A 60,948-nucleotide genomic window follows, 5' to 3' on the forward strand; every position below is an offset into this window, starting at 1 on the left:
TAGGAATATGGCTTTGCACATCCAAAAGCTCTGCAGCCACTGCTTCTCATCCCAAATTGGCATTTTACTGTCACCGAAATATCGGGTCCACCTAGCTGAGAGCCAATAACAGCCAGACGGGGATAAGGAAGAGTTGCTTTATTCTGCAGAAGAAAGGAGAGCTTTGCATCTTGGTACAAAAACTCTGTCTTACACAAATTTTACAGATCCTTTATACACATTCAGACAAAGGCCCTTGCCGTGTTAACACTTGATTTGGTGGTTGCCAGACCCGTGCTTTTGCTATTTGGTCAGTGAAAACCGGCTTGGGACCAGCTCCATCTACCTTAAGGCCTTGAAAGAAAAGACAGTCGAAAAGTTCAGGCTACTGTGTACTTAAGGTGTCTGCTTCCCCCTCATGGCCGCTGGCTGACATAACGGCTACTAGCTGTTAAGGGGGGTCACTAGTAACTTTCACATTACCACTCAATCCCACCAATCAGTGCTCATTTCTCGGGCCCAGAACCAGTGCTCCACCATCTGCAGCTGCTCTGTGAATGCAACCAACAACCTTGTATTGGTTCTCGCTATGTTCCACAGCAATCTGTCCTCCAAGAATCATCACATTTCCTGAGACTCTTCTTGCAGCTCTACCACTCTCTACCAATCAGAGTGCAGCACCACCCCTAGAAGTCCCAGAACCACGCGGAAGAGGCCATTGCATTACAAAAACACATGTTTTAGAAATCATGGAAACACTGAGAGAGAACATGGACTCCTTCACCATCCCTGTGAGAACTTCAGACTTTGTTTTAGCTCTGAGGGCCTTCAACCACCCGTGGAGGAAGCACTGCATCAGCAACAGTTCTGAAGAGGAGGAGGGAGCAGCCATGGGCAGCCCTTTGGCCCAGCCATTGATGGATACACTGGAACCCGATCCCGAAGCCCAAGCACTCGTGAGGCAGCCTGATGAGTGTAACAGCCTTTCATTGTCCACCCCTATGGAGGAACATGACCACAGCCCATGAGAGTCACCGGTGGACAAGGTGAACAGAAAAGATGTCGCTCAGGTAAATGAATGATTAAGAAGTGACGGTCAAGGATGGGGTGTAATGGGGTTAGGAGCTGACCTAGGGTCGCATAAATTTAAAAACAAGCAGTGGGGGCTTACACTGTTTCTTTTCTGAAAATCTCTTGACAGCTCGATGATGCCTTTCTAGAGGCCTTTGAGAACTTATACATTGATAGCCCTGTGGGAGTAAATCTATTATGCATCAGCTGTTTTTGCTTGTGTCTGAGACACAGATCTCAGGAGGAAAATCTGGAAAAGGACAAAATGTAAGAATGAACCAGCTCAGACTCCCTAATGGTAGGGGTCATGGCATCCATTTTCACAGGTGGCTGCAAAAGGGTGTGTTAAATCAGTTGATAAATAAAACTTGTTTAAATTTGTGAATGTGTCCCCTCCATACTTGTGTTAGTAAAGGAGGGTACAAGTAACAGTCAGGTCTGTTAAAGAAAATATATTACACCCCCAGGGAAGTTGGGTGCTTCGGCAGTGTGAACCTCTTTTTCAAGCAGCCAAAAAGTATAGTAAAACTTTGAATAGAAGACAAGTAACAGCTTGGCTTTCAGACCAGGATGCTTACGCTTTACACAAACCAGTTTGAATATGTTTTAAAAGAAACAAGACCATTGTTTCAGATGTGGATGCGCAATGGCAGGCAATGGCAGGCAGATTTGGTGGATATGCACCGGTTCTCCAAACATAACAGTGGTTTTAAGTACATCTTAACAGTGACAGACATTCTATCCAAATATTCCTGTGCCTTAGTCCTAAAAGACAAGACTGGCGGTGAGGTAGCCAAGGCCTTAAAGGTATTTTCAGTGAAGGTCGAGTGCCTCAAAAATGACAATCTGATTGGGGGAAAGAATTTTTAAACAAAACTTTAAATAGATTGTTAAAGCGGCATGGCATTCACCATTTTATTACTAATAATGAAGTCAAAGCAGGGGTTGTGGAGCGATTTAACAGAACTTTAAAATCTAGGACGTGGAGATATTTTACAGCCCATAACACTTTTTGCTACATCGACGTGTTATCTGACTTTATAAAGAGCTACAACCAGAGCTTTCACAGAACTATATGTACCAGACCTGCTTATGTTAACCCTTTGAATTCTCTGAAGATTTGGAAAATGGTTTACAGAGACAGTTTTAAAATAAAACTGCTTGTTGCCCCTTTTAGAAAAGGTGACCATGTGAGACTATCTAAAACCAAAGAAGCTTTTGAAAAAGATTCTGAACAAATGTTTACTGATGAGATATTCATAGTGGATGAAGCCTTAACCAGGGGCCAGAGACCTGTATACTGATTAAAAGATTACGAGGGTGAGACAGTTACTGGATCTTTTTACCCTGAAGAATTACAAAAGGTAAACCCCAAACGAGACAGGATTTACAGGACTGAGAAAGTTCTAACGAAGAAAGGAAAAGGGAGAAAAAGCAGCTACTGGTGAAATGGTTGGGGTGGCCCAATAAGTTTAACAGCTGGGTGGAAGCTTCTGTGGGGATTTTTGCACTTGGGTGGTGGCAGCATCTACCCATCCAAGGTCAGAGAAAAGTAACCTTGTGAGTTTAATACAAGCCTGGAGTGGCTTGGTCCTTTGGGATCAGGAGAACTGTTTTTCTTTTACTGGGGTATTGGTTTTCATAACCAGTCATCCCCATAAGGAGTGGTGCTGGTGGTAATACTGGGAAACTGGAGTGTCTAAGGGAATTGCTTGTGTGACTTATGGTTAGCTAGTGGGGTAAAACCAAAGTCTTCTCTGTTTGGCTGGTTTGGTTTGCCTTAATAATAAAGAACACCCAGCTTTGGGCTGTAACTGCCCTGCTCTAAGCAATTTGTCCTGAATTGATACTCTCAGTTTTGTCCCGCCAGAGTCAGCATCGTTACAGTCAGGCCAGAGATGATGCAGCCTTTGATAGAGTGGTGCTCCAGTCAGCGGACATTTAAGCTTCAACCCCACCTCCAGAATTTAGGCTTGGGAATCACCAAATTGGAATTGACATGAGCAATCACTCGAAAAAGAAAAAAAATGGTTACTAACCTTTTTGTAACTGTTGTTCTTCGAGATGTGTTGCTCATGCCCATTCCAATACCAACCCTTCTACCCCTCTTTCAGAGTTGCTGGCAAGAAGAAACTGAGCGGGTGGCGGGTTGGCAGGGCCCTATATTGAGCACCATGAATGCACGACCCCGGGGGAGCCCAGGCCGACCCGACAGATACTGCTAGGGGAAAAATCTTCTGGCTGCCAGACTGATGGACATGAGCAACACATCTGGAAGAACAACAGTTACAAAAAGGTTAGTAACCATTTTTTGTTCCTGCTGAGTGTCGGATTTCTGCATGTGCTTCTTGCATGCCCTGCAGCAGTGCCTAGCCTACTCTCTTCTATCTCTCCATGGACTTCCTGCTGCCTGGAATACTAGTTGGTTGGTCTGGTACAGGGGGGTTTGTGGTTTGTTTGGGTATGGGGGGGGTACTGATAGCAGTTGCGGGTGTACAGCAGGGTTGGTTGGTCTGGTGGGGGGGGGTGTGGGTTTGTTTGGGACCGGGGGGTACTGATAGCAGTTGGGGGGGTACAGGGTTTTTTTGATCTGGTACAGGGGGGGTAGTGGTTTGTTTGGGTACAGGGGATAGTGATAGCAGTTGCGGGGGCACAGGGGGGTTGATTGGTCTGGTACAGGGGGGTTTGTGGTTTGTTTGGGTACAGGAGTGGTACTGATAGCAGTTGTGGGGGTACAGGTGTTACCAGATTTGCCTGTTACTTTGGGGTATTCTCATTTATTAGGGTTACTCTTCGGGGGATAAAGCAACAGAGGGTCCTGTGGCACCTTTAAGACTAACAGATGTATTGGAGCATAAGCTTTCGTGGGTGAATGCCCACTTTGTCAGACGCATGTATGCTCCAATACATCTGTTAGTCTTAAAGGTGCCACAGGACCCTCTGTTGCTTTTTATAGATCCAGACTAACAAGGCTATCCCTCTGATACTCTTCGGGGGATGTGTGTTCTGTACTTCTATTAATGTACTGCTTATGTCACTTGTGTTCTCATACAGAGCTCTACTTCCTGCTGCAAGTTCCCTCCCAATAGAGCTATCCTGCAGGCCTCGCGCACGTTGGCTACTGGCCTCGTCATGAGGCGCGGAGCCTGGCTTCAAGTTTCCGGCCTTCCTCATGAAGTCCAACAGACTATACAGGACTTACCCTTTGAAGGGCCCACGCTTTTCTCAGAAAAGACGGACAAACGGCTCCATAGCCTAAAGGACTCGCGGACCACCCTCTGTTCTTTAGGCTTACACACCCCGGTTACTCAGCGTAGGCAGTTTAGGCCTCCGCAGGCCCCGCATCCATATCAACCTCAAAATCGAGGTGATGCTGGGTGCAGAAGACCGCGGATGGGCAGGAGGAGGCAACAACAGCAGCCCTTCAGCCAGTCTTCTACCCAACCAAGGTCTCCGCAGGGGCCTAGGCCACCGTTTTGAGGGTTCGGTCGAGGACGGCCTACCGGACACATCTCTGGATCCTCCCAACCTCACCTTTTCATCACGTCTGTCCCCCTTCTATCGTGCGTGGGCCCGGATCACATCAGATGCTTGGGTGCTTCGCATGGTAGAGGAGGGATATTCTATCCAGTTTTCCTCCCTCCCGCCCCACCAGCCCCCCTCCCCGTCCCTCTTCAGGGACCCCTCTCATGAGCAACTTCTCCGTCAAGAAGTTCAGTCCCTCCTTACAGCAGGGGCAGTGGAGGAGGTGCCTCGAGATCTTTGGGGCAAGGGCTTCTATTCTCGATATTTCCTAATACCGAAAGTGAAAGGGGGCCTCAGACCTATTCTGGACTTGCGACGCCTCAACAAGTTTGTCAAGAAGCTCAAGTTCCGCATGGTCTCCCTCTCCTCCATCATTCCCTCCCTGGATCCAGGAGACTGATATGCCACCCTCGACTTACAGGATGCATACTTCCATATCGCAATAATCCCTCGCCACAGGCGTTACCTCAGGTTTCTCGCTGGCAACATTCATCTACAGTTCACGGTTCTATTCTTCGGCCTATCAGCAGCCCCAAGGGTCTTCACAAAGTGCATGGCAGTCGTGGCAGCCTTCCTCCGCAGGCAAGGGATCCAGGTATTCCCTTACCTGGACGATTGGCTCATCAAGGGCAGGACCAAGGCACTTGTGGAGGCTCAGGTGGTCTTCATCAGGCACACCTTCAGCTCCCTCGGCCTCTTAATCAACAAGGCCAAGTCCACTCTTTCTCCAACACAAAGAATCGAGTTCATAGGAGCACTTCTGGACTCGACACAAGCCAGAGTATATCTCCCAGAGGCCAGGTTCCGAACTTTGTCCAACATCATTCTCGGCCTCCAAAGTTACCCTACCACCACAGTAAGAAGCTGCCTCAAATTGCTAGGGCACATGGCAGCACGTACCTATGTCATCAGACACTCCAGGCTCAGACTGCACCCTCTCCAATCTTGGTTGGCAGGAGTTTATCGGCCAGTCAGGGACTCCCTAGACTCAGTGGTGACGTTACCTCATCCGGTGTTGGACTCCCTCCAATGGTGGCTCGACCCACGGGTGGTCTGCGCGGGGGTCCCTTTCCTCGAACCAGAGCCCTCCCTGACCCTGGTAACGGGCGCGTCAGATCAGGGATGGGGAGCACATCTGGGCCATCTCCGGACTCAAGGTCTTTGGTCGAGGGAGGATCTCTCATTGCACATCAATGTCAGGGAATTACGTGCGGTTCACCTCGCATGCATGGCATTCAAGTCCCAGCTCGCGGGCAAGTGTGTTTCTGTCCTCACAGACAATACCCCAACGATGTTTTATATCAACAAACAGGGTGGTGCTCGCTCCTCTCCCCTTTGCCAGGAGGCCCAGGCATTATGGGACTTTTGCGTACACAACGTAATTCACCTGATAGCATCCTACCTCCCCGGCACGCACAACGCGCTTGCGGACACTCTCAGTCGCTCGTTCCAGAGTCATGAGTGGTCTATCCGCTGGGATGTAGTTCTTTAAATTTTCCGACTTTGGGGTCATCCCTATGTGGACCTGTTTGCTTCCAAAGAGAACAGGAAGTGTCGTCAATTCTGCTCCCTCATGGGACACAGTCAGGGCTCCCTATCAGACGCGTTCCTCCTCTCTTGGGCAGACGGGCTTCTCTACGCCTTCGCCCCGATTCCCTTGATTCACAAAGTGATCCTCAAGGTCTGCAGAGATCACGCTCGACTCATCCTCATAGCTCCTGCGTGGCCACGCCAGCATTGGTACACGTCTCTCCTACTCATGTCTACGAGGGTTCCACTCACGTTACCCCTACTACCAGACTTGATCACGCAGGATCGCGGTCGCCTCCTTCACCCGAAACTGGAGTCGCTCCACCTTACAGCTTGGATGCTCCGTGGCTCAACCCTCGGGAATTACAATGTTCTCATCAGGTCAGACAGGTCCTGTTGGGCAGCAGGAAGCCCTCGACAAGGTATGCGTATTTGGCCAAATGGAAGCACTTCTCCCTCTGGGTTACACAACGCGGTCAAGCCCCCTTGCTCGCCCAGATCCCTCTTATCTTGGACTACTTGCTACATCTAAGACAACTCGATTCGAGTACACATCGCTGCAATCTCCGCATTCCACCCGGGAGAGGGGGGGTACCTCAGTCTTTGCAAACCCACTTGTTGGACATTTCCTTAAAGGTCTTGACAGATTGTTCCCACATATCCGTCAACCTGTCCCTGCTTGGGACCTCAATTTGGTCCTGTCTCTCCTCACGGGGCCTCCATTCGAGCCGCTGGCTACATGCTCGCTGTTATACCTCTCATATAAGGTCGCGTTCTTGGTGGCTATCACATCAGCATGGCGAGTATCGGAACTCAGAGCTCTGACATCCGAGCCTCCATACACCGTCTTCCACAAGCACAAGGTCCAACTCAGACCGCACCCTGCGTTCTTACCTAAGGTGGTTTCCCCGTTTCACATGGGTCAAGACATTTTTCTCCCTGTGTTTTATCCCAAACCACACTCCTCCGCGAAGGAGCACAGGCTGCATTCTCTGGATGTTCACAGGGCTCTCGCGTTCTATATAGAAAGGACGAGACCCTTCAGGAAGTCGACCCAACTTTTCGTCGCTGTGGCTGACAATAAGAAGGGGCTCCCGGTCACGTCACAGAGGATCTCGTCCTGGATCAGAACCTGCATCCAGGAGTGCTACAGTTGGGCCAATGTGCCAGCCCCTCCTATCACGGCCCACTCCACAAGAGTGCAGGCCTCTTCAGCTGCGTTCCTGGCCCACATCCCAACACAGGAGATTTGTAGAGCGGTCACCTGGTCCTCAATACATACCTTTACGGCTCACTACACCATTATGCACCAGGCTAGGCAGGATGCTGCATTTGGCCGCGCAGTCCTCCAGACTGCAGTGACCTCCGACCCCACCACCTAGACTTGGGCTTGTGAGTCACCTGCTTGGAATGGACATAAACAATCACTCGAAGAAGAAAAAACGGTTACTCACCTTCTCGTAACTATTGTTCTTCGAGATGTGTTGTTCATGTCCATTCCAATACCCACCCTCCTTCCCCTCTGTCGGAGTATCGGCAAGAAGGAACTGAGGCAGTGGGGGGTCGGCTGGCCCCTATATACAGCGCCATGAAGGCGCCACTCCAGGGGGCGCCGGAGCCGACCCTACGGACGCTGCTATGGTAAAATCTTCCAGCTGACGTGCATGCGGCGCGCACACACCTGCTTGGAATGGACATGAACAACACATCTCGAAGAACAACAGTTACGAGAAGGTGAGTAACTGTTTTATCTCATAGCTAGTATAGACAGACACACACCATTTTTTCCCCTCACCACTCCTGTTAAATCCCCAAATATAGGGAAATACATTGTTCACCATCTTTTCTGCACAGACAAGCTGTGGACCATTATTTACACATTTCTGCTGGGTTCTCTGGATTATGGAAACTGTGCCTGCTGCTAAACAATCCAGTCTGGGGCACATGAAACCTAGGTACCCAGAATCCCATTGTTATCTGGAAAGGAGCAGATCCAAAGTATGTTACGTTTTAGAAGACGTGTCAAAGGGGAGGAACCATAACAAAATCCTGCACAGAGGCAGCTGGGATGCAGTGAGATTTAAGATGGGGAGGGGTCTCTGCAGCGGGAGGAGAATAGATTGAGTGAGCCCTGAGCACAGAGAGAGTTTTCATAATACTCTGCTGGGCTCCCCTATGATACCAGCGTCTCTACTTCCTTCCTTAGGGAGAGGTGGGGGCAGGAGGAGAAAGATTCTGAGTCTGAGGCCTGGCCCAGCCGATCATTGCTCTCTGTCACTGACCCCTCCCTGCCAGGGGAGTGACTCTCCCCTGCAATTTGCTGAGATCTCAGAGCTGCTTCTCATTCAGAGCAGAGTAAATCCTGGAGGAAGGAGATTCCCTGGTTCACTTTCCAGCTGGGGTAGATTCTGTCACTAGGGTGACCAGACATCCCGATTTTAACACATTTGTCCCGCGTCCCGACCGCACATCAGTCGGGATGCCCTTTGTCCCAATATCGGGGACTGCTCACCGCCAAAGTCCCAGGGCTGGCATGGTGGTGCTTTCTGGGGCAGCTCCCGGTGGCGCACCCACCCGCCGACAGGAGCCTGCAGTGCTGGTGGCCCCTAGGTTCAGAGGCAGAGGGGGTCTCTGCATGCTGCACCGGCTCCCTCCTGCCCAATCAGAGCTGCAGGGGCGGGGCTTGCAGGTGCTGGCAGCGGGCAGAGTGTCCTCCCAACCTGACCCGACCCTAGGAGCCAGAGGGACCTGCCGGATGCTTCCCGGGAGTCGCCCCAGGTAAGCACCGCTGGGGATGCCCCACCTCACCTCCCCGGCAGGTCCCTCTGGCTCCTAGGGTCGGGGCCCTGTGCGCGGCGCAGAGAGACAGAGAGCGCCACCCCGGGCTCCCGCCATCCCGGGAAGCGCAGCGAGCCAGCGCGGCTGTGAACTGGGGGAGAAGCCCACCCCGAAGCGGCGGCGCAGTGCCACTGGTGGAGCCGCTGCCACCTGGCTCCAGGCAGCTGGAAGGGGCCCCAGCACTGCCCCTCCCCACAGACCACATAACTCCGCTCCCCAGTCACTGTACGGACAGCTCTTTGCGGTGCGCGGGCTCAGTTCGGTACTGGGCGCTGTGCACGCCAGCGGGGTAAATAACTCCCCGGCCGCCGCCACGCCGCCCCCACGTGGCCACCCCGTCCGGGCTGCTGCCCGCCAGCAGCCATGATCCAACGAGGGCATTTGGCTGGGGATTACAGCCTGCGGTGGCTGGAGGTGGAGAGGGCACCGAGTGGTCCACGGCAGAGAGCAGGGGCGTGTGGTGTCTTGATGTGGGGCAGTTTCCCATGTGTCCCCCCAACTATCTCCCGCAGTGGGGGTGGTTATAAAGCCAAGCGGGAGAGTCAGGGCCACTTTGGGTGAGTCTGCCCCTCAGTTTAAGTGCAGGGTTAGTGGGACTTGAGTCAGCTGAGCTGTGTTAGGGAGTCCTGGGCTTAGGGTGACCAAAGGTCCCAGTATTAAAGGCTTTGTCTTATATAGGCAATTATTCCCCTCCCCCACCCCCGGCCCCAGAAAAAAAAAGTCCCGATTTTTTACACTTGCTATCTGGTCACCCTATCTGTCACTGACACGATGAAAACCTTCCCCAGGGCTGAGCTCTGCCATTAATGCTCTGATTTTATTCTCTCCTCATGCAGCAAATGTGATCAAACCCTCTCCCAGGGCTGAGTTCTGTCTCTAACGCTCTGATTCATTCTGTCCCCAGCAAATGTGACTCTGGATCCAGATACGGCTCATCGTGACCTCGTCCTCTCTAAGGATCAGAAAAGTGTGAGATGGGGAGACACACGGCCGGATCTGCCCAACAACTCTGAGAGATTTGACTCTGTGCTCTGTGTGCTGGGGTGTGAGGGATTCAACTCGGGGAGACATTGCTGGGAGGTGGAGGTGGGGGATGGGCAATACTGGGCTGTGGGGGTGGCCAGAGAGTCTGTGAGCAGGAAGGGACGGATTGAGCATAACCCTGAGACGGGGATCTGGGCTGTGCAACTGTGGGGGGATGAGTTCCGGGCCCTCACTTCCCCTATAATCCTCCTGCCCCTGAGCCAAGTCCCCAGCAGGATCCGGGTTTGTCTGGACTGTGATCAGGGGCAGGTGACATTTTTCGATGCTGGTAATGAGACCCTGATCTTCACTTTCCCACCCGCCTCTGTCCCTGGGGAGAGAATCCGACCCTGGGTCTGGCTGGGGTGGAGAGCCCAGCTCAGACTGTGTCCCATGTGGGGGAGGGAATATCCAACTGTGGCTAAATAATGAAAGCCTGATTGGAGCAGGGGTTTGGGCCCCCAGGGTGTCCCATCTCTCAGGTGGGTTCGCAAACCACTGGACACTGTCATAAAATAAGATTGTTAAAATAAATAATTAAAAGATGTGGAACTACATTTCCAGGGGGGTTCAGAAAAGAGAGGCCAGTTCAGACAATCAGAACAGCGGATAAGACAAATTTTTGAGCTACTATGAGACTCCATGCAGACACGTTACAGCACCGGAAACTGACCAGGAATTCTTTGAAACAGGGAAAACACTTGTAAAAAGTATCAATTTGTTTTATGATGGGGTGTGTGTGTGTGTGTGTGTGTGTGTGTGTGTGTGTAAACTGTTTCCCTGAATCAAATCCCCTTTGGCAGCTCAGTCCACCACTTCAGCTAGAGAAGAGCTGTGGTACCTGAACATTGGGCCGCACAGGCCTTTTAACACCACAGACCTGGGGAAGGGGGTGCTGAGATGGACCATCCAGTGAGAAACACAAGTCCTTCTACCACCCACACCCTATTTTGAAACTGTTGCTGATACAACTGTTGCCCATCTGTGCTAACTTTTATCCCCTCCTGCCTCTCCCTATTCAGGGGCTTTCCCTTCTGCGCCTATCTGGCAGTGCAGCTCACCCCATCTGAACCCTAGCTCCTGTCCCCAGTTTTGTCCATTTGCCTCTCTTCTTCCCCTCCTTGAATCTGTTGTACCCTCCTCTGGATGTATTTTGGCCCCTGTAAAAATTCTGCCCATCCAGCCCCTCCGATTTCTCCCCTTGAGCCCAGGCCTGGATTAACCCATAGACTATAGCTTTAGGCCCTAATTTTTAGGCCCTACTGTAGGCCCTCCAGCTGAGTGACGGTAGTGAGGCCATCGGAATTTTTTTTCTCATTAAATATTGCATTGTACAAATTAATTCATCAAGACTGTGAATTCAGTTTATGGTGGTTTTGTCTTTGTGGGCTAAAGTAAGTGTTTATGGGCTCAAGAAATATTGAACTTTGTACACAGTAGGTTGACACTCGACAATAGAAACCATGTCAAAGAAAGGAGGATGGCACATGGAGTTGCCCAAAAACAGTTAACTGCAGCAAAAAAGGGCACTCCTGCAATCCATTTGGCATTCAGACAAAAGCAACAGACACTGGGGGAACAAATTCAGGTTTTACAAGAGCAGGTAACTACCCCAACTCTCCTCTCAAAGCCAGGATAAAAACTAGGGGCACAGTTTCCAACTGTGCAGTACCCAACTGCTTTGACCCACGGAACCACACTCTGCGCTCATATCTAAAAATATAACCTTCTTTCTCAAATATGTTTACATACCGGTTAAGTTTTTTCCTTTATATGCTTTCTCAGTTTGCTAAACTTGCTGCTGCTGCCTGTACTTTCAAACACCTTGATAGTTAATCTCTCTTGGCTCAGGTCTTGCTACCTTTCCTAGGTTGCTCTTCACGCCCCCACACCTCTTTTTCCCCGCCTCTCCTCACTTCCACTCTTTCTCTGTGTTAAAAGTTAAAAGTTAGAGTTTTTACAGAAACCTCCAAAAGATAAAGCAATTGAAAACAGAACAAAACAAGAAACAAAAAGAAAACAAGGTTAAAAACTTTACTTTAAATAAATACAGTAAATTAATTATTTTAACCTTCAGGAATGCAACAGTTGGAATTATTCCTAACTTTCTTGAAGATATGGTTGCCAAGCAACAGAAATGCACACTCTGCTTCTAATTCTAATCACTCACTAATATTTGAAACATGGGCTTTTCTTATTTCCATATAGCAGAGTTTTAAAATAATGTTAAATATAAAGTAATGCAAAATCCCTTGTTACCAAATTAATATAATAAATTGGGCAAATATTAATATATTTTTATCAATTTTTGCTAAAAGTTTTAAATAAGGTAATAACTTGTTTATTCAAATGTTTAACCCTTTTAATTTTTTGTTTTTGTTTGCCTTATTTTGTATAGTTATGAATAGAATTCTGGTGCCATTTGTTCTTAATTGTACGTTTGTCCTGTATGTCATGTGCATTGTCCTGTGTTGTATGTTGTGTGTGTCACATGACTATTTTTTATTATTTTTATTTTGTTGCAACAAAAGTCAATTTTATACCCTTTTAAAAATATATGTTGGGGTATAATCATAGTAGCAGTAACACCAATTTTTTTGATGCAAAGTTCAAAAAGGTTTCAGTTACAAATATAGGTACATATATTTCTACCTCAACAAATAATTCAATTGCAAACAAAAAGAATTCTCTTTTATCAATCACATTTTTTTTTTAAATTTGTCATTCAAAGAAAAAATGTAAGGGGAAACCGCAACATTAAGGTAAAGATAATATTAACAAAATGTCAATTTCTTGTTTAGGCTTTTTATAAACTTGTTTGCACTTTTGAATATAGTTATAAGAATGTGATAGCAAAAATGTTTAAAAATAACAATTTATGCATAAAGCTAACCAAACAATTTCAACAGGTTTCCACCTTTGTCTTCCAAACACAACTAAGCATCATAAAAGTATAATACCCCCAACTAAGCATCATAAAAGTATAATACCCCCAAAGTATTTGCATGGACCTGTATTTAAAATTTATTTTGGTTTAATTTTATAGTTGGTTTAATTTTATACGCTTTTCTTTTGCTACATTATGTTAATGGGAAGCAGTCATTGTTAGAGCTTATGCTTCTAAACAGTTAACAAGAGTGAAACTGGTATCACAAGCAAATTAACTCTAAAAAGCTTGGTAAAAATTATGTTATTGACTCTTTTGCTAACATAGAATGTTTAGCAAAAAAAAAAGGCAATACACCTTCTCACAGAAGATTGTGAGCATTTATTTTAGCAGCTAAGCATTACATTTAGTATAAAATATTAGTAATGCACCTCAAATGAAAATGAATGTCTATACAACAATTGCAAAAGTATAGCTAGTGTTATAAAAGACTTGGTTTCTATTACATTGTAAACACTAAATTAATCTGTGTATTAAATTTGGGTTACTAAAAACAAGAGAAATGTAAAAACAAACAAACAAAAAACTTAAGCTGTTGAAAGTTGCATCCCACAGACCAAAGACACCAGAAGATATCGTACCACAAAGCCACCAGAAGAAACCCCCAAGCATCAAGAAAAGAAAAATGAAGTGCTGTATAAATAAGAGACTGGTCAAATACACCTCTATCTACCATATATTAAGTTAACAATCAGCTAAAAAACACTACTGGACCAGGATAAACTGTCATTTAATTTCAACTTGGTTATTGTGTAGAAACAACTGTATTATTGCTGTACTACTGTATTATTGTTGTACTGTTGTATTATTGCTGTACAACATTTACAATGTGCATAACCTTGCTAAACTGTTTAACCAACACACAGGTAAAAATCACCAAATGAATGGCAGCAAACAACATGAAGGCAAGGAAAAAACAAATTGATAAAGAAATTAAGTTACACAGTAACTATAGGGTTACCATTCGTCCGGATTCCCCCGGACATGTCTGGCTTTTTTGAGTTAAAAATAGCGTCCGGGGGGAATTTGTCAATGTCCGGACTTCCCCCCCATGCAGAGTGTGCGCGGCTTACAGGACAGCCGGCCAGATCATGCCACTTGCACAGGGCTCCGGCAGCCTGAGCCCTTCCTCCACTTCCCCCCTCCTCTCCCCTGCAACTTGAGACCAGTCCCCTCCTCTCTCTCCCTCCCTCCCCCTCCCTGTATTCGCAGATTGCCGGCCGGCCGTTCGCCTCGGCCTCTGGCAGCCTGGAGCTCCAACCCTGCTCCCCTCCCCCGCTGCCGAGCGCGCTGCTCTGCAGCACAGTAAGGGAGCCAGGGGGTCAGAGAAGCGGCAGGGAGGTTCTGGAGGGGGGTAGTCAAGAGACAGGGAGCAGGGGGGAGGGTTGGATGGGTCAGGAGTTTGGGGGGGCTGTGGGGGGGGGGGGGGGGTAGGGGTTGGGGCAGTCAGGGGACAGGTGGGGGTAGGGTTCTAGGGGGCCAGTTAGGATGTGGGGAAGGTCTCAGGTGGGGGCAGTCACGGGACAAGGAGCAGGAAGGCTTAGGTAGGGGGTGGAGTCCTGGGGGGCAGTTAGGGGCAGGGGTCCCAGGAGGGGGCAGTCAGGGGGACAAGGAGTGGGGGGGAGGGTTGGGGGTTCTGAGGGGGTGGGAAGTGGGAGGGAGTGGAAGGGGCGGGGCTAGGGCAGGATTAGGGCGGGGCTCCTCTCATCCTCTTTTTTGATTGTTGAAATATGGTAACCCTAAGTAACTACAAATTGGGTTAACAAATTCCCTGTTAGTACCAGTCATAATTTGGGTTACTGACACTGCATCCTAACTAAAGCACATGTTATTCAAAACAATCTTGATCAGTGTCTGGATACCAATACTAAATCCTGATATAGCAATATTAGATAAATTGGTTCCTGTCCATTGAGTAGGTTATCGGAAAGACAGCATCCATAAAAAACAACTCGATCTACATCAACTACTGGTGTATCATGGGGCAATGCAATCCATGGAACAGAGAAGCTAGCCATTCTTGTTTCCTGCCTAGCAAAGCTTACCAGAGGGTGACAACCAGCAGTAAGGGTGACCCATAACATGAATGCACAGTACTGGATAGGAACTAATTACAAGACATTGATATATAAAGGCCTCATTTGTAATGTCACTATTCCAAATTTCTGTTTTACTTCTCATATACATAATACTGTGGAACACACTATAACAATGCCTATCCCAGTATTTCAAAACACTAAGCCTACTACTACTAAGCCTACTACTACTACAGATGGTAACTGTAATTGCCCTAATAAAAGTGAGTTGCTATCTGCAGTACCACAAGGGCCAAACTACACCACCAGATTGGAAAAGAATTGTTATGCTTGGATATAAAGTGCTGTTATATGTACACATACATACTATACATATATGCCTGTATACACTACAAATACATACACAATATCCATATTACTGATATATATTAATTATTTGGGAGTGCCGCTAAGGCTCAATCATAACACTACATTCCTCAGTCATGGTCCCGGGCCTAACATTCCCAGGCCCACCATAAGGGACTTGAAAAAATTGGATAATAAAATCTGTCTACCTGTCATACGAGGGAATGTGCAGACTAAGGACAGGTGGGGCATCAATGTATGGATGGTAAAGTGAGGTGACCACATAACAGTTACCACTGGGTTATCTTCAGTCCATGAATTATGCTTTTCCGGGACAATGGGTAAACATCCTCCCCATAAAAAGACAAAAAGTGGGGGAATGTAGTAAGATGAGGCCTTGAGACATAAAACCCGTGGTATCAGAGGCCCGGTATCAGGCCTGATGCCTGAACTGAAGTAATGGTCAAGACGTTGCTAAGCAAAGTTAGTCTGTGAGCCAGAGGCAGGCCCTGCTCACAGAAGTTGGCAAGAGGAAGGCTGCTAAAAGCACGTATACACATATAAGCACTAATAAGATTAATGTGTGCCAGGACGACACCAGAACAGCTTGATACAAACACAGCCCACACAGATAACAAGGAACAGGCAGACCCAGCCTAAAGACAGTATAAAAGGACAATACGATGGATAGAATGGATAGACAATATGAAAGGACAATATGATGGATAGACAGTATGATGGATAGACTTATTTGTTCGAACCAACCTGTACCAGGAGAAAGGCAACACCCTAATGCATAGAGGGGCTGTACCTCAGTGCGTTCAATGATGTGTAACCTGTTTGTACCTGTGTATAAGAATGCATCCCTGAGTGGACATCTTTGTCTGGCCTAGGGGGCAGTGGAAAATCCCGCCACTGACTGAGCCGGTCCATTGTCAGGGAGCACATATGTACTAGCAGAACTGTAGACATCTGATCCAGGGAGCTAGAGACTGAGTTTCGTTTGACAATAAACCTGGCCGGGTGCCTTCGTACCTTATTAGAGTCTGTGGTCATTGGGCAGTTCGCTCAAGATCTGCTGTGCCAGCTATCTGCGCAGAGCTGGAACAGCACACAGGGCGAATACACACGCACGCAACCAACTGTTATCATCATTGAACAAGAGCAGAGCACCACGCCGGTAGTGTCTGATGACAAAAGGTACTCCTTCTCTCCTAACATTTTTTCCTCCTACTAAGTCTGGTGGTGAGGAAGTCCAGGTGAATACCAGCCCAAGTGAACCTGCTGCGCCTGACGAAAAGGAGCAGCCTCCTGTGACTTCTCTAGCTGCAATCTCACCCCACTCCTCTGAAGACTTTCCCAGTGATGATAATACAAAAATATCCTTCTCCAACAATCCAGGCGAGTGGGACATGACTTCTCAAGATATCATTGCATATTGGACTGAGAAGGGCTCACAAAAATGCCAGAATCAAGATGCTGACTTTTCATTGACAAAGCAAGAATACACCAATCAGAATTGTTATGTGACCAATTCAATGTCTGAGTACGTAAAGCCTAACAAACAGATTTGCAAGCAAGAATGGCTCGTCTATTGGCCTTCTAAGAAGGAAGTGTACTGTTTTTATTGCCGCCTGTTTTCTGATACCAAAAAGTGGGGAATGTTCTGTGAAGGCTTCAGTGATTGGAAGAATACTGCATACGTTGCCAATCATGCAATGAGTCAGCAGCATACATAATCAATTAGCAGCTATCATGCCCAAAAGAAAGTTAGTGGCAGAATTGATACCGAAATGGAAAACCAATTTTTGGAAGCTCGTGCTTATTGGAAGAACATTCTCAGACACACAGTTGAAACCATAGTTTTTCTTGCTGAGAGTGGTCTGCCATTCCGTGGCTCAGATAAAACTGTTGGATTGAACACAATGGCAGTTACCTTGGCGTTCTAGAGCTAATTGCTAAGTTCAACCCTTTCTTAGCTCAGCACATCACATACATCCTATATATCAAAGATTATTTGTGATGAATTCATTGCACTGCTGGCAAAGAAGAAGCTATCAGCCATTGTAGATGCAATCAAAGATATGGGACATTTTTCAGGGTCCATTGACTCAACACCAGATGTGTCACTTGTAGATCAGCTGACTGTCATCTTGTGTTATGTGCTACCCAACAGACCAGTTGAGCGTTTCATGACCTTCATAAACATCACCAGCCACACAGGAAACTTGCCTCATAGCTACTTGATTTCCTCACCAAAAATGGGATTGACATCAGCCTTTGTAGTGGCCAAAGCTATGACAACGAAAGTAATAAGAGTAGCAAATATTCAGGGATGTTGGCAAAGATGAAAGGGCACAATGCTCTGGTTGATTACATACCATGTGCTGAACACTCACTCAACCTTGTTGGCCAGTCTGCCGTGGATTGTTGTGTGGAAGCAGTTTCTTTTTTTGGATTTGTCCAATAATTGTGCAATTTTTTCTCTGCATCAACCAGTCACTGGATGATTCTTAGAGATTCACTACCAGTGACCAAATCATTCTCAGGGACATGGTGAAGTGCCAACACTGAAGCTGTGAATGCAGTTGTTCTGTGATACCCCAACATCACTGAAGCGCATCAATGATGATAAATCTCAAAAATCAGCAACAAGAAAAGATGCAAAGATCCTGAGTGATGCAATGTGCTCCCTTCTGCTCCCTCTGGTTGGCCACATCCATCACTAGGGAGTCCGGCGGGGGGTGCGTGTAAAGATGTTCATAGCCCTTGGTAGGGACAAAATACCGCCTCTCAGTCCTTTTGGCTGTAGGGCCCAATGAAGCTGGGGTTTGCCACAAGGTACGGGTTGTGTCCGCAATGGATTTTATGAGGGGTAGGGCTACCCTCGATGGACCTGGCGGGGTCAGGATATCAATGACGGGATCGGTGTCCACCTTGATCTGTTCCGTCTGTATCGAGAGGCACTGGGACTCTCAAGTAAGGAGCTGTTGGAGGAGCCTATTATCCTCTAAAGCTGGAGCAGCAGAAGTTCCCGCTACTGCCTCATCTGGAGAGGAGGAGGAAGACATCCCATGCAGCTGCCATTAATCTACAACGTCTCCCTCTGTAAGGGCCTGCGGCACACGGTATTCCGGCTGCGTGGCTGGTGCGGGCTCAAGATGCGGCACCACGGCCGGTACCGGGGTCGCCACCGAGCACCGAGGAGTGCTGGGCGGTGCCTGCGCTGAAGGAAGCAAAGCCCCCGTCGGTGCCGTTGTTTGACCTGGGGGTGCGGTAATGCCTTGTGGCACACTCGTATCAGACGGTGGTGCCAGTGGCGGCGGCATCAACAGCGGTGCAGCAGACGCTGAGGAGATGGAAGCGGTTCGTGAGCGGGGCCCGTACGCCTGACCCACCGACTGATGGTAGGCCCATGACGTCCAGAACAGCCACTGTGGTGGTTGCCAGTCCTGCTGCTGATGCCACTGTCGCGGATATGGTTGGGCACTCCTACGCGAGGACGATCTGCTCCTCGATCTGTTAGAACAGTAAGAGTCCACCTCCGAGTCAGAAGTCTCCGAATAAGAGGACATCGGAGGAGCGGTACCCACAGTCGCCAGCGGGGGTGCCCGCGCCGGTGCCGCTACCTTGGTGCCGTGTGGGGAGTGAGGTGAGCGCATCGCCAGTTTACCCTTAGAGTGATACTGGGGCCCGGCGGCAGCCGGAGGTTGTCTGCACCGGTGCGGCGACACCGGCACCGGAAGGTTCAAGAGGTCTGAGGCGGCCTCGAATGCCTCAGGTGTTGATGGGAGGTGGACCTCCTCCATCATGTCCGGGGACCTATGCCGTTCCGGACTCGACCCTGCCATCTCCGGGGCGGGAGTCAACGGAATGGCGGGATGGGTCTGCAGCGCGGGTTGTCCCGTAACAGTTGTGGACTGCGCCCGACCATTAGAGTCCTGGTGCGGAGACCGTTCGGTCCGCGGCCTGTTCTTTTTAGCAGGCACCGGCGACGGGGAGTGGCGTCTTGTCGAAGATGATTTCTTATGCGCCGACTCTCTCCGGTGCTGGGGTTTTGGGCCCTTGGCCTCCTGATATATCTCCGGTGCTGGGGTAGTGCTGGGTGCCGGCTCTGAAGGCCCGGGATCTGATTGCGGCCGCAGAGCCGCCTCCATTAGGAGGACTTTAAGTCTCTGGTCTCTATCCTCAAGAGTCCTAGGGCGAAAAGCCCTGCAGATAGGGCACCTGTCCCTTTGATGGGCCTCGCCGAGGCACCGTAAGCACGAAGAGTGCGGATCACTTTTCGGCATAAACTTCCCGCAGTCCCGACAGAGTTTGAACCCTGGGGAGCCGGGCATGCCCCAGCGGGGCGACGAAAAGTTCGGGAACCCCCCCCAACTGATACCTAACTATCTAACGCTAACACTAACCACTAACTAATAACTATGTACAAGAACTATACAACACTGCCACGATTGCTAGAGAGCAAGAGAAGTTCCAGCTAGCCGTCACCAGCGGTAAGAAGGAACTGAGGCAGTGGGGGGTCGGCTGGCCCCTATATACAGCGCCATGAAGGCGCCACTCCAGGGGGCGCCGGAGCCGACCCTACGGACGCTGCTATGGTAAAATCTTCCAGCTGGCGTGCACGCGGCGCGCACACACCTGCTTGGAATGGACATGAACAATCACTCGAAGAAGAATGTGGTGATTCAGTGGCTGCTGGAAGACAGACGAAGGTAGTGGTGAATTTAGGGAGGTTAAAATGTTGACTTGAGAGAAAAGCTGAGATTATGGTGGGTGGAGAGAGGAGAAAGGGAACATGATCAGAGCACTGATCACAGGAGCTCCCCTGCTGTCTGTAATGGATCCAGGACTGCTCCTGTCTGTGCTCAGTGCTCTGGTGCTTTTGGGTCAGATTGATCTTTTCTCCAATCAGAGCAGGGATCATTAAATGAACTCTTGGGTCCTTTGTAGGGGCCAGGGGAAGGAGCAGCATCACTGATTCCTCCAGAGTCCATGTAGGAAACACATCATCAGTCACTAGGGGAAAGACAAGCTCCCCTCTTGTACCCCCACTCCACCAGAGAACAAGCAGAGTCCAATACCAACAGCTGCCAAGGAGAGCAAGGCAAGGCCAAGAGTACCACGGGAAAGAGGCAGACCAAGGGAGTTATCCTGGAGGGGAGAAGGATAGAGACCAGTGACAGGGAACCATATTGGATGTGATGGAAAGGAGATCAAGGTGAAGGTTACATCAGTAGGGCAATGGGAGTGGGAGGGAGGAGGAGGAAGGGGACACACACAAGGCTGTGTACGGCCTTCCCCTCTGCTGCTTCAACCAGCTTGGGAACAGAATCTAAGGCTTTGCTTCATCAACTTTATCTTTTTTTTTTACGTCTCTTTCTCCCACCCATCTCTCTCCCTCTTCTTGCATCACAGCTGGGTACAGCTTCACCTTCCTACCACTTTTCCTATCCATTCGCCCCACCCCTGTTCTGTTTATTCCCCTTTTAATTCACTTTTTGTTCCTATTTCTTTTTTCTCTTGAGTTTTGCTTCCCTCCCCCAGTGTCTCCCCATCCTCATTCCCCAAAGGGCACCATACTACTCAGATTTGGGGGGGGGAGGGAGGGAGGAAGTCATCTGTGAAGCCAGACACCAATGAAACAGAGAGCAGAATCTAGGGCTGCTGGGTTACAGCTTGAGCCTGCAGCCCTGTGTCTGGGGGCTGCTCCCTTGGCTAGCTGCATTAAGGAAGGGAGCTGCCTTTTAAAGATACACCTGCTGCTTTAACTGCAGACAAGCAGTTCCATTCCCCTTGCTACTCCCCACTCACCTGCTCATCCTTTCCTATTCCCATGCTCACCCACCCATCATGTGCCCTTTCACCTCTAGGGGCAGAGACCTCAGTGCTATTTCTGTATTATGCCCCAATGCTCTATTTTTCCTCTCTCTAATCTCTGAGGTTGTCCTGCTCCCCTCACTGTGGTATCTTGGTACTAGACATCGCTCAGTCTGCCCCTTCTCCACAGGCCAGGGCACATTCCCCAAAGCCACTTTCCCAGGCAGTGAGAGTTGAAGATGATTCAGGAAGAGGTACCAGCAATAGGAACAGAGGCAGAGAAGGCCTTAGTATTTGTATGGTGTCAAGGGAGGTGCACTCTACACTTCACTCTGCAGATGGGATGGGAGCTGCTCTCAGGAAGCACTGGAGGAGGTGCAGTGCACAGGCAGAGGAGAAAAAGAATTAGCCGATGCAAGAACGTCTGGATTCATTGCATTTTAGTGGGACACAGCCACAAAATATGCTTCACCATGTGAGCAGGGTCTGAACAAACCCTCCCCTGACATCCAATCACAAATTGGGGGTCGGTGGGGGAAGACTTCAGGACCAGCTCAGGCCATGGAGCTGCTTTAGCAAAGGGATGATTTTGTCTCGGTTTGGGTTACCATTCACTTTAGTTATTGAATGCAGGGGTAATGAAATGTTGTTATCCTCATTGAGTGAGGAAAGGGCAGCAGAGCTGTACTTAGCATGCCCTGATTGACAGGGAGGTCACCCTAAACTGAACCTCCCTTGCTAAGCAGAGGTCAAAACCCAGGGACAGGAGAGACAGGAGTGGAGAGGAGGTCTGGACTGGACTGGACTGCATTGCATAGCATAAAGAGTCCTACACACCAGTTAATCTTTCCCCTACCAGTGTGCAAAACAAAAGTTGGCTCTCAGCTGAATCTAGTTCATTATTTCTATTCAGGGATTATCAAAGATGAAGCACTAATAAGCTGCCCTAGGAGCTAACCCTTAGACCTGGGGTGGAGACAGTATTGCAGTAAAAGACAACACAGAGGCTGCACTAGCAGTGAGATTTCCTGCTACACAGTGAAATCACTAGGAGCTGGGTTAAGTGATGGAACCTCAGAGCATGGCATCGCAAAAGTGGCAGTGAGCACCAAGCAGCAGCAGAGAAAGCACGGTGAACAAAGGCAGAGTACAGTAACTCCTCGCTTAACGCTGTAGTTATGTTCCTGAAAAATGCTACTTTAAGCAAAATGATATTAAGCGAATCCAATTTCCCCATAAGAATTAATGTAAATGGGGAAGGGGGGGAGGTTAGGTTCCAGGGAAAAGTATAAGTTTTAAACAATTTAATACTGTACACAACAATGATGATTGTGAAGCTTGGTTGAAGTGGTGAAGTCAAAGGGTGGAAGAGGGTGGGATATTTCCCAGGGAATGCCTTACTGCTAAACGATGAACTAGCACTCGACTGAGCCCTCAAGGGTTAACACGTTGTTAATGTAGCCTCACACTCTACAAGGCAGCATGAATGAAGGGAGGGGAAACAGCATGGCAGACAGAGACACACACCGTGTGTGTGTGTGTGAGAGAGAGAGAGAGATGCCCATTGCCCCTTTAAGTACGCTGACCCCACTCTAAGTACACTGCCTTTTTAAGTAGATCAGCAAGTTGAGACAGCAGCTGCTGCCAGCAAGCTCCCTCAGGCCTGAGCCCTGTTGTGTGTGTCCCCTGCTCTGTGGAGATGGCCCAATGGGGTAAAGGAGCGATGGGGAGGGGGACACCCTGACATTAGCACCCCTCTTCCCCCCACTCCTCTGCACAGCAAGGAGGAGGCTCCCAGGAGCAGTTCCAAGGCAGAGGGCAGGAGCAGCACAGGGTAGTGGGGGTAGGGACATCTGAACTGCTGGCAATTGATAGCCTGCTGGGCAACTGCCGCACAGGGAACTTAGGGGAGCAGGGAGCTGATAGGGGGGTTGCCGATCCACCCTGGTTCCAAGGCCCCACCAGCTAGCTCCAACTGGCTGCTCTTTCTGCAAGCACTGGACAAGGCAGGCAGCTGCCAAACAATGTTATAAGGGAGCATTGTGCAACTTTAAATGAGCATGTTCCATAATTGATCAGCAACGTAACAATGACAACTTTAAGTGAGGAGTTACTGTACAGCAGCAGCAATGAGCCAGTTGCAGAGGCATGCAGCGACAGTGGAGACATTGCTCAATGCCCTCCTCCTCCCCTTTCAGGGCTGGGAGGTGAACCCACATGAATGCACCTCTGAATTCTGGGTCTTTGCTGACCAAAGATAACCAATGGTGAGTGGGCTGCAGTGCATGGAAAGGGGAGTGGCATGTTACAGAGACATTTGTTTGTCAGACTTTCGCACCCCAAGGTGGAAAATAGAGGCAAAGGACACTACTGAACATACTGTAGGGTGGGTGTTTGCTTATGGTCACATGCTTTTGAATCGTGCTTGTGGTGTTTTCACAAATTAATGCTGGGTTCCCTTTCCCATTTAATAAGTTTTCTTTTGTTACACACAGACTCAGTGCTTGTGAGTGGGGAAGTATTGCCTCTTAGGTAAGATGACCATTTGTCCTTTTTTGACTGGGACAGTCCCCTTTTTAAGCCCTGTTCCGGGCATCCTGATTTTTTTGGCAAAACTGGCCATTTGTCAGTTGCCAAGAGCAAATGGGACAAATGCCCAGTTCTGCCAAAAAGTGGGGTATGCCCCCCTACAGGGGTACAGAGGAACATTTGGGAGTGCTTTGTTCCAGGTGGGGCCGACTGTTATGAAAAGGCAGCCAGTTGCGAATCAGCTGAGTGGCGAACAGCGGAGAGGCTAACAGAGGGAATTTGACTGGGAGTTCGCCTGGGGAGAGCCCACTGAGGCTTTCATCTTGCAGGCTTCTCTGAGTAGTTACTGAAACAGCTGAGGAAGCTCCTAGAAGGAAGGTAATATGGATGGTGAGCTATCAGCTGTTGTGACCTGCACAGGATGTGCCATGTTTGTTTTTCTTCCACAGGACTGAAGCAACTTTGTCTGTACAAAGTGCAAGCTGGTCTCCATATTGGAAGAGAAGGTTCAGGGTCTGGAAGAACAAGTATCAACCCTGCATTGCATAAGAGAAAATGAAGATTTTCTGGACATACATCAGGATATGTTTCTATGGGCATAACATTCTGAGGAATCAGAGCAGGCTGCGTAGAGGGGACAGAAGGACGGTGAAGAAAATTGGCAGCATGTGACCTCCAGAAGAAGAAAGAGGAGCATCCATGTACCAGCAATGCAGATACAGGTGAGCAACCGTTTTCATGCTGTCGCCACAGGCACTAATGCGGAGAGTGGACTAGATGATACATCCGAGGGAAGGGAGCAGAAGGAGACTCCACCGATTGGAAGGAATGGGGTGTCCTAGGGATGGGGGTTCCACGACTGCCACTCCCAAGAGAAGGAGGCAGGTGGTGGTGGTTGGGGACTCCCTCCTCAGGGGGACTGAGTCATCTATCTGCTGTCCTGACTGGGAAAACCAAGAAGTGTGCTGCATGCCAGGCGATAGGATTCACAATGTGACAGAGAGACTGCTGAGACTCATCAAGCCCTCAGATCGCTACCCCTTCCTGCTTCTTCACGTGGGCACCAATGATACTGCTAAGAATGACCTTGAGAGGATCACTGCAGAATACGTGGCTCTGGGTAGAAGGATAAAGGAGTTTGAGGTGCAAGTGGTGTTCTCGTCCATCCTCCCTGTGGAAGGAAAAGGCCCAGGTAGAGACCGTCGAATCGTGGAAGTCAACAAATGGCTATGTAGGTGGTGTCAGAGAGAAGGCTTTGGATTCTTTGACTATGGGATGGTGTTCCAAGAAGAAGGAGTGCTAGGCAGAGACAGGCTCCACCTAACGAAGAGAGGGAAGGGCATCTTCGCAAGCAGGCTGGCTAACCTAGTGAGGAGGGCTTTAAACTAGAAGCCTGGGAAACAAGCAGAGAGATCTGGAAGTCCTGGCACAATCAAGGAATTATGATGTGATTGGAATAACAGAGACTTGGTGGGATAACTCACATGGATGGATATAAACTGTTCAGGAAGGACAGGCAAGGCAGAAAAGGTGGGGGAGTTGCAGTGTATGTAAGAGAGGAGTATGACTGCTCAGAGCTCCAGTATGAAACTACAGAAAAACCTGAGAGTTCTGGATTAAGTTTAGAAGTGTGAACAACAAGGGTGATGTCATGGTGGGAGTCTGCTATAGACCAGCAGACCAGGGGGATGAGGTGGACGAGGCTTTCTTCAGGCAACTAACAGAAGTTACTAGATCACAGGCCCTGGTTCTCATGGGGGACTTCAATCACCCCAATATCTGCTGGGAGAGCAATATAGCAGTGCACAGACAATCCAGGAAGTTTTTGGAAAGTGTAGGCGACAATTTCCTGGTGCAAGTGCTGGAGGAACCAACTAGGAGCAGAGCTCTTCTTGACCTACTGCTCACAAACAGGGAAGAATTAGTAGGGGAAGCAAAAGTGGATGGGAACCTGGGAGGCAGTGACCATGAGATGGTCGAGTTCAGGATCCTGACACAAGGAAGAAAGGAGAGCAGCAAAATACAGACCCTGGACTTCAGAAAAGCAGACTTTGACTCCCTCAGGGATCTGATGGGCAGGAACCCCTGGGAGAATAACATGAGGGGGAAAGGAGTCCAGGAGAGCTGGCTGTATGTTAAAGAATCCTTATTGAGGTTGCAGGAACAAACCATCCCGATGTGTAGAAAGAATAGTAAATATGGCAGGTGACCAGCTTGGCTTAACAGTGAAATCCTTGCTGATCTTAAACACAAAAAAGAAGCTTACAAGAAGTGGAAGCTTGGACAAATGACCAGGGCGGAGTATAAAAATATTACTCAGGCATGCAAGTGTGAAATCGGGAAGGCCAAATCACACTTGGAGTTGCAGCTAGCAAGGGATGTTAAGAGTAACAAGAAGGGTTTCTACAGGTATGTTAGCAACAAGAAGGTCAAGGAAAGTGTGGGCTCCTTACTTAATGGGCGAGGCAACCTAGTGACAGAGGATGTGGAAAAAGCTAATGTATTCAATGCTTTTTTTGCCTCTGTCTTCATGAACAAAGTCAGCTCCCAGACTACTGCACTGGGCAGCACAGTACGGGGAGGAGGTGACCAGCCCTCTGTGGAGAAAGAAGTGGTTCAGGACCATTTAGAAAAGCTGGACAAGCACAAGTCCATGGGGCCAGATGCATTGCATCCAAGGGTGCTAAAGGAGTTGGCGGATGTGATTGCAGAGCCATTGGCCATTATCTTTGAAAACTCATGGTGATTGGTGGAGGTCCCGGATAACTGGAAAAAGGCTAATATAGTGCTCATCTTTAAAAAGGGGAAGAAGGAGGATCTGAGGAACTACAGGCCAGTCAGCCTCACCTCAGTCCCTGGAAAAATCATGGAGCAGGTCCTCAAGGAATCAATCTTGAAGCACTTAGAGGAGAGGAAAGTGATCAGGAACAGTCAGCATGGATTCACCAAGGGCAAGTCATGCCTGACTAACCTAATTGCTTTCTATGATGAGATAACTGGCTCTGTGGATGAGGGGAAAGCAGTGTTATTCCTTGACTTTAACAAAGCTTTTGATACGGTTGCCCACAGTATTCTTGTCAGCAAGTTAAAGAAGTATGGGCTGGATGAATGGACTATAAGGTGGATAGAAAACTGGCTAGATTGTCGGGTTCAATGGCTCCATGTCTAGTTGGCAGCCAGTATCAAGCGGAGTGCCCCAAGGGTCAGTCCTGGGGCTGATTTTGTTCAATATCTTCATTAATGATCTGGAGGATGGGATGGATTGCACCCTCAGCAAGTTTGCAGATGACACTAAACTGGGAGGAGTGGTAGATACACTGGAGGGTTGGGATCGGATACAGAGGGACCTAGACAAATTAGAGGATTGGGCCAAAATAAATCTGATGGGGTTCAACAAGGACAAGTGCAGAGTACTGCACTTAGGATGGAAGAATCCCATGCACTGCTACACACTAGGGACCGAGTGGCTAGGCAGCAGTTCTGCAGAGAAGGACCTAGGGGTTACAGAGGACGAGAAGCTGGATATGAGTCAACTGTGTGCCCTTGTTGCCAAGAAGGCTAACGGCATTTTGGGCTGTATAAGTAGGAGCATTGCCAGCAGATCGAGGGACGCGATCATTCCCCTCTATTCGACATTGGTGAGGCCTCATCTGGAGTACTGTGTCCAGTTTTGGGCCCCACACTACAGGCTTCAGGGCGGTTTCATTGCTGTGTAGACTTCCGGGCTTGGGCTGGAGCCTGGGCTCTAAGACACAGACTGAGGGCTTGAGAGTGGGAAGTACTACCTCTAGAAGGCCTCAAGGTGTGGTGTTTAGTTTTTCCAGTTTACTGGGTAGAGGCTCAACCCGGTTCTATGTTGTATTTTTAAGAGGAACCCCTAAATATTGAACCTAACTCTTGATGCTGCCAACACCATCTGGCAGAAGAGTTACAACCTTATTATATCCTTTAAAATGCAGGATGCTGGTGAGGATTACCCTGAACTATCAGGCTCCAAAACACTCCTACAGTGAAGGAAAAGGGGCCACATTTTCACATAGGAGGTGAGATCTGAACATTGACAAAATATGAACTTTAATTACCTTCTTCTATAGGTACCACAAATCTTCTCCACCCTAAAAATCAACCACATAAGCAAAGATGAGAAGTGATCTGAACACATGATCTATGTACAGGATTCAACATTATACAAATTGACACACACAGGAAATCGGGAGTTACAAATTCTACTAGAAATGTACAATAAAAGAAAAAATCAGAACTGCACAGAACTACACAACATGAGCATTACTGTCTGATTGCTTTATATTATAAAAATTGCCATTGCCTGGAGAATTATTCCTGCAAAGTTATAATCAGACTTTATCAGCAAACACACTACATTTATACTGCAAACACCAAACATGTAAAAAAAACCCTATATTTAAGGCCTGCTCCTACTATTGAAATCAATGACATATCTTCCATTGACTTCAATGGGAATGGGGGTTATTCTAAAAAATGTACAAGAATAGGGGGAAAGAAGGTTTCTTATGTTAACAATAGGGCATTTTCTATTTTTTTTAATTAATAATCATATAACTATATCCTTCACAAATCTTCATGTCTTTACCAAAAGATGATATTCATCCTGTTACTCCATTTTATTTCATTACATTTTCAGAATTAAAGTTAAGGCTGAGCCATCATTTCCATTCAAAGTCCCTGTATTTTTTTATTCCTCAGAATGTTATTTCAAATTACCTTTTGGTGTTAGAATTCTCATACTTAGCCCAAGACCTCTATTATTTTTTAAAGTTATATTATAAACATGACAAAACAAAACAAACCCCCTACATGAACAAAGCACCTTTATAAGGATACACCTTTGTACAAAAGGTTTTACATGTAGGTAGAGGGAGAATGACACTTACGAAGTTCCACTGCTTGTTTCTCTAAAAAAGAAACAAAAATGGATCAATGATTAGTTGAGGAGCTTCTCTTTCCAGGGATATACATTCACGGTGAGATTTGCAAAATTACTGAAGTAACTAAGGGGCAGAAGTCCCAATGACCCCGACATCACTTAGGCATCCTTGGAAATCCTACTGGTAAAGGATTATACACGTGATGGCTGAAATTCACCTATGCTGTGCAGGCCTAATGCAAAGCCCTCTGTACCACTCAGTGCCTACATAGGCTGTGTGCTATGGGTCAAGCTTCAGAGCCACTGCACACACTCCAGCATGTCACACGAAGAGTCTCTAAGTTTCCCCTGAATGTTTTAGAATTACTAAAACTTTATGCTTTCCCCTTCTCTTGTCTATAACATTGGTCTGTGTCAGTACTAATATTCAGTGCCAAAAACTCTTTAACCCAAAGTTAAGGCTGGTGGTGTCTTGCATAGGTGCCAACTCCGTGGGTGCTCCGGGGCTGGAGCACCCACGGGGAAAAATTGGTGGGTGCTCTGCACCCACGGGCAACTCCCCACCCCAGCTCACCTCCGTCTCCTCCCCTGAGCACGCTGCGGCTCCACTTCTCCCTCTAGCTCCCAGTGCTTCCCGCCGCAAAACAGCTGGTTCGCTGCAGCAAGCGCTGGGAGGGAGGGAGAGGAGGGGGAACGCAGTACGCTCGGGAAGAGGCGGGGCCGGGGCGGGGATTTGGGGAAGGGGTCCAATAGGGGCAGGAAGGGGGCAGAGTTGGGGCGGGGACTTTGGGGAAGGGATTGGAATGGGGGCGGGGCAGGGGTGGAGTTGGGGCGGGGCTGGGGGTAGTGGCGGGGTCGAGCACCTACCGGCGCCAGGAAAAGTTGGCGCCTATGGTGTCTTGTGTCCTTCCAGAACATTGAGTTCAGCAAAACTGAAGCTTTGGAAAAGCTGGGAATACAGAGTAAAGGTACAAGCCCACACAACCTGAACTCTGCTCCTTTTAAGTGATACTTCAGTACACCCACAATACCCAGACTCACACTCTGCCTGCTCCCTGTACCGAACAGGAGCTACTCACACCAGCCCTACACTCAAACACCTCACCGACTCCACAGAAAGAACACCACATCTGCTAAATTTTATAGCCCCTTCAACCTCTTTAACAATCCGTTCACCCATATGCACACAATGCCAACTGACATTATATTTTCATTTCCCTTCATTAAATTCACAGACCACATTCATCTCCCACCTAACAGCTGACAATCCCCATGGCAAGAAGACCCCTGTGCCCTCCTGCTGACATACCCACATCAGACAGCACGAACATGAGGCATACTGGATCTCTTCCAAGTACACACACACCTCTTTCCTTTGATCACCCACATAGGAACACAAGAATGGCCTTCCTGGTCAGACCAATGGTCCAGCTAGCCCAGTTTTCTGTCTTCTGACAGTGGCTGGTGCCAGATGCTTCAGAGGGAATGAACAGAACAGGGCAATTTATCAAGTGATCCATCCCGTCGTCCACTTCCAGCTTCTGACAGTCAGAGACTTAGGGACATCCAGAACATGGGGTTGCATCTCTCACCATCTTGGCTAATAGCCATTGATGGACCTATCCTCCATGGATTTATCTAATTCTTTTTTCAACCCAGTTTTCCTTCAGGTTTCACAGGTTGACTGGGCATTGTGTGAAGAAGTACTTCCTTTTGCTTGTTGTAAACCTGCTGCCTATTAATTTCATTGGGTGACCTCTGGTTCTTATGTTATGTGTAAGGGTAAATAACGCTTCCTTATTCACTTTCTCCACACCAGTCATGATTTTATAGATCTCTATCATATCCTCCCTTAGTCTCTTTTCCAAGCTGAACAGTCCCAATACTTTTACTTTCTCCTTATATGGAAGTTGTTCCAGACCCGTAATCATTTTTGTTTGTCCTTCTCTTTACCCTTTCCAATTCTAATATATCTATTTTTGAGATGGGGCAACCAGAACTGCCCGTCCTATTCAAGGTGTATCATGGATTTATATAGTGGCTTTATGATGTTTTTTGTTTTATTATCTATCCCTTTCCTAATGCTTCCTAACATTTGGTTAGCTTTTTTTTTTTTTTACCTGCCATTGAACATTGAGCAGATGTATTCAGAGGACTATCCACAATGACTCCAAGATTTCTTTCTTGAGTGATAACAGCTAATTTAGATCCCATCATTTTGTATGTATAGTTGGGATTATGTTTTCCAATGTGCATTACTTTGCAGTTATCAACATTGAACTGCATCTGTCACTTTGTCACCCAGTCACCAACTTTGTGAGATCCCTTTGCAACTCTCTGCAGTCTGCTTTGGACTTTATTATCTTGAGTAATTTTGTATCATCTGCAAACTTTTCCACCTCACTATTTATCCCTTTTTCCAGATCATTTATGAATATGTTGAACAATATTGGTCCCAGTACAGATTACTGGGGGATCCCGCTATTTACCTCTCTCCACTTTGAAAACGGATAATTTATTCCTACCCTTTGTTTCCTATCTTTTAACCAGTTACTGATCCATGAAAAGACCTTCTCTCTTTTCCCATGACTGCTTACTTTGCTTAAGAGCCTTTGGTGAGGAACCTTGTTAACAGCTTTCTGAAAGTCCAAGTACACTATATCCACTGGATCACCCTTCTCTACATGTTCGTTGACAACCTCAAAGAATTCTAGTAGATTGGTGAGGTATGATTTCCCTTTACAGAAGTCACATTGACACTTCCCCAACATATCATGTTCTTCTAGGTGTCTGATAATTCTGTTCTTTACTATAGTTTCAACCAAATTGCCTCATTCTGAAGTTAGACTCACAGGCCCATGATTGCCTTTGGAGCTTCTTAAAAAAATATAATAAAATAATAATAAAAAAAATCGGCATTACATTAGCTATCTGGTACAGAGACTGATTTAAGTGATAAGTTATATCCCACAGTTAACAGATCTGCAATTTCATATTTAAGAACATAAGAACTCCATACTGGGTCAGACCAAAGATCCATCTAGCCGAGTATCCTGTCTTCTGATGATGGCCATGGCCAAGTGCCCCAGAGGGAATGAACAGAACAGGTAATCATTAAGTGATCCATTAGGCAACCTTAACTGCTTTAAGAAAGGTTTTTGTCAGTGAGTTTAACCCCCTTTCCATAACCCCTTCTCCCCTCAGTGCAGCTCCAAACCTCTTTCCCCTTATTACCCACTACTCCTCTGCTCCCTAATTCCCACTCCTCCCCAGCAACTATTTGCATGTGGAATTTATTTTCTTTTCAAAAATATCTGAGCAACCTCTGAGGATTCTGATGCACTCAGATTACATTTTCCCAAAATAAAACACCCTATTATAGTAAGGTGTCTTCTGATTTCTGCCAATGGTTGGATTTAAACTCACAGGGCCTGGCTGGTACTCAACTGCTAGAGCCAAAGCAGCTTATGCTAAGCCACACCATCGTTGTGAGTCAGAGCTTGCTTTCAGCACTCTTGGGCTGTCTCTCTGCAAGGTGCTCAGTATAATTCATTTGGCTCCTAAGCATTAGGCTATATAGAGAGCTAATCCCTTTTCAACTTTGCTCCCCCAAAGTGAGCTAGGCAGGCCTCTCATTCATTCTCACAAGAAATGGCTTTGGTGCCTAAGCCACCTGACTCCAGGAGAGGGGTTCCTGCCTGTGGTCAGCGAGCAGAGCTAGGCACCTCCCTGCAGCCTGGATTTAAGCACCAAACTCTGTGAGAAGGGCGGGGCTTAGGATACAATCCTCTCATTGGCATCTCCCATTGGCTGGCCTAGGTGGCTCCCCATCTAGCATGCTGGCTTTTGTGGATCCCATTCTAAGGTGCCTATCTCCCTGCATGCATTGTAGAAGGACCAGAGACACCTTACTCAGGCTTTGTGGATCACAGTGCTGTTCCAGTGATCTTCTAGGCACCTAAAAGTTTGGTGGTGTGATGCTCAATGTTGGAACACCCAAAACTGGGTCCTTTTGTGGGTCTGGGCTTGTGTAAATTAGTCCAGCTCCACTGATTTCAAGAGAGTTATTTTGATTTCTACCAGCAGATCATCTGACCTAAGAGGTAATTTCTATACAAAGCCCCCTTTTTTGGTTGTTGTTATTATCTTTTGATGTGAAATTTCTCAGATTTAGGCTTCCCCTGCTTTAAAAAATGTTAAATTGAATAGTAAATCTTCCAAAAGAACAGGAAAACACCACCACCACCACCCTGCTACGAGGATACAATTGTGTACAGAATTTGACTTATGCAAAGAGAAAGACTGAGACTTGCCAAATGGCTGCGATGGCTTTTCCTCATTGATTATTTACTTACTCTATTGGATATTCCACAGGGAGCACCAATGTAGCATGAGAGTGCATTGCACTTTATTAGCAAAAAATTATTTTAAGTATAGATATCAGGCATCTGGTGTCTCTGCCTTGTCGTGGCGGGACAGCTTGTGTGCTCTAACAATCCCCAGAGTTTGTGCCGATGGGGGCTTTTTACTCCTGGCAGGTTCAACTATGCCAGATTGGTCTGTGGGGGAGGGACCAGACAAAAACAAACACCCTGGTCCTCCAAGTTGGGGGTTAGGCACAGGGCTAACAATCCTGTCCCGTAAAAAACAAAATATGTAATGGAAACAGTGGCGGAGAAATCAACTATTACCGTGTGTGATGGCCTTCAGGAGTCAATGACCCGTATGACTGCCAGTGGCGAAAGCTAAAAGGAAGCCAGTGGCAAGAAGACTGAAATGCTCAACACAAAGACAAAAATAAACTTGGTTTTTAGAATGTACGGACAATATATGAAATGGGGAAGCTAGCTCAGGTCACAGCAGAGATGAGACGCTACAGCTTACACATCCTGAGTGTCAGTGAGAGCAGATAGATGGGATCAGGAAGAGTAACAACAGCCTCAGGAGAAACTTTGCTGTATTCTGGATGGGATGATGGACAACACCATGAGGGTGTTGTTATCCTTTTGAAGAAGGGAGAGGAGTGGAAGTCCATCAGCAGCAGACTTATGAGAGCCAGACTGAAAGAGAAACATAATAATATCACCCTGATTCAGTGCTATGCTCTGACAAATGACAGTGATGAAGAAGCAAAGGACAAATTCTACATTACACCTATTGTCATGGGACACCTGAATGCCAAGGTCGGTAAGGACAACACAAACAAGGACAGAGCAATGGGAAGACATGGGTGTGGAGCCATGAATGAAAATGGAGAGAGGCTTTTAGATTTCTGCAATATGAATGACTTAGTCATCCGCAGAACTCTATTTCAGTATTGTGAAATTCACAAGCTGACATGGTGCTCTCCAAATGAACATAAGAACATAAGAAAGGCCGTACCCGGTCAGACCAAAGGTCCATCTAGCCCAGTATCCTGTCTACCGACAGTGTCCAATGCCAGGTGCCCCAGAGGGAGTGAACCTAACAGGCAATGATCAAGTGATCTCTCTCCTGCCATCCATCTCCATCCTCTGACAGACAGAGGCTGGGACACCATTCCTTACCCGTCCTGGCTAATAGCCATTAATGGACTTAACCACCATGAATTTATCCAGTTCTCTTTTAAACTTTGTTATAGTCCTAGCCTTCACAACCTTCTCAGGTAAGGAGTTCCACAAGTTGACTGTGCGCTGCGTGAAGAACTTCCTTTTATTTGTTTTAAACCTGCTGCCTATTAATTTCATTTGATGACCCCTAGTTCTTGTATTATGGGAATAAGTAAATAACTTTTCCTTATCCACTTTCTCCACATCACTCATGATTTTATATACCTCTATCATATCCCCCCTTAGTCTCCTCTTTTCCAAGCTGAAGAGTCCTAGCCTCTTTAATCTCTCCTCTCTTCCAAACCCTTAATCATTTTAGTTGCCCTTTTCTGAACCTTTTCTAGTGCCAGTATATCTTTTTTGAGATGAGGAGACCACATCTGTACGCAATGGTAGCAATAAGAACCAGACTGACCATATGATGAATGATCAATGGCAAATGGCGATGTTCACTGACAGAAGTGAAAGTGACAAGGGGAGCAGACGTTGGAGGTGACCACCACCTTGTAACAGCCCCCATCAAGCTAATACTGAGACTTGTGGGTCCACCAAACAACATAAACATAGATGTTATGACGTTGACAAGCTAAAGTCCCCTGAAATACAGAAAGACTTCGTTCTGTAGTTAAAGAACTGGTTTCAGGCACTTGCAGACCTGGATGAAGAGGAGTGGAATGCAGATGAGGAGATCAACAAGAACTGGGGCAAAGCAACAACAATCTATAAACAGAGCAGTGACGCCTGTTTAGGCTACAGGCAGAAGAAAAGAAAAGAGTGGATTACACCCAACACATAGAATGCCATAGAAACTAGATGAGCCCTGAAGAATAAAGTTTTAGATACAAAATCTCAGAAGCTAAAGGACAAACACTATGAGCAATATAGCAAGGCACAATGGGAGGTCAAACGCCTTGTGAGAGTGGACAAACAACACTATATTGATAATCTGGCAATACAAGCAGAGGATGCAGCTGCCTGTTGTGAACAAGGAACCATCTAAAAAATGATGCAGCTTATCAGTGGCAAACGGCAGACACCAACAAACACACTCATTAGGGACAAACAAGGTCACCTACAAGAGCAAGCTGGTTTTCAGAAAGGGCATGGATGCATAGAACAGATACTCACTCTACAAAACATAATAGAACAATGCTTAGAATGGCAACGGCAACTCTACATAAACTTCAGAGACTTTGAAAAGGTCTTTGACAGTATTCACAGGACCAGCCTATGGCACATTCTAGGGGCATATGGAATTCTTCTCCGTATAATCAACATCATTAAAAGCTTCTATTCCAACTTTACATGCAGTGTTGATCACAGTGAGCTCAGTTTTGAAGTCAAAACAGGAGTAAGTCAGGAGTGTCATGTCTGCAATCCTCTTCAATATTGCCATTGACTGGATAATGCAGCGTAAAACAGAAGACATGCCAAGAGGCATCAGATAGACACCCTTTTCATCCCTTGAAGACCTAGACTTCGTAGATGATCTCTCTCTCCTATCACATAGTCAAAACCATATACAAGAAAAAACAATCCAACTCAACACATTCAGCCAGCAAATCAACCACAATAAGACAGATATCCGGACCATTAATATTGCCTCACCATCACCAATATGGATAGAAGATCATGTTCTCATCAATGTAGAAACATTCACATACTTGGGCAGCACCATCAGCTAGGATGTGGAACAAGCAAGGATATCCAGAATAGAATCAATAAAGCCAAGAACACCTTCAGGAGCTTGAATACAGTCTGGAAATCATCAAAATACAACACCAAAACCAAACTCAGAATTTATCAGAGCTGCATACTTCCAACACTACCTTATAGTGCAGAATGCTGGGGAATGACAAAGTATGACGTGTCCAAACTGTCTTCATTCCATACAACCTGCCTCAGAAAAATTCTCTGTATCTTTTGGCCCAGAACAATCTCAAACCAAGACCTATTCACACCATGCAGCCAAGAAGATATGAGCACCATCATTACCAGGAGGCATTGGAGATAGACTGGCCGTGTGCTTCGGATGGAAACTGATTCCATCACCAGAATAGCAATTAGATGGACACCCGAAGGCAAGAGAAAATGAGGTCACCTGGAAACAACATGGCGAAGAGCTGTGGAAGCTGAGCTGAAAAACATGGGGCACAGCTGGGGAACCATGGAAAGACTTGCCAGAAACAGACAGGAGTGGAAGAGCTTCGTCACTGCCCTAAACGCCAGGGGAGAGGCAGAGGCAGATTAGAGTTTTGTGGGGCCCTGGGCCAGAGTAAGTGGGGCCCCTCCCCACCCCTTCCTCCTTCAGTCTCCCCACTTCCCCCAGAGCTCCTGCTGGGGAAATGGGGTCGGGGCATGAGGGCTTGCCCCGCCCCACCCTCCCACCCATCACTTCTGCCAGTGAGCAGGGTTGTGGTGCGGGGGCTTGCCCCGCTCCGCCCGCCCGCCGCTCCTACCAGGAAGCAGGGTCAGGGCATGAGGGGTTCCCCTGCTCCCTGGCAGGAGTGCCGGGTGGGTGGAGCGGGGGAAGCCCCCGCACTCCAACCGCACTCCCCGGCAGGAGGGCCAGGCGAGTGGACAGAGCAGGTCAGGGTGTGGGGGCACCCATTTTTCTGAGGCCCCCCAATTGGTCAGGGCCCCTGGGCACGGCCCTGTTGGCCCAGTGGCTAATCTGCCACTTATAATAGATACTAACTAACTAATAGATATCAGGGCCAGGCCTAGGCTTTGCAGAGTCTTGTGAGAAATGAGACAGACATAAGTGACCCCAGAAGACAGAAGACTGAGCAAGATGCAGATATAACTGCTTTGATCTGGGTTTCTGATTCAGCCTTGTTGCCTAATTTTCTCCTCCTTCCAATTCCATACCTCTCTCTCTCTCTCTCCATAAATGGAAATATCATGGTCTTCTGCAGTTAGGACAAGATTGTATCTTGCACAACACCCCTACACAAGAGAGTAAGGGGGAAATGAAACCTCCTTAGTTTCATGCATGGGCTCCCTGGATCCTTGCTGTGTGCATTGGATTGAGGGAGGCTCAGCTGGCACAATATGCACCACTGCAAAGGTGGGTGGGGAATGAGCAAAGAGCAGCGGACAGTGGACTGAGCTTTCACTCCATCCTACAATGCTGCAGGTAGGTACTGGTGGAGACGTCCTCTGTGCTGGAGCCAGAGACTGGTGCAGGTTACCACCCCCCTGCACAAAAGGGGAATCTTAGTAGCATTTTCTTCCCTGCACTGCTGGGAGGTGGTGCAGTTACACGCTTCCCATCACGTCTGGCCAGTATCAAATCGTTTACTGTATTCATTTTTTTAAAAAAAGAAAATGTCTTGCTAATTACACTGTATTTCCTGCTTCTAAATTTACCTTTGATTTTGAAGAGGTAAGCACTAAGGACAAAGGAACCAAACAAAACCACCAGGATCACACACATCGCCACCATCCAGGGATTCACCTTTGGGAAAAAAGGATCTGAAAAACAAAATCCCAGAACGACTCATTACTTTGTAAGCAGGGACAAAAACCAAATGACTCCATTTCATATGATGCCTACCCCTGTGGGACTAGTCTAAAACAAGGGAGGAAGTATGGCCCCATCAGCACTGCATAAAACACTAGAAACAGCTATTAAAAGTGACTCCAACCAAGACAGACATCAAATTTGTACATTGGTGTATAAGTGAGCCTGGTTTGATTTGCTGCTTCTTGTACAATGAGAGGCAACACTCTCCAGTCCTTCAGGTAGTGAGATGGGACTTGTGAGACTTGAGTTCCAGTCCCAGATTTGCTGGTGACCTGCTGTGTGACCTTGGACAAGTCCTTTCCCCTCTCTGTGGCTCCATTTCCTCTCCAGTCTTTTTGGGGTCTTGATTATTTAGATGCCTGTTCTTTGTAGCAGGAACCAACTGTCACTATGTGTTTTTTGTGTGCAGTGCTCAGCAAAGCAGGGCTACTATCTCACATGAGGAATCTAATGTAATACTGCCACTAGCAATAGTAATGACCATGGATCAGAATGTTGAAGGGTTAAAGTCGTTGATCAGAGTGGTGTTCTACCAGGGGAGAACAAGGCTTTCAATGTTAAAGAACACTCAGAAATTGCCAGGTTGCTGAAAAAATTGCCTGTCAATCCACTATTTCCCCCAAATCTTTCAATGAATCATAATCACAATTCATCCAAACTACTGTGCAGGAAGCTATTCATTACTTGTGATCCTCTTGTTTAAACCTCATGTCTAAATCTCACCACTTCTTCCCATACAATATCTCCAAGGTCTGACCTTTTCTCTCTGCCCTCGCTGCCAAATTCTGGTCTAAGCCTTGATCACCCCACATCTTCACTACTGTAATCTCTTCCTCCCCAGCTTCAGTGCTCCCCCTTCCAATCAAATCAATGCAAAATACCACTATTAAGATCTCATCACACAGACTATATTATCAGCCTGTTTAAATCCCTCCATTGGCTCTCCTCTTCCAATGCATCAGACTCAAACTTCCTGTCCTCACTTACAAAGCTCTCCAGTTTAGCCCACCCCACCTACCCAACCCAGTATACCATCACAAGGTCAATTTCCAGTTTCACTTCCAGTGATGCCAACCTCAATCCCCCAGTTCTCTACTTCTTCAGCAAGGTATTCTGTGCTTTCACACATGCCACTCCTTATGAGTGGGGAAAGCTCCAGTCAAAATTCATAAAGCCTCTTGTCTTCCTTCCAGTCTCTCCTCAAAACTCATCTCTGCAATGATGCAACCTGATAATAGCTAGGCAGGTGGTGAGCTGTGATCATTACTATTTGCAGTCAAAGATTTAAGAAATGATAGATAGTGGTGAAATCTTGGTCCCACTGAACTCTAAGAGTTTTGCCATTGACTTTAATGGGACAAATATCAGAGGGGTAGCCATGTTAGTCTGAATCTGTAAAAAGCAACAGAGGGTCCTGTGGCACCTTTGAGACTAACAGAAGTATTGGGAGCATAAGCTTTTGTGGGTAAGAACCTCACTTCTTCAGATGCAAGAAGAAGTGCATCTGAAGAAGTGAGGTTCTTACCCACGAAAGCTTATGCTCCCAATACTTCTGTTAGTCTCAAAGGTGCCACAGGACCCTCTGTTGCTTTTTAATGGGACAAAAAGATTTCCATTGGGGTTGAGTCTCGCAAATGAGTTAAGTGTTGTCCCCCATCCCCAAATGGTCAATAGGATATCTAATAATCATAGATTTATGTAAGAGTGGGGAGAATGTTTGGCTGTTTGTCTACTGTGCCTTCTGATTACTGTTCATTCAAATACAGTTAAAGGTTTAGGATGATATATACAAAATCTCCTAAGTCAAAGAAAGCAAGTGGGACATAACACATTCTTCAGACAGGTCAATATTTCTCTACCAGAAATGACATAAGGGAAAAATAACTAGATTCCTCTACTGCCTATATAGTATAGGTGGGAATTTCAGAAATGCATAATGTCTAGTCTATAATACAAAAACATGTTGCCAGCATAGCTATGTCAGTTGGGGATATGATTTTTTTTATCAACATAGTTATACTGACAGAAGCCCTAGTGCAGTCACAGTTATGCTGGAAAAACTGCACTAAGGCTGTGTCTACACTGCCACTTTCAGCGTTAAAGCTTTTGTCATTCGGGGTGTGAAAAAACACACCCCTGAGCGACAAAAGTTTTAGCGCTGAAAAGCGCCAGTATAGGCAGCACTTTATCCCGGGAGCTGCGCTCCCAGCGATAAAGCTACCATCGCTCGTTTAGGGTGGTTTGGTTTTTTTTTTTTTTGTTTTTTTTTAATAAAGCATGTCTACACTGCCCATGTCGCAGTGCTGCTGCAGCCACACTGTAACATGGGTAGTGTAGACATACCCTTACACACGAGTATTGTTTATGTCAGTTATAAGTCATAAGAGGAGGTTACTCACCTTATGCAGTAACTGACGTTCTTCGAGATGAGTGTCCCTGTGGGTGCTCCACATCAGGTCACGATGCGTCCCAGCACCTTTGATCGGAGATTTCTACAGCAGTACCCCTATGGGCTGCGCACGCGCTGTGCCTGCCTCATGAGCTGTCAGTGTTTGAATAACGCATGCATGGCCCGGGCTCCTCAATTCCTTCTCTACAACGGAGTGTGTTCCAGATTCTGAAGTAGAGGGGAGGAGGGCGGATAGTGGAGCACCCACAGGGACATTCATCTTGAAGAACGTCAGTTACTGCACAGGATGAGTAACCTCCTCCTCTTCTTCTTCTTCGAGAGATGTCCCTGTGGGTGCTCCACTTCAGGTGACTGAAAAGCAGTATCCCTTAGGATGGTTGGGACTTCGAATCAGGTAAGAAGGCTGTTGACCAGACAGCTCTACCCATCCTGGTGTCGGATGCTGCTGTGTGCATGAAAGCGTAATGATTGGCGAAGGTAAGGTTTGATGCCCAGGTAGCTGCCCTGCATATGGAGAAAGGCAGTGGAAGTGGAGACAGCTCTAGTAGAGTGTGTTCTAATTGATGTAGGAGGTTGTATGTTCTTCAGTTGGTAGCAGAAACATATGCAGTCTGCAATCCATTTGGAGAGTCTCTGGATAGAGATAGCTTAGGCAGGGACTTCGGATGTGTATGGAGTGTGACCTTATCACGGAAGAATGTGGTATACAGAGATTCTGCCATGAGTGCTCCCATTTCTCCTACTTGTCTGGCAGACATGATTGCTATCAGCAAGGCAGTCTTCATGGATAGGTGGAGAAGGGAGCAGGTAGCCATTGGCTCAAAGGGGTTATCCATCAGGGCTTTGAGGACTAGGTGGAGGTCCCAGGGCGCAGCAGGTGGTTTTACGTCTGGATATAATGTTTGGATGCCCTTCAGGAACCTTTTGGTTACTGGATGGGCAAAGACCGTAGTGTTGTCAATCTTATGGTGAAATGTGGTGATTGCCGCGAGGTGGACCTTGAGGGAACTCGCGGAGAGACCTGATGTTTTAAGGTAATCCAGTATCAGTGGGAGTGGAGCGGAAACTGGGGAGGCCTGTTTGGTCGTACACCAAGATGTGAACTTCTTCCATTTATGTAGGTAAGTAGTGCGCGTGGTGTGTGTCCTGCTGTGTAGTAGGACTGTCCGTACTTGTTCAGAACATGCTAATACCTCATTAGAGAAGCATTGATTAGCCAGGCCCTCAGGTGGAATCGCTGTATGTCAGGATGAAATAGCTGGCCCCTGTGCTGTGATAGGAGGTTGCTGAGGAGGGGGAAGGAGAATCGGTGGCTTGACCGACATCCACATGAAGAAGGGATACCATGGTTGTCTGGGCCACGATGGGGCTATTAGAATGATGTTGGATCTGTCCTTTCTTATCTTCTGTATTATTCTGTTCAACAGAGGTTTTGGTGGAAACACATACATGAGAGTGTCGGTCCATGGAAGCATGAAGGCGTCTCCTCGAGAGTGTTTCCCCCGGCCGACTCTGGAGCAGAATGTCGGGCATTTTTTTGTTTATTGATGTGGCAAATAGATCTAGTTGGGGATAACCCCAGGTCTGGAAAATGGTGGATAGAATGGCATTGTTGAGTTCCCACTCATGCTCTATGGGGAAGGATCAACTGAGTTCGTCTGCGGTGGTGTTCTGAGAACTGGACGAGTATGAGGCGGAGATATGGATATTGTGTTGAAGGCACAATTCCATAGTTTTACCGCCTCTGTGCAGAGGGAGTGGGACTGGGCTCCCCCATCTGTTCACATAGAACATGCATGCGATGTTGTGTGTCATGATCTGAATTCTGCAGTTCTGTATAATGGGAAGGAAATGGAGGCAGGCATTGCGTATGGCTTGGAGCTCTAGTAGATTTATATGAAGTTTGGTTTCCATAGAGGACCAGAGGCCCTGAGTGGTGAGGTGACCCATGTGCGCTCCCCATCCTGTGAGAGATGCATCTATAGTGATGGTCAGTGAAGGGAGCTCTTGTCAGAAGGGAATCCCGGCACAGATGTTGATAGGAGAGGTCCACCAGAGGAGCGAGTCCTTGACTTTCAGAGGCATAGTTAGCAATTTGTTTAATCTGTGAATATTTGGTTTGTATACCATGGCTAGCCACCCCTGAAGGCATCGCATGTACAGGCGGGCATTTGGGACCACGAATGTGGAAGCGGCCATGTGCCCTAACAGCTGCAGGGAATCTCAGACTGTAACCTGCAGGGTAGCATGTATCTAGGTAATTAGGGTACCCGTTGTGTGGAATCTGTCCTGGGGAAGAGAGGCAAGACCCATGGTGGAGTCGAGGTGTGCCCCGATGAACTTGGTTTGTTGGGTAGGTCGTAAGGTAGATTTGCTTCTGTTTATTTGCAGACCCAGGGTGTGGAAGCAGTGCACAGTTGCAGAAGTTGCTCGGATCACCTCCAAGTGAGTGGGGGACTTGAGGAGACAATCATCCAGGTAAGGAAAAATGAGGAACCCTTTCTTTCTGAGATGTGCTATTACGACTGCTTGCACTTTTGAGAAGACACATGAGACAGTGGAAAGGCCAAAGGGCAGGATCTTGTATTGGTAGTGTTCCATTCCCACGGCAAATCTGAGAAAACGTTGATGGGCAGAGTTGATAGTGATATGGAAATATGCATCTTGGAGGTCGAGGGTCGAAAACCAATCTCCCTGCTCCAGCATCAGAATTATCGTTGGTAGAGTAACCATCCGGAATTTCTGTTTCTTGACAAACTTATTTAGACGTCAAAGATCGAGGATAGGGCGCCATCCACTGTTTTTCTTTTCTGTCAAGAAGTAGTGGGAGTAAAACCCTTTCCCTCTGTGTTGAGCTGGTACCTGCTCTATCGCTCCTAGTTGCATGAGGTGTTGTACCTCTTGATGGAACAACTGTTCGTGAGAGGGGTCCCTGAAGAGGGATGGGGTGGGAGGGTGGGTGGGGGGTATGGAAAGGAAGGGGATGGCATAACCTGATCTGATCATTTCCAGGACCCATCTGTCCGTAATGATGGCTTCCCAATTGGCAAGGAACGGGCACAGATGGTATCCAAAGAAATGGATGGTTGAAATCGACACTGAAGAGGGTGGGAGGTTTTCTATACCCCTGACCAAGGCTTCAAATTTGTTTGTTTGAGGCAGGAGGGTGGGTCGCCGTAGTTTGTGGAGGGTGACGTCGTTGGGTTCTGGGTCTATGGTGTTGTTGTTGCTGCGTATCATATTGTCTGAAATGTTGATTTTGTGCAAAAGCATGGCAGCGTGGCCATTGGTATGGTTGATATCTGTACTGCCTCTTTTTTGTGGCAGGTGGCTGGATGCCTAAAGATCTGAGATAGCACCTGATTCTTTCATGAAATGGAGGACCTCATTGGTTGTAGAGGTGAAGAGCTTGTCCCCATCGAAGGGAAGATCCTCGAGGTGAAGAGCTTGTCCCCATCGAAGGGAAGATCCTCGACAGTGCTCTGTAACTCCTTGGGAAAAGATGAAGAAGTAAACCATGAGGCACACTGCATGATGATGGCTGTGGATCTGGCGGATGCATCCGCAGCATCGAGGGCGGCCTGAAGAGCTGTGCGGGAGATCAATTGGCTCTCAGACACCACCACTTGGAAGACAAACAACAACAATTCAAACACATTATCAATAAATTGCATTACTTTAGCATAATTTTTGTAGTCATATTTTGCTAAGAGCACTGCGTAATTTGCTACTCGAAATTGCAAAGTGGAAGATGAATACACTTTGCACCCAAAGGAGTCCAGTCTCTTGTTCTTATTGTCAGATGGGGTAAATTGGAAAGGCTGGTGCTTATTTTTCTGGTTGGCCGCCTCGACCACTAGCGAATTGGGTGATGGGTTAGTAAATAGAAACTCCGAACCCTTCAGCGGGACAAAATATTTGTGGTCCAGTCTCTTGCTAGTGGGGGTTATCATGGCCGGGTTCTGCCAGATAATTTTAACTGGTTCCATGATGGCCCTATTAATTGGTGGGGCTATTTTGGATGAGGTGGTAGCTTGTAATATGTCGGTGAGTTCGTGGTGGGTTTCTGGTACCTCCTCCAGGGTAATCTTGAGTTCATTGGCTACTCTTTTAAATAATTCCTGAAAGTGAAGGAGGTCATCAGTAGTGGGAGGTGGTGGGGGCACTGTGGCCTCCTGCAGTGCTATCTCTGTAGGATGGGGAGCGATGTCCTGTGCAGGCGGAGCGACTACTTCAGGTCTTATCTACCTATCCGTGTAAGAAAGCATCGGGGAGCACCTGACAGCTTTTCTACGGGCGGCACAGTGAATGCTCGATTGTGCCGTGGTGTAGTTCCATGGATCCCAGTGTGGCCATTACCCAGGAAAGGGGGTAGGTGATCCCATCCAGGGGTTGCCATACCAGTGTGGGTAGCCACAAGGATAGGAGGAGCACGGTATAATGTGTCTCCCACTTGTAGGTAAGCGAACCTGGGAGGAATATTGTGAGGAAAACATATGGTCATCGTCCTGTTCCTCCTCCTCCTCCTCTCCACTTGAGAGGCTTGGAGCAGTAGGGGAGTACTGCATATAGGGTGCTGAATGTCCCAGTGATAAATCAGTGCCGAGTAGTGGAGATTGAGGGGTATGTGACACTCTTAAGTCCCCTGGATGTAAAAACTGAGGTGGTGCAGTGACACCAGGTGCCGAATGATAGTGAGGGGAGTGAGTGGTGACTGAAGTGGAGCTGGTGCCGCTGCCGTTGGTGCAGGCAGAGTCTGCAGAGGCATCTGCTGCACCAAAGGTTGCATTGGGGCTGCATACTGTGCAGTAGCGTAGGTAGGGGGGTTCAGGAGAAGCAGCTGCTTCCCCTCAGTACATTTTTCAAAAGCAGCGCCTGCTGGGCCGCCACTGGGGTCCTGCAGGCAAGTGGGGGCAGCACGGTCAGACTCCGGAGGAGCCATTGGGGGGGGTGGCGGCCGCAGCCAGAAGAGCGAGGGAGCCGGCTCCTCGGCCATCGCGCCCCACTCTCAGCGCGGCCCGAACATTGCCACCGTGGCCGCCTCCCGCGGCAACTCAGGGCTTGGAGGCCGAGTGCTCCGCAGTTGGCGGGCAGATCCCCTCTCCCCGGCAGCTTCCTGCTTCTGGGCCGAGGGAAGCAGGAAGCTGCCGGGGAGAGGAGATCTGCCTGCCAGCTGCGGAGCGCTCAGCTGCCGAGCCCTGAGCCGCCGCAGGAGGCAGCCACGCTGAGTGTGGGGCACGATGGCCGAGGAGCCGGCCGCTTCGCTCCTCCAGCCATGCCCGCTGCCCCCCCAATGGCTCCTCCGGAATCCGGCTGTGCTGCCCCCCCACCCCCTTGCCTGCAGGAGCCCAGCAGCAGCCCAGCAGGCTCCACTTTTGAAAAAAACGCTGGGCTGCCCGGGCCGCACGGGCCGAGGGAACCAGGAAGCTGCCGGGGAGAGGGGATCTCGCCAGCTGCTGCCCGCCCCACTGCTCTGCTTCCCCCAGCCCCTGGGAGAAGTGAGCAGCGCCCGCTCCCCCCCACCACTGAGCCCCTCCGAGGGGGGGCGCAGCATGGCCGCAGCATGGCTGGAGGAGCGGGGAAGTGGTGCGGAGCGGCTGGAGGAGGAGCCAAGGAGGGGTGTGGCCAGAAGAGGAGCCAAGGGGGCAGGGGAGAGTCTTTTTTATGGTTGCTCCCCCTGCACTGAGAAGCTGGCTATGCCACTGATACTGTGCCGTAGGAGTAGATGCCCCAGAAGTGGGTACTGTCGGGCAGGCAGGCGACATGAGGCGGCTTGGTGCCGGGAACGTTGGCTGTGGTGGGTGAGAAAGCGGTGCCGCAAGATCAAACAGCGGTACCACGATCTCTGCTTGTGCTCTCGGCCCCGTGACAGCTCTCGGCACCATGCTGTCAAAGGTTGCCGAGGGAGAGCTATAGGAAGCGGGCAGCTGAAAACCCTGAGCCTTGGCACCAGGAAGCTGAGCAGCCGACTCACAGTTGGTGCCTGAGGTGCCTGCAGAGTTAAAACTGCTGAGCCATGGAGCGGCGGGCACTGGTGAGGGGGAAGTCATTTGAGACTTCTTTGCTGAGGAGTGGCCCCTGAGGGAGGAGGAAGCTGGCCATTTCTTTGTTTTACCCTTCTTTCTTGAGGGTTTTAAAGAGCTTTGCTGGCCAAGGTCAGACACGGGTCTGAGGGAGTTTTCTAAGAGGAGCAGTTTCAGTCTTAGCTCCCTGTCCTTGCGGGTTCACACTTTAGGTTTATTACAGTGGATGCCTTTTTGGGGTACCTGAGACTCCCCCAAACAGCGTACACACTGTGAATTACCATCCGAGATAGGGATGGCCTCATTGCAGGAGGCACATCTCTTGAAGCTGGGGGAGCCAGGCATGTTTGTAGCCGAGATTTTTTTTTTTTTAAATAACTCTAAAAACTAAACTATTTTCTTAAATAGTAACTCTATGATTAAACTATCTAAATTAAACTGAGAAACAGAACTATCTCTGAGTAAATCTGAGAGGACTGCTGAACTCCATCTCTAGCCAGGGATGGTAGAGAAGGAACTGGGGAGCCCGGGCCTTGCACATGCTATTCAAACACTGACAGCTCATGAGGCAGGGACAGAGCGTGCACGGCCCGTAGGGGTACTGCTGTAGAAATCGCCGATCAAAGGAGCTGGGATGCACCTTGACCTGAGGTAGAGCACCCACAGGAACATCTCCCTCTTGAAGTGCAGTTTTGCTAGTGTAGCTGTGTTCATACTAGAAGTGTTTTGCTGGTAGAGCTCTATGGGAAAAATCTTCCTAATGTAGACAAAGGCTAAACCATTTATGTGCACAAGTCCTATTGACATTCAAGGCGCTTTTGTGTGTGTGAGTATGTGGGGGGGAAATAACACCATTAGCTAACTGGATTTCTAGTTGTGTGTGTGTTTGTTTGAAATACACACTGTGGCCTTCATTGCTATGGATTCATTTTAACATAGCTAATCAGTTGGTTGTTGTTGTAGTAGAAAGAGAGAGCTTGAAGCATTGGCCTGGTACAAAGCCTGAGGCCTGAACCAAAGTCAGCAAAAATTATGCTATGAGCAACAGTCAGGCCCTGTCAAAAGCAGATGCTTGCCTGAAAGTCAGTGTCTGGTACATGAAATCGGCACCAATATTGCTAGCATTGCTAAAGCACACAATGTGTAAACACATTCCAGCAGGCCAGCACAAGAACACCCCAACCTAGCACACGATAAAATGGCTTGACAAAAGTGCTGAACAGTGATATTTTGTCTGAAAAATCAGGAGAAAAGTACAAGGGGAGGTAACAAATGTGTCATGAAACACGTAAGGTGGTACATAAGTTGTTTATCCCAGATTGTTTGTCTCAGTCTATAAATGTTGGGATACCTCACCTTAACCCTTCGTCCAGCCTAGGGGGCAGTGAAAAAGTCCTGCCACTGACTGAGCTGGTCCATTGTCACAGGCATACATGTGTTAGTGTACCTGTAACCATTGAGCCGGGGCATTAGCACCATGCTTTGTCAGCAATAAACCTGACCGAGTGCCTTTGCTACTAAATGGGTCTGTGGTTACTGGATAGTTTGATTGGAGCCTGCTGTACAGGTTATCTGGCCAGAGCCAGTGCAGCATGGAGAGAAAACACACACATGCAGCCAAACATCTGACAATATTGCCCCGACTGCTGATCTGGTAAGTAAGCAAGCTGTCCTCTGTAGGAATCACGATCTAACATGGCAGAAGGCTACATGCTAGGGAATCCCCTTAACCCCACCCTGAAAATCCCCACAGAGTTTGATAAGGTAAGGACACGCTGGGTTGCTAGCAAAAGAGTTCCATATGAATTTAAAAAATATAGTGGGGAAGAAATCTGGAACGGAACCTGTAAGACTAGGGCAGAGACTGTAGCCTTGAAAAATAAGAGTAAAAAATGGAGAATATTGTAAACTATGGCCCTGGCTGTTAAATGGTTAAGACAACACGCCACAAAATTGGTGAAGCAAGTAACAGAAACAAAGAAAGTTAAAAGAAGCAAGAGAAGTAACAGAGCCCTGGAATGCTCCTGCTGTTGTAACAGGGCAGCAAGCAGTTCAGAGACAGCAAGCACAGGAACAAAATAAAAGATTGGAGACAGCTGTAAAGAATCTGCAAAAAAGAGAAGTGGGGGAGAACACTTCAGAAACTGACCTTGTTTGCATAGACAGGCTGTGACGCTCTGTACCTCGAGGGAACACCCAGCACCCCCATGTTCATCCTTATAATATGATTGTGTTGTATCTAATGCAAAGTTTGTCAAGTTGGGTGTCTTCGGAAGGCTCATTGTGTACTGAGCATTGTTATAGTAATTGTTGTTATAGTAATGTTACAGGTTGTAATTTAATGTATATAGTTATGAGGCTGAAAATGTGTCCTCATGGCTTAAGGCAAGCCCAGGCAAAAACTCTCCAGAAGCAGAGGGGCAGTTCACACCTCATCAGGGCAGGTATGGGACAAACCCAGCCCAGCCTCACAGGAACAAAGGACACTGGCCTAGGCAACAACAAAGGATCTGTTGGACTCTCGAATGAGTCACCCCTTCCTTTAGTCGGTTTGGGACTGCGATGAGGTAATGCTCACCTGACTCTGAATGGGGGTGCCGGGGGGGGGGAGGGTGGTAAAGCCAAGAGGGAAGAAAGGACATGATAAAAGGAAGAGATGTTTGCCATGCTCTTCCTCTCTCTTCCACCTACAGCTACAGGCACCACACCAAGCGACTGAAACACTGATCAAAGGGGAGAGCCTGGCTGAAGGGCAACCAGCAAGCCTGTGGTGAGAAGCATCTAAGTTTGTAAGGGCACCGAAAGTGTTAAGATCAGCTTAGAATGTGTTTTGCTTTTATTTCATTTGACCAAATGCGACTAGTTATGCTTTGACTTATAATCACTTAAAATCTATCTTTGTAGTTAATAAATCTGTTTGTTTATTCTACCTGAAGCAGTGCGTTTGGTTTAAAGTGTGTGAGAGACTCCCCTTGGGATAACAAGCCTGGTGCAGATCAATTTCTTTGTTAAATTGACAAACTCATATAAGCTTGCAGTGTCCAGCAGGCATAACTGGACACTGCAAGACGGAGGTTCCTAGGGTTGTGTCTGGGACCGGAGATACTGGCTAGTGTCCTTCAGTTGCACAATCCAAGGAGCAGCTTACATGCTAGAGGCTGTGCATGAACAGCCCTGGAGTGGGGGTTCTCACCGCAGAGCAGGATAAGGCTGGCTCCCAAAGTCAAGGATTGGAGTGACCTAGGAGATCACCGGTCCAGATAACACCAGAGGGGAACGTCACACCCATGTTTTAAATATTGGTAGTCAACAGTGGACTTCAGGTAACTACCCTGTGCCTGAAGAATGGGGACAGAAATAGAAAAAGGTGGCCCTAGCAAAATTATAAAATTAAACTGGGGCCACTGCAGTGCAACCATCACCGTACAATAAAAGCCAGGTTCTGGTAAAAAATAAATCAGGACCTAAACTGATGCCAGTCAGAACAGGAGAAGTAAGTGCAGAGGGAGGAAAAGTAGCAGACAATACTATCACAGGATTGGTAAATCAGATGAAAGAAAAAAATGGAACAGTTCACGGAGCACATTAGGAGACAGAAGCTGTGACTCGATCACAGGGGAGTGAATAAAAAAAGATTTCAAAGTGAAAAACTGAGATTAGAATTGATGCATTAACACATGGAGTTGCCCAAAAACAGTTAACTGCAGCAAAAAGGCACTCCTGTAATCCATTTGGCATGCAAATAAAAGCAACACACATTGGGGGAACGAATGCAGGTTTTGCAAGAGCAAGTAATGACCCCCAGTCTTCTCTCAGAGCTAGGATAAAAACCAGGGGTGTGGGTTCCAAACTGCTTTATTTTTTTTTTATTTTTAATTATTTAACCCATGGAGCCACACACCTCACTCAGAGCTAAAAAAATATAACCTTCTTTCTCAAATATTTTTACATACAATTTAAGTTTTCCTTTATATCCTTTCTCGGTTTGATAAATTTACTGCTGCTGCCTATACTTTAAGATACCTTGATAGAGTTAATCTCTCTTGGCTCGGGTCTCCCTACCTTCCTACTTTGCTCTTCCCTCTCCTTTTTTCCCCCCGCTTCATTTCTGCTCTCTTTTTGTTTTAAAAGTTATAGTTTTTACAGAAACCTCCAAAAGATAAAGCAATTGAAAACAGAACAGAACAACAAAGAAAGAGAAAACAAGGAAAAAACTTTACTTTGAATAATTCCAGTAAATTAATTATTTTAACCCTTCAGGAATGCAACAACTGGAAGTACTCCTAACTTTCTTGAAGATACGGTTGCCTAGCAACAGAAATGCAGGCTCTGGTTCTAATCCTAACCACTGACTAATATTTGAAACATGGGTTTTCTTTATTTCCATATAGCAGGGTTTTAAAATAAAGTTAATATAAAGAATTGAAAATGCCTTAAGTTACTAAATTAATACAACATATTTAGCAACTTTAATTTGAATTTTTGTCAATTTTTAATAAAAGTTTTAAACAACAAGGTAATAATTTGCTTATTAACTCTTTTATTTCTCTCTCTGTTTTTTTTTAAATGCATTGCTTTCATAACTAAGTTGTTAATGCCTTATTTTGTACAATTATAAATAGAATTCTGGCGCCATTTGTTTTTAATTGTAAGGCTGCCCTGTGTTGTATGTTGTGTGTGTCAGAGAACACACATGTAACCAACATCTGACCACAGCTGTCTTTTTTTAATGTTGCTGAAAAAACAACAATAGTTTGTGGGTTTTTGATGGCTACTGACCTAATATATAAAATAATGTTGATTCCTTTTCTTGGCTGAGGTGGGTGTTCCTGACCAAACAAGACAAGTTCTGATTTGAATGTTCTGTTAGAATGATAGAAGTTTGTGTTTCATACAGGCCACTGACTTCTCGGGAATTTGTGTGAGAGGATGAAGGTAAGGGCTGTCCCTTGAGATCTCTCCACAGCACCTCGGGCTCTGGGTACCATCTGGCCGATCGGCACACCAGTCGGATCCCTCCATCCTGGTAACCCTCAACAGAGATGTGAGGTGCAGAGCCTGAAGCTAGAGACAAATGAATAAATCCATGTTGATTTATGCACATATTCAGCCTAGAGAATAAGAATGTAAACTTCCCATTTATTCCCAGTGCTCATGGACTCAGGAAACTATATGAACAAGAAACTGTAATTATTTCATGGAGGGGAAGGGGAAGCTTTTCTCCTCAGTATTGTTTTATCTCTGGATCTACACAGAGCACAGCATGGCATTTCTGGATTATATGAACCCCTTTAATTGATAATTGATCTTAGCACTAACGGATTTAAAAGAAACTGAGAAAAATAAACCATGTATTTCAAATGTGTCTTCAGGTGAAATATCTCCTATTTGATTGTATTAAATATACTGTACTTAGACCTACAAATACATTATCAGAGCAGAAGGGGAGAAGTATCTGGACATCTCCTTGAGCGTAACCATCTTGAACTGCCTCTTGACTGGTGAGAAAACAGCCTTTCACAGGATGAAAGCTTCCTCAAAGTTTTATGTAGCCTTCACCAGAATAAAATAAATCTCCAGAAGGTGACACCAGAGTGTCCCAGGGCCAGCAGATCATTAGGTACTCTTTTTCAAATGTGGGGTATCTAGTGCCCATAGGTTAGGAATGGGCATTCTTGACTGGCATGGATGTGGCTAGTTTGTACAATTAATTCCAGTTAATGTGAAGTCTGTGCAGGTCTGTTCCACTATAAAGGAGGTTATTTATGGTTGGAAGGGTGTTTTCATATAATGACAATTACCGCAGGAAACTAAAATTCAGTCCTGGGCATTAGATTTAACTATGTGAATACAGGAAATCAGATGTTATATCTCTGTTTTATTCTCTTCATCCCACACCCTCCAAAATATTAGATGACTATTGATAAAGAAAGCGTAATAATTCAGGAGCCCCTTCTCCAATTTACTTCACTTTTGATACAATAAATATTCTACCTCAGCAACAGACCATGGGTAAAATGTTCAAAGTCACCTAACTGAATTAGGAATTTAAGTCCTACTTTCAAAAGTGACATACTGAAGTTCCTATGAGGAAATGAATGGTACCAAAAAGGGAATTCTGCATAGTGTCAGCCAGTGGGGGCGGGGGAGGAGGGAGGCACATTGGTGTGTGCCATGGGCCAGGCACTCACGAACACACAAAGGCTGCTGCACATATTTTTGTGATCACATAACCAGGTGGCTTTGGAAGCCACCATGCTACTGCAATGATTTTGGTGGAGGAAGAGGAGGAGAAAGCAATTTAGCCTCTAATTGTGGAAAAAAACTTTTCTTGGAGCAACTTCACTTGACTGAGCACTGCGCTGTGTGCTCAGAAGCCAGTACTGACTAATAGGAAAGGCTAGTGAAGTGGTCCTGGGATGACCAGCAATGGAGACAGAATGTCTAGCTGACAAAGGGCACTTTCCTACAGAGCTGTGTAGAGCTCACCTTGGTGCTGCTGCAGCATCACACCAACATGAGAGTTCCCCTCCTTGTGGAGAAGCACATGGCCATTGCTATCTCTGATCGCTACCAGTCAGCAAGTCAACAATCTGCTGTTGGTAGATCAGCCGTCAGGGCTGTTGTCATGGACACATGCACTACTATAAAGATGGTGCTGATGGCAGAGGTCATAAAGCTTGGCTATGCACAGGGGGTTATAGATGGATTTGCATGGCTTTTAAAGTGGATTATCCAGTTTGCACTAACTGGACAGGTATTTTGGAAGAAGATTAGCTTCATGTGGATATGGGCCATTTTTATTAAAAAATGCTGCAGTTACTGAAAAATAAACCCCAAGGTCAACAAGCCCTTCGAATCACTCAGAGCCATCCTTGAAGGAAATACAGATACAGGCTACTGACCTGCCACCTTTAGTTCCAATCGGGCTTCTTCCATAAAAGATATCATCTTGAACAAAACAGCTGTACTGTCCTTCATCAGAGAGTCTGATACTGAAAATTCTCAAGGCAACACTCCCATTGGCGAGACCATCTTTCAAGAGCTCTGTCCTCCCCTGATATTCCGGCATCTGCTGCCCATATTGGTCCTTTCCATTACTATAGTGATGCACAAATGGGGACAGCTGGGACCGGAACCATGTCACCTCCATGTTCTCAGCACTCATCCTGGGGGACAGGTGACAGAGTAACACTATCTCCTCATCCACAATGGCTGTGACTGGCTGTTCAGGTCCAATCACTTTAAACTGAGCTGAGAAATGTACCAGGATAAAGAAAATAAACTCAGAGAGAAGTTCCTATACATGTAATCAGTCTCACACACAAGCCAGGTCTTGTTTTATACATTTTTATATTTCAGGGAACTTTTTCATAGGTTCAAAGATCAGAAGGGACCATTGTGATCATCTGGTCTGACTTCCTGTGTAACACAGGCTGCAGAATTTCTCTATGGCAAAGAGCTAGTCTTCCTGGACTGGGAATCGAATGCAGGCTATGGCAGTGACAGCACCAAATGCTGAGCACTACAACACCAGGGTGAAGGGCTCTGTGAATGAACACTCTGTGTCCTGAAGTGTATATATTCTGGGTGCTCATCCTGCAGAGCAGGGTAACAAAATGTGATAATTGACAATGGCAGAGGCAGCATGATCAGGTCTAATCATCATACACTGTGTTGTGAAATATACCAGGACACACAAGACATTTTTTTCTGCCCCCTCAATCGTGCCACCCCAGCAGAGGTGTCCACAGACGGTAGGATTAGGCCTGGTAAACTAGGGTAAAATTTCCTCCAGTTTCTTAGGGGGTTGGGGACCTGATCTAATCCAACTGACGTGACTGGAAAGACTTTTAGTGGGATTTGAATCGCTCCTCAGGGCCCCACCAGTTTCTGTGCTCAGATTCACAGTGTAGGAATCCCTTTATTGCCTGAAGACTAGTTGGCAGCTCTTGCAGACTGTCACCTCTTGCTTGCTAATCTGTAATCTTCAAACAAGATTCTGCACCCCTGAGCTCTGGGATCTGCTCTGGCTCCCAGTATATTTCTGGTGCAATTCAAGGTGTTTGATTTTTGACATGTGAAGCACTAAGGCTTGGAACAGGCTACCACCTCTCTCCTCATGTGATACGACAGTGGCGAAGAGCGCTGGGATGCTCAGTCTAACAGTCCCACTGGTTTTAGTGGGAGAGAGATGGTGGTGAGAAGAATGCAACACCCCACTGGTCTGATACCTCTACAGTCCATTCTGTCTTGGGCAGGGAATGGATGGAACAGGATGCAATTGAGATAAGGTGTGTTGGGGAATTATTAGTCCTGAAGGCTTAGGAAGGCAGGAGGGTGTTTTTAAAACAAAACAAACCAACCAACCAATCCACTATTGGACCAGTTTGGAATGTGTGCTAGATTTCATTCAGCTTTGTATTGGCAACTAAAGAGAGTGACGGGCCCTTTTTGTAAATATAAAAATCCAATAATTTTAATTATACAGGTTTGTGTTACTCAGCAGTAAAAGTGTGTCCATCCAATGAGCTGGGCCTCCTTGGCAATCTTTACAAAATACAGGTATGAACGGACAGAGCTGCAAATTACCCCAAGATCAGATCAAATAATCCAGCAACAACATAAATACAGCCAAAAAACAACTACGGCCCTGATCCTGTTCTGTGCTTATGTCTACACACTGGGATTAGTTCCATTGACTTCAATGGGACTACTCACAGGGCATAAAGATAAGCCTATTTGTAAGGGACTGCAGGCTTGGGGCCCAAATAAATCCTATGGGAAGCAGCAGAGGCAGTGAAGGTTCCTACCTGTTTCCAACTTGTGAACATAAAAAGTCATAAAATAAATAATAAAACCAAGCAAAGAGGAGCTGAATCTGGAGTTGTGGCAGAACAAGAGAATCTTCATCTTCACTGAAACTTCATCTAGAACACAGGAAGAGAAAAAACACACAAAACAACAATTTACCCTAGTGAGTAGGATGCAGTGATTATGACCAGCTGGATACTGGAGTTTGAGGAATAGAAGATTACAGAGGATACATTAAATAAAAAAGGATAAATTAATTGTTAAGTGAACTCATTTTCAAATTATGTAGTGACAGCAATCATCCCATATTTAAGGTTGAAATTGAGTTTCCATTACAAGTCCACACACAAAAAGGCAGATCAGTGTAAAATGATATTAATTTCCCATCACCAAAAAAGAGAAAATTTATATATTAATCCCTTGAATATTAATTAAGGGTAGGATTTTGAAAATCACTGAGAATTGGCCTAATTGTGCCCCACTGAAGTCAATGGGAATATTTATAGCTACTCTACTGGGGACAGGAAGGTTAAACCAACCCTGATAGGTTTCAAAAATCTGTCCCTACAATACTATGCCTTTTTGTAATTAAAATTATGGCTGTTCAATTTTTTTATCACAACAATCTCATAATCCCCTACCCAGACTTCTCCTTTTTTTCCCCAGCAGGAAGCAACGAGACAATGTCACATTAAAGTAAGTAAAGCTTAGCAGATGGAAAATATACAGGGACAGAACATACTATGATGATTTATTGTTTGCTTTGTAGTGGCAACTAGGAGCACCAGTCACTGATCAGACCCCATTGAGCTAGATACTGTACATAACATGTAACCAAATTATATACTATAGATCTACTCATGGAGGGGAACACGGATCTCTCGCCTTCCACATGATCAAAAAATTATGGGTTCTTTATATTTGTCTTTTGGTATCTGAGCATTTAGGCTGCACTCAGGTCATATTCTTTAGCTTTTTCCTGTAACCATAAGGGCTAGAAACTTGCTTTTTAAAATAAAAATGAAAGCTGAAATTCTCATAATCAAAGGACTAGAACAGGGGGGCTGTAAGGAAAACATCATATATGTCAAGACTTATGATAAAATGGTGACAGTTCATAACACTGGAACTGGTCAAATATGTTGTATAAAAGACAAAATTAAAAAAATAAAAGTTTTCCTGTTGTTTGATTTTTTTTTGTAATTTTTCAGCAAAATATTTCAAAATGAATTTTCTTATTTCAAATGGAATCAAAAGATTTTTTGTGAGGTGTCTGGGGGTGTGATTTTCCCTCCACCCTTNAAATGGAATCAAAAGATTTTTTGTGAGGTGTCTGGGGGTGTGATTTTCCCTCCACCCTTTCTTAAAGAAAAAAAAGGAGGGGGTGTAGAGTAGGAGAAAAAGATTGGAAAATCCAAAAATAAAATAAAATAAAATAAAATAAAAATGTTTGGATTATTAAAAAAAATGCTTGAGTTGTTCCATTGAAAAACCTGGCAAATGCCATAAAAAATTCAAATGAAAAAAAAAAAGAATAAAATGTTCAAAATGTGTCCTGGAAAATAATTCCCATTTTTAACCACAAAGACTCCCCTCCAATGTTTTTTCACCTATCCGGGGACAGTGGGCCATATCCACAAAGGTACTTAGGTGCCTAAGCCCCAGGTTTCTGCCTTTGGATGTACTCACTGTTGCCTCACCCTAGGTAGGAGACAGGTATCCAGGTGTCCAAGTCTCAGTGCGATCCACAAACCAGGGGAAGATTGGCTGGCAAGAATAGAATCATAGAATATCAGGATTGGAAGAGACCTCAGCAGGTCATATAGTCCAACCACCTGCTCAAAGCAGGATCAACACCAACTAAATCATCCCAGCCAAGGCTTTGTCAAGCCGGGCCTTAAAAACCTCAAAGCATCGATCTTTTGTGCGGGGCCCAATCCAGTGGGTCTGCTCAAAAGCTGCCTAGCTCTACGCTAATAGCCAGCCATGGGGGGAGAGGAGGAGGTAACTCTTTCTAGCAGAAGTATATATTATTAAGTCACACGATGGGTGGAAAACTGAAGATTTAGCCATTATATTTGTCCAGAAGTTAATGGCCTAGATGACTCATCCAATCTGAACATGGTGAGTAAAATATCATTTTCTCTGCCCTCTAGGGATCGCTGTGTGAACATCATAGCACCTAATTCTCCTCAACAAAACCACATTTTCGCTTATCAGAGAGAATACACAAGGAACTTTCCAATCAGTCTTCCATGACAAGCATTGCGATTTTGTGCGTCCAGAATAACAACAGCAAATGCTTCCCCAAGTATCATTACACACAGAGCTAACACACAATTTTATATAATGGCATCCTGGGTGGGGGGGCTGTGACATACCCCTAGATTGTGGGACCGCTGAGTCCCCTTAAATTTTTCAGCCTGGGCTGTCCTTCACAATTCTATGCTAGTGATAAGCAGCAAATCCCTCCAAGTGCTGTGATCACTCACCCATCAACATGTGGTGGCACACACCCAGCTGAGTTGCATGAATGCTTTCTAAGCCACTCATGAATTATACACAGGGAAACTTCAGCCAATTTCCCCAGCCCCCAACCTTGCATCCCAGTGATATACCATCTCAGACTGCTCAAGACCTTCTCTTGAACAGTGCAAGCTCGTTTATTAGTTTGCCACTTCATCAAAGGAAGTTGGACATCCACCAGCCTTTGTAATCTGAGCAGAATCCCCAAGCACTTTAGACAAATTAGACATCAAAATAAGTTTCTAACTACAGAAAGATAGATTTTAACTGATTATAAGTGTTAGGCACAGACATCAAAGTTGGTTATATAAAAAATAAAAATAGAATCACAGTCTAAATTTTAACTTTAATAGACTAAGCAATATTTGAAACAAACAGCTTCTCTCACCCCACTGGATGTTTCAGGCAGTTTACAATTCCCAATACACAGGCTGAATTCCCTTCTCAGTCTGGGACCAATCTCCCCAGTTCAAAGTCTTTGTCTTCCAAATGATCTTCCAGGTATTAGGATGGGGGAGGAGAACAGCCGAATGGTGATATCATTGACCGTCATTTATACTTTATCTTGAGGTGCTAGAAAGATCCTTGCTGAGATGTGAGGTTAGGTTGCCCTCATTCTGTACATGCCCTGAGGGTGCAATCCACACCATCCTCCAGATCATTAATGAATATATTGAACAAAACTGGCCCCAGGACCTACCCTTGGGGCACTCAACTTGATACTGGCTGCCAACTAGACATAGAGCCATTGATCACTACCCGTTGAGCCCATTCATCCAGCCCATACTTCTTTAACTTCTTTAACTTGCTGGCATATTTTAAATTTTAAAATATTGTGTGCAGAATTTTTAATTTTTTGGCAAAGAATTCCCTCAGGAGTAAGCTTTACTAATTATTCATTGCTGTGGGTAAAATGTGTGCAGTAAGTTTTTTTCCTCTAAAGCTTCTCAGTCCCCGTCCCCCCCAATAAATTCTGTGCCCCCAGAAGGGCGTACCCCATAGTTTGAGGTTGAGGGTGCCCCACATCAGCCCAGGTGAGTGCTCTAACCACTGGGCTAAAAGTTAGAAGATGGACTCCTCCTCTGTCCATGTGGTGTGGAATGAGGCAGGCGCCTAACAATTCTTCACAAGAACTGAAGGAGACAGAAGAGGAGTTCCCAATTGTGGATTTCAAGCAGAGACTGGGCTGCAGGGAGGTGCCTGAGTTAGGTACCTACCTCCATGAGAGGTGTAGGGCTTAGTACAGCCCTTTTTTGACATCTCTGATTGGCTTTCTCAGTCAGCTTTCTACCTATCATGCTGGCTTTTGCGGATCACATTCTTGGGCATCTATGTCTCCCTATTCATTCTATAGGGAACCTAGTCACCTAACTCAGGATTTGTGGAACACATTTTTCCCCTGATTTTCTTGACACCAAAAAGTGAGACATTACAGTGCTCAGCGTCACAATGCATAAGTCCCTTTATGGTTCCAGGCCTAGAATGAATAAAGCTGGTTGACATGTTTCAAAATGAAAATTTTCATGGGAAAATGTAATTTTCCATTTGTTTTCAGTTTTTCCAACATGGAATGTCAATATTAAATTAGGTTAAAATTTGAGATTCATTTTGAATAAATGTTTTCATTTGTTTTGGTTTAAAAAAGCAAACCATTTCTAAAAATTTGAGATTTCAGAATTTCTCCCTTTTCCCCCCATTTCCCTTGTTTGCCCCTGAATGACACAGAATGAATTATATCTAGGTTTTTCTGTCATTTGTGTATTTTACACACTACATTTTCAAAACTTCCTCAACTTTGGAAAAGTTACAAAGTGGCAAAAAGTGGTTCCCCCCCATTATCTGCATAATAGCTGTGTGTTGCATTTCCTGCAACCAGATGGGGCTTTTAGTACAATGAGAAAAGACAAGAGATGGAACTAAAGTGTTACAGGGTATGGTGGGAGTGGAGGTGGAGCAACATTGTGCATCGACTACAAGAAAGGGACTGAGAGACTTTTTCCGTTGGACCATATGAACTGGAACCATAAACTCACTGAACGTTAAATCTCACCAAATGAGGGTCAATCCATCCTCATCATCGTATCCACTCATTATACTCCACACCTGAACATAGCCATTATATGAACAACATACCCTCATATCGCAATGTCTGTACTTTGACTCATTAACCTTTTATCACCAATCAGGGATATTGCAGATTATGTATTCCTTACGCCATCCGATCTTAAACCGAACTTCACACCCCTTGATAATCTGTACATTATTCCCTGATAACCAGAAACTTCTATGCTTAAACTCTGTACTGTTCACTTTTTAAAAACATCATCTTAATAAAATTTTTATATATGAGCATACATTGGAAGACTGCCTGGCTGTTCTCTCAAGGCAAGGCCAAGCAACAAGTCGGGAGGGGCAAGAGTGGATTGGGGGAAAAGGTATAACACACTAAAAGGACAAAGAAATGCTGTCTCTGACCGTAGCACACCCTCACTCCTCACCCCTCCCATGGGATACAAAAGAGGTGGGGTGAAGATCATATATTCATGACCCTCCAAAACGGAACATGACCATAAGTTGTAAGGGGTGTGACTAGGGGCGTGCACTTCAGGTATATTTGGGCCTGCTAAGGAGGAGGTGGGGAAGGGGAATGGGGAGGGGAGAGGAACAGGGACACAGGGCAAGGTTCTGTGGCGTCAGAGCTGGGAAGCGGGACACTGGAAAACAAGGCTTTGTGGTGTCAGAGTTATAGAAACTAAGCCCAATAAACATCGTGTTGCCTGCACTTTGGACTTCTGCTTTCTGTCTGCGTGACAAGAACTAGGGGAGGAGGTGAAGGGAAAGCCCTCTAACAATAGCTGCAGTGATTTTTTTCAGTAGTGTAAAGAGGCAGAGAGTCTCAGAGCCCGGGCCAACTGACTCGGGTTTTGAGGCTTGTGCTACGGGGCTAAAAATAGCAGTGTGGATTTTCCCACTCAGGTTGGTGTCCAGGGTCTTGGACCCTCCCCCACACCGGGTTTCAGAGCTTGGGGTCCAGCCCAAGCAGGAATGCCCACACTGCTACTTTTAGCCCCATAGACTCAGTGCCATTTTTTTCAGTGTAGATGTACACCTCTACCTCGATATAACACTGTCCTCGGGAGCCAAAAAATCTTACCGTGTTATAGGTGAAACCGCGTTATTGAATTTGCTTTGATCGGCCGGAGTGCGCAGGCCCGTCCCCACCCCCCAGAGCACTGCTTTATCGCGTTATATCAGAATTCATGTTATATCGGGTCACGTTATATTGGGGTAGAGGTATACTCTGAATGTACATTTTGAACTGATCTGCATTCACAGCAAGAGACATTTATTAGTGACAATCCATGGGATATATTTACATTTATTTGTATTTCAATGTCAAGATATAAAATATATTTTTAAAATAGCTATCCCAACGCTATGCAGACAATAATCAATACAATCCAACCAGAAAAAAAAAATCCAAGCCTGTCCTAGAACTGAAATTT

General features: G+C 46.5%; 1 protein-coding gene and 1 pseudogene across 1 annotated transcript; one reads left to right on the forward strand and one right to left on the reverse strand.

Annotated features, from left to right (window-relative positions):
• The first annotated feature begins 5,128 nt into the window (after positions 1-5,128).
• Positions 5,129-10,395, forward strand: LOC117887600 (butyrophilin subfamily 2 member A2-like). Its single transcript, XM_034790248.1, has 2 exons — positions 5,129-5,471; positions 9,848-10,395. The coding sequence occupies exons 1-2, from the start codon at positions 5,129-5,131 to the stop codon at positions 10,393-10,395; spliced, it is 891 nt and encodes a 296-aa protein (XP_034646139.1).
• A 17,685-nt stretch (positions 10,396-28,080) lies between these two features.
• On the reverse strand, positions 28,081-55,049 carry LOC117887217 (annotated as a pseudogene).
• Between the last annotated feature and the right edge of the window lie 5,899 nt (positions 55,050-60,948).

The sequence above is a fragment of the Trachemys scripta genome, chromosome 14 (assembly GCF_013100865.1).
Source record: "Trachemys scripta elegans isolate TJP31775 chromosome 14, CAS_Tse_1.0, whole genome shotgun sequence".
Taxonomy (NCBI): Eukaryota; Metazoa; Chordata; order Testudines; family Emydidae; genus Trachemys; species Trachemys scripta.

Bases quoted from the DNA above. Each gene is read 5' to 3' on its own strand.
- LOC117887600 (XM_034790248.1), top strand. From the start codon at position 5,129: ATGGCAGTCGTGGCAGCCTTCCTCCGCAGGCAAGGGATCCAGGTATTC. The intron at 5,472-9,847 runs GTACCTATGTCA...TTCTGTCCCCAG, and splicing joins GCTAGGGCACATGGCAGCAC to CAAATGTGACTCTGGATCCA.